Source organism: Quercus lobata, chromosome 8 (genome assembly GCF_001633185.2).
Source record: "Quercus lobata isolate SW786 chromosome 8, ValleyOak3.0 Primary Assembly, whole genome shotgun sequence".
Lineage (NCBI taxonomy): Eukaryota > Viridiplantae > Streptophyta > Magnoliopsida > Fagales > Fagaceae > Quercus > Quercus lobata.
In genome coordinates, this window is record NC_044911.1 from 37606487 (window position 1) to 37678575 (window position 72089).

The window sequence follows — 72089 nt, forward strand, 5'->3', positions numbered from 1 at the left end:
TTTTTCATGTTTTTCAGTATTTAATAGCATCAGAAAAAAATGAGTCAAAGGAAAACTATCTTTGATTAACATAAAAAGTATAACTTATTTTTATGAATTTTTTTTCTCTAATTCTTTTTTAATAACTCTATCTCGCAGCAAGTTAAATAAGGGAAGTTAGAAATTTTTTTTAACTCATTTAAGATTGCTACCAAACATAGGAAAATAAAATAGTTTTATAGAAAACACTTTATGAAAAAGAGAAATGATATGTCTACAATATTTTTACAACAAATTTCAAATGGTAAATTGTTATTAATTGTTATTGTTGGGGCAAAAAAGTAATTTTAGTGTTAGATTCAAATTTGAACCAACAACATATAACTACTTATAATTTGTTGTAAAAATATTGTGAGAAGATAAATAATATGTCTACAATATTTTTACAACATTTTTATAACAAATCATAAATGGCAAGTTGTTACTAGTTGTTATTGTTTGGGCAAAAAAATAATCTTAACATTAGTTTAAAATTTGAATTAATAACAACTAACCAACTGTGATTTGTTGTAAAAATGTTGTAAACGTAGCATCTCTCTTGTGAAAATGTTGTGAACATAGTTCCTCTCTATGAAAAATGACACATTTTCTAGAAGACATTATTGGCAAGACAAACACATAAAGAGAGAGAGAGAGAATTTTGTAAGGATGTATAAAATCCATATTTTACCCCTCCAATTCCAATATACCATATTATCTTATCACATATTTAAAAATAAACACAACCACACCTAAACTATTATAATATTCACATGTAAATCCAACCAAATTAAGAGTTTATTGAGATGTTATTAGATATTGTGATATAGATTAAATTTTAAGTAAAATGTTGATATGACAATCTTATATTGGAGGGTGTAAAACATAAATTTTATACCTCATTCTTACCAAATTCTCAATACTAAGGACAATTCTCAACCAAAAAAAAAAAAAAATCTATAGCGGGACATGTAGAACAAATGCAATGCCATAAGTTTCTGAAAGGTACGAAAAATCAATGGGCCTTTTTTTAGAAAACAAATAGGCTTTATCAGAAGGAACTGAACTCGCATCAATCAGCATAGTCCAAATCCTAGTATAGGGGAATTCCAAGTCTTGTTGAATTTCTAAATATGGACATCAATAACAAAGAGAACTGAACTCGCATCAATCAGCAGAATGATCAATGAAAAAAATTTCATTGAATAACAGTTGGTTAGCACATTTATCAATGTATGCTAGAATGATTTTGAACAATGGACAATAAGAATGGGAAGATTTTGCTCTCGAAAAGTTCTGAAGCTGACGGGAAGACTCCGTGGTAAGCGATTTGGATGCGAATGTCAGGTGAGCTGTTAGAAGGCACATTTGTTGGCAGCTTCTTCAGAATAGATTTATCGTCCTGGGATAACTTGATTCTCTGCATATTAAGCATTCATTCATAAGCTAAAATCACCATTCCATTTCCTAATCCAAGTCAGTAGTCTTCACTTGATCCACTTCTGTTGGGCTCCTTTCGTATCATGTTTTGTAAGTCTTGGACAACTTCAGACATTAGTGGCCTGAATTCTGGCCCAGACTGCAAATTATGATTGATGTTAGGATATCAACTCCATTTGGAGCGGAAAGCAAAATCAATTTTTCTAATAAATGCAATAATGTCTCATATAAAATTAGTTTGGAACTCCAAGCTGATTCTATTTGAGCTTTTGTCGCATTCTGTCTTAACCTGAGTGTACCCACACACAAATATGCTCAGGACCTAGTGGTGCCCCACTAGTAGAATATTTGGTAACAGATCTTAATCAATATCATATAGAAGTCAACAGTGATAACACTTACCTGAACACACCGAGCAATAATGTCTGCAAAGTTTGATAAAGATTTGGCTGGGTAATCTCCATTGAGAGCAGGATCAACCATCCTTGACAATGCATCAATGTCATGAAGCTGGGGGATTGCCCATCTCACTAGAAATTGCTCCCCACGAACCCGTGAGCTGTCCAAAAGGTTTAAGAAGACGTTATTTAACTGCAAAAAATTAAAATAAAAAAAGGGCATGCAGTCTTAAATACAATTTGGTTTTGCATTTTTACCTGTCATAGGACATCCGACCTGTTAAAAGTTCTAACATAACAACTCCAAAGCTGTAAACATCACTTTTGAGAGTATAAATTCCTGATTCAAATTCTGGAGCTCCATAACCATAAGCTGTTGACAGACTTCCTGACAGCTGAAAGTAAAATAATGTTAGACAGCTGCAGTGGCAGCAATGCCGAGAATAATCTAGTAATTGTAACTCAGTCCAACAATGAACTGTGTCAAGTTCAATTTAGTCTCTTAACTATAAACAGTGTCAATCTAGTCCCTCAACTTTCAAAGTCAAATAATTCTCATCCGTGAATCTCCTTTCCATTTAATTTTTTTATGAAATCAGCTGATGTAAAAGAATCCAAAATCAAAGCAATTTCAACTATTAATTCCATTAAAATTTAAACAGAAAGTAGAATTATGGCTTACCTGAGTTACAGCACCTGATGCTATCAATGAATCCAGACCACAATCAGAGACAAGCACCAAAAGATCATCATCAAGAAGAACATTGGCAGCCTTAAAATTCCTGTGCATGACAGGTGGCTGACAGGTCTCATGCAAATACCTTCGCACCAAAACAACAAAATCAGTACTAGAAATGGTGTATGCTTCTTTGAAAGTATTCATGCCAGAATAGAAACAAGGATAACTCTCCCCCTCATTTCCTCTTATTCAGTTTGTATGCAACCTAATTCAGTAATTTGTTGGGTTAAGTGAAGACTATAATTTTATAAATCAATCTGCAGATGTGAGAACAGCACCAACAAAGTTCCTTTTTCAGATGTAAGATTAATATATAACATCACGCAAATCTTTACCTCTTTGACCTTAGAGGTAAACTGAATTTCTGACCTCTTATAATAAAGTGATTGCATCAACCACCTGAAATGGGTTCTCATTCTTGATGATCCTTTTTTTTTTTTTTTTTTTTTTCTTTTTTCTATTAAGAAATTTTGTTGGTTCAACCTTTTAGATAAATTAGTTCTAGGTTTTTGACTAACATAAAAGTAATTCACATAAATTTCTTAATTAATCTCCTAGTTGATAGTGTAATTTTCTAACACATTTGGAAGGCACAACCTGGACCCTATCTACTTGAAGACGGGCAAATTGTGATAATCTGATAAATCTGACCCACAATTTTAATATATCTAATTTTAACCCATTATGAAGTTAACAAGTTAGGTTATAAATTTCCATCTTAATGGTTGCTTGACTTACTCTAAGGCTCTTGCAGCTCCAAGTGCCATCCGAATGCGGGCATTCCATGAAAGGTTTCTTTTATATTCATCATCTGAGTGCAGAACATCCTGCAGTGACCCGTTACTGCAATACTCGTAGATCAGAAGCCTTTGACCATACTCGGCACAGTAACCAATAAACTCAACAATATTGGCATGTCGGATTTTATCAATATTGTTTACCAGTTCAAGAAACTCATCATCTTTCTGCTGACTGGAAGCTCTCACGTCAAGTTTTTTGACCGCAAGTAGCTATAAAAGCATCCAAAAGAACAAATGTCAGTATGAAGCCATTGTACTGCAGTACCACTTGACTTTAGAACATATGTATATATAAGATCGCCATATGTAGTTCCATGTCACACATCTGGGATTTACATTAAGAGCTTTTGAGGACACAACATTGCTTTAATTATTTCACCATCTTTGTTATTCAATACGTATCTTGGACAAGAAATGAAAACAGAAAAATCCAAACTAAGAAGGAATAAATTTCTTTAAAGAGAATTGTTATATTTGACATGGTAGGGGATTTATTTGTGACAACAGAGACATGCAAACACTATTTTTTTTTTTTTTAATAAAAAAGACTTGACTTCAGCACCTTGTACTCCAATATTGCTAGTTGTTTTATACAAAATTGAAAAAATGTGAGCAACTTTGTTGGCCACAGAATGTAAATGTCATTCAACTTTGGTTGGTAATAAGAATAATTGAAGGCTAAAAAGATAAAAATTCTACATTCTGCCAATTAAAAGGAAAAGTCAAAACAGCATACAAGGAGTAATTATTCAGTAAAGTAAGTACTCCCGGAGAATGAAACAATTAAATAGTTGAGTAGAAGGAACAAAGATAGCAAACCCGGGAAAAAAAAGGGGGGTCTGAAGGTAGTGAGAGCCCAAGATAGGTTCCAACTATTAATACTTTCTACAAATTAATTTAATTTATAGTTGAGAATGGTACCTTCCCATCAGGAAGCTGTGCCCTATAAACAGTCCCCAGTCTGCCACTTCCTATAAGATTTTCTTGAGAAAAGCTGTTTGTATATTGCTGAAGGGATGCAATGGTGAAAGACTTTGCAAAAATGGGGAGATTTTTGGTGGATAGCTTCACTGTAGTTACTTTAGCAGGCAATTTCGGCTCTACAATGACCTTCTCAACAGGAGGTGGAGGAGGGGGAGGTGGAGGCGGGGCAGGAGAACGAGGGGGAAGTGAAAAGGGAGGAGGAGGAGGGGGAGGAGGATCTGAAAACATATCAAAAGCACTCATATCTATCCCGTGATCCTCCCTCTTTGGTATTTTGCCTGTTCCCTGCACATTTCTCTGTTTCTCATTCTGTAGTTTTGTAATTGCTCTTGCTCTTCTAGTCTCTGTTTGATCATCCTCCTTTGGCCTCACAACTACTGCCTTTGGAACTGTTCAAAGATCCTCAGGTCATTGATTTTAAAAATTACATAAATAAATAAAATATCATTATTACACACCAGATGACATATATTAAATTGATTGAAAAGCTAATGATAATAATCATTTTTACCTTTCTCGTTGGTTGGTAGAAGTAAGGATCCACTGTCCCTAGGATTCTGTCTGTCGCCTTCATATGCTATTATTCGATGCCGACTAGAAATTCTTTCAGCTTCTCTTCGTCTGCTAAATCTTGGCATAAGAAGTGCAAGTCCCAGTAACAGAATTATCAGTAAAAACACCGCTGCAATTGATATCCCAACCACCTGCTTAGTTGTTAAACCTTTCTTCTTTTGTCCAGAGTTTGATTTCTTTGTTGCAGATGGTGCATCAGCCATTTTCGGAGGTGTACGTCCAGTAGCTGGCCCCCAAAATGGTGGTGCTAGACTTGCTGGTGGTGGTTTTAATGGGGATGAAGGTGGAGGTAGTGGAGCAGTGGTAGCATTAAATGGGTTTCCATCTTTTCTGCACGGTCAATTATCATTATTGGTAAACAGATGTCCAAACTAACAAGTATAAACTACTAGGAATCCTGTTTCCTGTTTTATTGATAACAACATATAGCTGAATCCAAGCAAAACTGAAGGCAGACATGATAATCTTTTGATGAGGTTATCTATATAATCCTTACATCCTTGATAGTCCTGAAGGCTGCTCAGAAACTATAATAGAATACATGTTGACCTTGCTGACTTGCTGCATGGAAACCCATGCAAAACGCAAATTCACAAGTCACTAGGAAATGAAATTTTGATTATTATCACTGGTTCTTGTTCCTAGAAGAAATTCCTCAGTCTACTGGCAGCCATTGTGACCAGTGATATTGCTACAGCAGCTTTAATTTTCATTGGCAGGGAAACTACTTCAGCTTTCATTTTGAGATGCCAAGACCTAGTAGTCTCTTTGCAAAATCATGCAAGTCCGATATTTTTATGACCTCAAAGACTTATGTATAATTTTTTAGGTTATTTAATAAGATTCCCAGGCCTGCTTGTTTAATAGAGCTTGAATTGGTTGGTTTCTTTGACAGAGACTGTAGAGATCACACAAACATATAATGAGAAGCTTGTGTCTTAAGGGACATTGCCTATTCAGAAAATTCCTGAATAGGTGGAATGAGAAGCTTCCTTTGACATAAATATCTTTTTCCATCCGAGGTCATATAGTGAAACCATTTAGAATCTGTTTGGATACCGCTTATTTTATTGAAAACTGAAAAAACTATAACAAAATAATTTTTAAATGTGTGAATAGTACTGTGGGACCCATTTTTAATTTTTTTTAATAAAGTACTTGTGGGTCCCATGAACAGTGCACGGGACCCACTGAACAGTGCATATTGTCTCCTGAAAGCTGAAACGCGTGCATCAAAAAAAAAAAAAAAAAAGAAAGGAAAACGCAAACGCAGCTGGTGAAACGCCAATCCAAACGCATACTTAATATCCATGAGTTCATTTTTTTCAATTTTCAAATGAGAACAGTATTCTCTTTTAAAAGAAAATAAACTAATAATTCAAGGCTTGAGGTTCTCACTTGAAGTTTGGGATGCTTAACAGCTTCTCAGGTATTGGTCCAGAGAACTGGTTATTCTCTATATTCCTGATAAACAAGGAGAAATTTTGTCACAAGAAAAAAAAAATGTAGGCCAATGAACCATGATAAGACAGAATTAATCCTAAAAAATTACGAAAACACTGCATGATTCCCAAATTGTAAAAAGCATAAGAAATTAATATTTCTTTTGAAAATTAAATATGGTTGAGAACAGTACAAATCTTTAAGAGGCAGATCTTGTAAAGTGTCAAGGTTCCCAGACAACTGATTGTTCTGCAAGTGTCTGCAACAATGAAGTTAGCATCGTATGTGAGAAAAAGTAGGTCAAATGTAAAAAGCCTTACCAACACAAAATACTCACAGTGTGGTCAGAGAAGATAAATTTCCTAGAGAAGGAGGGAGCTCTCCACTCAAATTGTTACTGGACAAATCTCTGCACGCACAACAAAAAAAATAGAAGAGAAGGTGGCTCCATCAATTATAAGTAGCCCATAGAAGTTAATCTACATGAAGAATTTGCATAATACAAAATGAGATCCTACAGATTGATCAACCCTATCAGGGATTGAAAGGCATCCGGTATTTCTCCAGATAAATGGTTGTCATTTAGAGACCTGAAAGGCAAAGACAAAGAAAAGCTTATAGGAGAGTTATGTGAAAATTGGGATGCCTCCTACTAGGAACGTCTTAAACAAAAAAAAAAACAAAAACAAAAATAGAGAAGAGAAAAGCTTACATGGCTGACAGTTGAGTTAAAGAGGATAAAGAACTTGGGATGCTTCCAGTGAACTGGTTAGCTGAAAGAAAACTGTCAAAGGTAAAGACTATTATATCTTTTGCACAGAAGTGCAGAACAGGGATTTACATTCAAGCTTCATATATATAGACAGAGTATAACATTTTAATTTTGAAAAATAGTAATACATACATGTTTTGCATTGTAACAGGCAAATTGGATGGAATGCTCCCCCCAATATGGTTGTTGCTTAGATCTCTGCCGAAAAAGCAACAGCACAAATATTAATGACATTATGCAACAAATGTAACAACGAAAAAGATGACTAGCTAATATCCATAAAATGCCATACAATATGAATTTAAAGAATGGATTCCTGACTTTTCCTTCCCTGTTTATTTCAAATATCACATGCTTAGGGAACAAATTAAACAGATTGTTCATCACAAATGATGGAAAATTCAAAATAGGAATCAGGGTGTTCCAATGGTTCAATGAAAGCTAGGAAATAAGAACTACGTATGACATGCCTGGCACTGCATTTATGGATGAATGGTAAGTAACAAGTATTATTATCTTCAGAAAAATATCTAAACAGTCTATTTATGACATGGTATTTAGTGACTTCAAAGTGTTAAGTCCCTTTTTTACTTCATGAAAAAGTCCAATACTTCTGACACAATCCCTTATGTAGTGTCACCTCTTGTCATCGGATAATTGCCCAATCACAAGCTTAGTGTGGCCGCTCAGCTTGTTATAACCCAAAAAAAAGGACACTAAAATGGCCTCTAATTACTGTGACGGAAGAAACTGGGAGAAACAGATGACTAAGTCTAATTCATATTCTCAACAACAAAATATCATTCACACAATGTATGCATGCCTGTGGGACACACACACACACACAGAGAACACTTACATTGCATTGATAGAAGTAAACAGCCCTAAGTTATTTCCCAGTTCTCCTTCCAAATTAGCAGCATTAAGAACACTGCAAACCAACATTTCCATATGAGAGCTCAAAATTAAACATGTTTAGAAACATCAATGGATATATAATAGTAAAGAATAGGGACTACCATACATTTTCACTATGACTGTATTGTTACACACCACGCCTTGCCACGCTTCACCACATGGGTCTCCACCATTAGCAACCCAACCAGGAATAGCAGGGAGGCCCAGTGAAACATATAGGTTATTCATTGCAGCAACTGATTCAACAGAAAACAATGCTGATATTAATGTGTTGTCCAATTGACAGAAACATAAAATTAGAAAAGAACTCAAATTGCACAGAGTGACAGACACTTCTTCTCCATCATATTTTTAAGAGGCTGGGACACACACATTGGGCACCCTCCCCCAACCTAAATGTCCCAACAGTGATGATGTGCTACGACACCAAGAAACTTTACCAGCAGCTGATAACTTCGAACAAAACTATACCATTCAAGACAAGATGATTATCTCCAGAAAACTCAAAGCAAAATGACATAAGTAAAAGGGCTTTCTTTGCTGGGCCATACACAATCAATGATTGCTACCCCGGCAAACAAAAAACTCGACTCAGCTGAACTAAATTCATGTATTTAGCCCAAGTTCTAGATGAAAAAATAAATCAATAAACTTCAAGCCAGCATAAACATAACACTAATCTTGGATTTCCATTCGATTTACCACATTTTTCTCAGCAACTAAAACAGACAACAGAATCATAATGCTGAAGTTGCATACCCAGAAAACAAAATCCCTTACCATCACTTGGAGTAGTCTCTCCACGAGAAACCTGCGCTGCATAAATCAACACGAACCACAGCAAAAGCTGTGCATAGATCTTCAAATTATTGTACTTTACAGCAGATCTCTTCCCACCCATTGATCTCACGCTCAACCTTACTCCTCAATTCACTCTTCTCCAACAAAAGAACATCCTCCAATCTGAAAAATAACCAAACCACAAGCAAAATCAAGCTGACAGTCAGTGATCTTAGCACAGCCCACTAATCCAAAACAACCCAGAAAACCAAATTGCAAAACCAAAAACAAACAACACCCAGAATTCTGAACAAGCACTAAGACACATACATAAACAGAAAAAAAAAAACAAACAAATGAAAAAAAAAATCATACGTAAATATATAAAAACTAAAGATGGAACTAAACTTACAAAAAAGCAGGAATATTAGCAAATGCTGAAGAAAACAGAAGGCAAGGAAGAAATTTTGCAAGGACAAAAGTTGAAAAGAATTCAGAAACAACAAAAGAAAAAGGAAAAAGAGAGAAAATTTCTTTTAATGTGACACTAAGGCTAAATAAAACTTAAGAGCTAAGATTCAGTGAACATGGTAAAACCCAGTGGGCTACGTAAGCAAATATTGCGTCTTAATTATGTACAATATAAAATTGTATAGCCCTAACCTTTGAAAAGAGCTGGAAAAAGAAGAGAAAAGAGAAGGGAAAAAGGAGACGTGAAAAGTACTGTGAGACGTTTCTGTGAGAAACTTCAGACTCAGTCTCAGAACTCTCTTTTCTCTCTCTCTCTCTCTCTCTCTCTCTGTTTCTTTGTTCTCTATCTCTCTCTCTACTAAACTAAACTGAGCTTGGAACAGTCAATATGTGTGTGTGTGCGTGCGTGTAATTCACACATGTCTCCTTTTGGTAACTCTTCGGTGAAAGAGGTGAAATGGAAATGGCATTGACACTACTTTCTAGGCGCGTACCAATAGCAATAGGGTTGTGTTACAATGTTTGACCTTTCTATTTTTGGTATGGTTTATCTTTTTTTTGTTTGTGATTCAAGTTTTTATCTTTAATTATTTTGGGTATAAAAATATGTAAACAAAATTTATTTTTCCTTTTGATTTTTTGTGAATGTATTTGAACAAGTTTATCTTTATTGATATGGTTTGATTGGTCTACATTTTATGTTTATTGAATTTACATAGCATTTTATTAGATTTTTGTTACCTTACAAAAAGTAGGAATGACTTAATGAGATATTTAATTCAATTTCATTCCCATAAAAGAGAGTTTCACTAATTAGTAATCATACGACTCTTAACAACTAATTATAAGATTTTTTTTTATATATAATATTAGTGTATAATTCATGTAGATGCACGGTACAATTAAAAATAATTACAATTGCATACATATATGAGATCAAATTATACCTAAGATAAGAGTTTTACATTTTTTTAAGCCATAGATATATGCATGAATTTTACTTTTTTTTATTTGTTTATTTGTATATACACATGAATTTACTCTTTTTTTTTGTTTAATGGATTTTTTATGGTTTATTTATATTAAACTATATATCTTTTGCACAAAAATTAAATAGGACATATTGTGCAAAATTAGACAACAATTTGAATCCAATTTAGAATCTAATTGAATTTTCTCTTAACTTTGGCTTTATATATATATATATATATGCGTGTGTGTATGTAACTCTTATTTTTGTTGATTCTTCAATACGATTTATCCTACAAATAAATTTAGCCAGTTATATATTTTAATTATTGTGTCTTCCATTCATTTACTGTAGAGAATATGAGAAATACTTGCACACTTCTTTTTAACATTAAAACATTTCTCTTAACCAATAACATTTTTAAAGATTTTTTTCCTCAATAAAAGCATATGTTCTTGTGTATAATCTATCTCACTCATAGTTATTTTATAAAAGAATACCCATTATAATTAATTATATATCTCTTCTACTTGTGCAAATTTACTAAGCTTTAATGAAAGATAGAAATCCCTTAAAAATATGTAAACAAATTTTTTTTTCTTTTGATTTTTTATGAATGTATTTGAACAAGTTTATCTTTATTGATATGGTTTGATTGGTCAAAATTTTATGTTTATTGAATTTACATAGCCTTTTATTATATTTTTTTACCTTACAAAAAGTAGGAATGACTTAATGAGATATTTAATTCAACTTCATTCAAATAAAAGATAGTTTCACTCATTAGTAATCATATGACTCTTAACAACTAATTATAAGAGTTGTTTCTATATATCATACTTGTGTATAACCTATGTATATGCATGGTACAATTAAAAACGATCATAATTACATATATAAGTTCAAATTATACTTAGTGTAAAAGTTACATTTTTTTTAAGTCATAGATATATGTATATATATATATATGAGTTTTACTCTCTTGTTTTTGTTTTATTTTTTATTTTATATATATATATATATACATGAATTTACTCTTTTTATATTTATTGGGTTTTTTTATGGTTTATTTATATTAGATTATTCATCTTTTGCACAACATTAACTCACTTAAAATAAAAATTAAACAGGACACATGGTGCAAAACTAGACAACAATTGAAATCTAATTTAGATTATAATTGAATTTTCTCTTAACTTTGGCTTTTAATATATATATATATATATATATATATATTACTCTTATTTTTGTTGATTCTTCAATAAGATTTATCCTACAAATAAATTTAGTGAATTCTATATTTTAATTATTGTGTTTTACTATAGAGAATATGAGAAATAGTTGCGCACTTCTTTTAACATTAAAACATTTCTCTTAACCAATAACATTTTTAAAGATTTGTTTTCCTTAATAAAAGCATATGTTCTTGTGTATAATCTATCTCACTCAAAGTTATTTTATAAAAAATATCCATTATAATTAATTATATATCTCTTGTATTTTTGCAAATTTACTAAGCTTTAATGAAAGATAGAAACCGCCTTAAAAATGCATATTAATGTCCATGAATCTCAATTATGAGTGTGTGATAGTAATTTATTAAATAATGGACAATGTTTAGTTTAAATAAATGTCCTCCAACCTACTACATGACAATTTATATGACTATTCACACGTATTATTTGAACAAGTTACAAAATTCATTTAAAAAATCATGTGATTAAAAACACACATGATTCATGAATAATCTTTTTAACGGCTACTTATTGTGATGGAGGAAGTTTCCTCCAAATTGAGATTAGACTTTTTCCTTAAATTATAATTGAACAAGGCTTATAGTTATAGAATATTTAATTTATTATGCAACAATAAATCTAGGAATAAAAAAAAAGGAAAAGGAATCCATGTAACGCCATTTTATCCAAACTTAAATAGTAGATATCTTTTAATACGAATAAGGTCAATGAGAAAAGTACAAATAATTTAAGATTAATCAGACTTAATCCAATTGTATTCTTGACTAACTTTTATTTGCCAATTGTGGTTTAATTTTTTTTTTTCTTTAATCACCAATGACCTATGACACCTTTAATAATTTTGAATTTCATGTATATAAAATGTAATTTATCCAATATATAGGCATAAGATTCTCTTGCAATTCTTGTAGTGTGATGATAGGGTGATTGTTTTGATGGAAAGTGTCATCCACGTACGTCCTATGCGCGTCATAGCGATGTGTTTAATTTTTTTATTTTTATATATTGCAACTGTAACTTGACAATAATAGCCGCCAGTTTTTCTATGGGCTTTCACGTGGTCGGTCGAATTGTCGTTAACTAGTCATGGGCTTTGTGTCGTAGCCAATCGAAGCCCACAGAAATTCTTTATTTATTTTTTAAAGCAATTTTGTAAGAAGTACTAAGAAATGACTAAAAATATTATGATAATATCTTATTTCAACTTTCAAAAAATAATGAGAAAGAACCAAAAAAAAGAGAGGTGTTGTTGGAATCAAAGAGGACAAGGGAAAAGATAAAAGTGTCTCATAATCCAATGAGTATGGACTAATAAATGTATTTTATCAAATTGGATAAATATGTGCCAAAGGCAAAGAAAGATATTGAATATCTTTTACCAATCTTTATTATTAATCAATTATAGTTTTGATATTAGACTCGTAATAAATAAATAAAATTTGAAAATTACTCTATTATCAATAAGTGTTTTCTTTTAGTATTGATTTAGAACACGCAAATTAATTTAACATGATTATCCAAATTCAAGATCAACAACATGTTGGAACATAATTTTGATCAAAAGTAAGCTCGGAAAAAAATAAAGTTTTATATAAAGACAATTTATCAATAGCATTTGGACTAAAACATGGGTAACAATAGACAGTGTTGCCATTTTGTGGTTTGAAAGATTAAGCAAAAAATAAAAGAGAGTTTATGGGCACAATAAAGTCTCATAATATTTTTACAACTTTATTTTGTGTTGTGATGGATCTAAACGTTATTTTTTTACTTATAATAAGCTGATATCTTAACTTGTTGTGAAAATATTGTGAAATTTTGACATTTTGTCATGGTTGGAATAAAAAAATTCCTCCAATTTCCATCCTACCTATTAATATTAGGATTAGTATGAAAGATTATAAAGAGATAAACTTCATCACTTCATTTATTATTGATAAACGTTTGCATGGTGATATATTTGAATTATAAACTAGTTTGGAAGTGAGTTTCAAATATAAATATGGGCATCAATTATCTCTTTCTTTTTTCTTTTTTTTTTTCTTTTTTTCCATGTCAAGTTGTGCCGTGGATTTACGAAATCTAGACATGCTATTTTATTTATGAAGGAAAGTACTACTTGGTCTAATCGCCAATGACTCAGCCAATCTAGTTAGTAAAACGTAAGGGATAGGTACCTTTTGTTGATAAGTGTACGGGCCAACTAACTGAATCCACATCATTTATACATCAAGATAAGCACGTTTTGATAGAAAATCAATCAAAATCAATCAAATAATTCTAAGGAATAAGGATAACTGTAACATTTCTCACGACCTTTCCCCAACTATTGTATACCCAACTATTGTATAATACTTGTGAGTGATAAAGAAAAAGAGTAATATTAAAATTATTATTTTTGACATAGTTTTTATCATAATTTACTCATATAACAAAGTATGAGCGGTGGAAACTCAATTATTTTACTCAATCACTCATAACTTACCATATGAGCAAATTGTGATAAAAGATGTAATTATCATATTTTTCATTATAAAAATAGTAACTTTATGTAAAAGTGACAAAGAGTCAATCATAATTTTTCACATAAAATTATAGTGAAAATAGCATAAAAAAAATATTATGATCCTATAACAACTTAAATCAATTCATAAAATTGAAGGGAAAATATTAGTAGGTAGAGTTTTGTTTTAAAGAGACATTCCCAAATCTAACCCAAAAAAAAAAAAAAAAAAAAAGGACATTCCCAATAGCCCACTTGGCTGAGGACTAGGGGTGTGCATGGGTCGGGTTGGGTCGGGTTGAGGGGATTTTTTGACCCAACCCACCATAGTGGGTCAAAAAAAATTCAACCCAACCCAACCCATCACATAAGTCCAACCCAACCCAACCCAACCCAACCCACATGGGTCGGGTTGAACCCATGGGTTTGACAACTTTTTATTATTATTATTATTAAATTGAGTAAAAAAAAATATAAATATTAATATATTAAAAAAACTTAAAGATTAGTATCAATGTAAATCTATAAAGGCTCAACACTAATGACTAAACAATAATAGTAATTTATTAGGATTTGTGTGAACTAATTGGCTTTTATATAGGATAGGAAAAATTGGTTATTTAAAAAAATTTATTAATTATATAATACATTTTTTATATATATTAAATTAGTATTAGTAGGAGGAATTGAGAAAATGTTGCTCTACAGCTGGTTTTTTTAAAAAATTATTAAATATATAATATATATTTAAATATATATATATAAGTGCCCTACAATTGATTTTTCTTTTAAAAATTTATTAAATATAAAATATATTTTAAATATATATTAAATATGGTAGGTCGGGTTGGGTTTGGTGGGTTTGTAATTTTATGACCCAAACCCAACCCGACCCGCTATAAATTTTTTTTTTATAACCCAACCCAACCCACCAAGCCTAAAAAACCGACCCAACCCGGTGGGTCAGGTTGGGTTGGATCGGGTTTGACGGGTCGGTGGATTTTCTGCACACCCCTACTGAGGACCGTTTGGGCGCATCTGCCATCACATGGATAACATAGAAAATATCCAGGTAAGAAAGGAGAGCTTTTTCAAAAGTCACATTTTTCTTTCATATCTTTCAACGGACAAAAAGAAAGTCATATAAATATAGGAAAAATTCTGCGTCTTAAAAGGCTAGCGGTCTTTATCTATTTTAAACGGGTCCTCAGTCCTCACTGTCATTTTCACTTGTCAACGAATCTATCCTATTCTATTTCTCACCCACCGTCTCATTTTACACATAACTCCAACTAAGTTAGCAATTTTATTTTTTATTTTTTACATATGATATGGGTAACATTTATGTTCAATTAATTTTACTATTTTTTTATGGGAATTTAATTATGTTATTGTATTGACCTATGAAATATATAATTGTCAAGAGTCTTGTAAGTCAATAAGTATCTTTTGATTTTTTTGATAGGGAAGTTCACGAGTATCTTGAATTATAAAAAGGGTTCAGTAAATGTATGCTCTTAGGGCATATATTAGTAAATTCGTCTTGGGAAAAAAAAAATTCAAGAATTGAAAAAACTATTAAAACTTTTTCAATTTTTGATAAAATTTTTTCTAAAAATAGTATACTAACGTGTGCCCTAAGTAAATCTGTTTTGGGAAAAAAAAAATTTCGAGAATTGAAAAAACTATTAAAACTTTTTCAATTTTCGATAAAACTTTTTCTAAAAATAGTATACTATCGTGTGCCCTTAGGGTACACGTTAGTAAAATCCTTATAAAAATAGTATTGAATTAAATAAGTTTTGAATTTATTTTTTGATTTCAACTCAATAAGAAATTAGTTACTCAAAAAAAAAAAAAAAAACTTAATAAGAAATTAAAAAGTTAATTATTATGAATGAATGATAACTAAACTATGTGACCTTAATTATTCTAAGATAACATATCCAATTTATTTATTATTTTTTTTTGAGAAGAAGATAACATATCCAAATTAGAAGGACATCATTGCTGAATAAAAATTTTAATTGTTCATGTTGTAATAATAGTTATGCTGACAATGGTTTGCTTTGGGATCCTAGTCCAAATATCAGTCATATGCTTTAATCGTTTCATTTGTCTAGAAAACAATTTCATTAAAGAGTTTTAAAGGGCTCTTGAAACTAAAAACAACTTTACGGCGAAAGTTAAAATTTTAAACTTTTAAGAAAAATCTCTACAATTTATTGTTCTTATTTTATAAATCTATAACTTTAAACTTCAAAACTCCATTCATTTTAATTTACTAAACACTCAAAAATGAAGGAACTTTTCGATTAAAATAAAAACCTACATTGCAAAAGCTCTAGAATTAAATTCTACTTCTTAGAGTATTCATATTGGTGGAACTATTTTTTTAGCTATTTGGCACCACAAAAAGCTACTTAATCTATTTTATCTACTCACTTTACAAAACATCTAGTATCAGTGGATCTATTTTAACTTTTAACACAATAAAATAATATCCATTACAATGAACTACCAACATCCACTACGCCCTAAACCTAATCACACCCAACAGCCATCAATTGCCACCATGTACAACCCACTACCAAAAATACACCACAAACTAATCAATGGCACAAACTATAACCACCGCCAACCAAGAACAACCACCCACAACCACCGCCAAAAATCCAAATTAGCCAAAAACCACCACACAAATCACCACCAACACAGCCACACCATGACTAACCCACGAAACCCAGCCAAACTGCCACCACGAAATCTAGCCACACCACTAAAACCGAATTTCTCTGCCTCGTTTCTACATTGATCGGTCTCGCGGCGCTCTTAAATTCGATGAAGGTGGTGCTGGTGGAGTTAGTTAGGAACAAGGTTTAGGCGTGGTGGGGGATTGCGTTGTGGGCAAGATGACTTGGCGGAAGGGTGACTGGGAGAGAGATGGGTTGGTGACGGGGCTTGGGTTGACGATGGAGCTTAGGTTGACGGTGAGATAGAGGACTAGGCTTGTTGGTGTTGGGTGAGTAGTGAGATGGAGGACTGGGCGAGATGGGTCACGGCGAGGGGCAGGGGAGTGGGCCAGTGACAGTTGGGCTTTGGGGGGTGGGCTGGCGGCGATGAAAGGGTGATGACTCTCGGCAGAGGTGAGAGTTAAGAGAGAGAGGTGAGAGTTGAGAGAGAAGTGATTGAATTGTCGAGTTGAGTAAAAAGAAATAGGAAAAAAAGAAACAAATAAATAATATTTTAATAGGAGGTAGGAATAAAAAATTATTTGTTTTTTTAGCTTTCAACTACAGTACACAGCCATATATAGTTGTGCACTATAGCAATGTAGGTAAAAATTTTACCTATACCACCACCAATGTAGCACCCTTTTTGTATATGGTGGTGCTAAAAATAGCTTTTTAGCTCCACCATTGTGGATGCTCTTATAATGATGCCAACGAAGCGTAACAGCATATGTTGCCATTTGATTAAAAAAAGATGTTATATCTATATAGTTTATTAGGGTTATTTTAGTGTTGACTAATTTCAAGTTAAAAGTTTTGATGTAATCATATAGTTTCCTTGTACTCAATTTATTTGAGTTGTAATTGGGTTGGATGTAAAACTAGGAGATACCAGAAGTTTCCGTTTAGTGTGTTATATTCAAGAGTTTTGGTTGAGCAAAATACAATTGGTTCAGCAAGATTCAATCAGAGAGGTTTGCTTGTCCCTCACCAGTCATCTAGGTCAAGCGAGATGATTAGTGTGGCTTCCAGAGGAACTCGCTTGACACTCGCCAAACACCTTGGTAAAGCTAGTGGAAAAACAGATCCCTTGACTAGTTGCAACACTTGTTTGACTGACCTAAGCTTTTTAATGAGGTTTTTTTTATTTTTTTATTTTTTTATTTTTTTATTTTTTTTTAAGCCATTTAAACCCCAAACCCTACACATATATAAACTTGGTTTTGTAACCCTAATTTAGAAGAGAGGAAGACAGCCACAAAGCAAAGAAAGACTAGATCTAAAAATTCCTAACCTCTTCCTACCATCTCCCATTGAATATCTTTGAGAGGAGAGTCCATCCAAACACCTTGTTACCTGAAGTGCATTTAATTGGTGCTAAAAGATCTTCAAGAGGTCTTGAAGTAACCAAGAGATTGGTTTAAAGGCCATCATACTTGATGTGCGTTTGGAGAATGCAAAGACAAACAACTAGTGAAGTATGTAGCTAGTAAGAGTTGGAGGCTCAAGTATATACACATTATATAACTAAAGGTTCTGTAAGCCGTTATGTATTGCAACTATCTTTATAATAGATTCTATTTAGTGGGTAGTCCCGGACTTTTTTTTTTTAAAGGTTTATCTCCGTAATCATATCTTGTCTTGCTAAAGGCGTGTATTGTCATTTATTTACTTTTATTATTTATCCATGGTGCTTACAATTTGAATTGGCTTAAATCAACCACTTGGCTAAATTCAATTTGGTTAAAATTAGTAGCAAACCGCACTAATAGTAGAGTAGGTAACAAAGGTCACAATTGCTACCCTTTCAGATATACAAAAGAGGCAAATCCAAATCCTGTTCATAATTGAGAATCCGTCCCATCATTTTTATAAACAAAAAAAAAAAAAAAAAATGGACGGAATAAATTGAAGTTAAAACAAATTTTTTCTAGAGGGTATTTGTGGTGATGAAAGAAAAAACATAGACAGCAACCTCTTAGCTGAGTTTAGCCATTAAATATAGCGGTTATGTCACTCTCATAAAAAGAAAAAAAACTTTGGATATATACACAATAATGTGTAGCCTAAATATGTAGTTTCATTCTCTATGGTGTGACGGCGAACCAACCAAAATACAAACTGGTTTTGTCTTTCACCAAATGTTGTCTAAGAGATATGGTGGGGGTCCCACCAGTCCACCCCCTTTGAAGTTCGAATCTTGATGCTCATGTTCCTTTCTGTTGGCTGTGACGCAGAAGCCAAGTTTAGTTGATTGTCCTAGAAGAAAAACCAGGGCCCAATCACGAAGTGACACGTGTGCTATTGAAGCTTTTGTTGCTTAAAGATTTATTATACAATACACTTTTGCTTTTTGGAGGAGCCGGATATTAAAGTATAAATAAAAAATAATAAAGTGAAAAGTAGAAAGTAGAAAGTTATTACTATAAAAAATCTGTGTAATAAAACTTAAAAATATCTTTGTTTTTAGTGGCTCTGATTGGCCAATGTTGTTTAGGATTCTTTCCACTCAAAAAACACAACGCATGGGAACTACGAGTTTTGGTCACGTCAGTTATATAAAGAATTCAAGTTTATTGGTTATCCAATTTGGGTGAATTACAAAGTAAAAATAAAGGTTCTTGTGACGAAATAGTCTTACCTATCAACGTTTTTAACAGTGATAGATATTCACATAGTAAAAATAAAAAATAAAAACAATAATAGACATATGTTGAGGTTGTGACAAACTTTTAAAAACTTTAACGTTTGATTCAATTCTCTTCATTATATTTGATTTTAATTATTGTTAAAACATTGTACAAACGTACAATTGTACATTAACAATGAAAACAAACGGACCTATATGTCTACTCGGAACAAAGCTATGTATTATGATTTGGAAAACCGTGGTCCATTTATCCAAACAGAAGTAAAAATTAGTTTTAGCCTTTACAAATTAGGTTATTTAAAAAACTTTGCCCCCACCTTCTTTTAAAAGTTATCATGACTTTTGAGTGAAGTTGTGATGTGCCTTTATGATTTATGTTAGAATCCTTTTCTCTCTTTTTTGTATATATGTGTTTGTTTCTCAAAAAAAAAAAAAATATTTAAAAAACTAATAATAAATTATAAAAACGCAATTCCAAATTTTAGATTACATTCGTTTATACTATTTTCTTTAATTAATCCTCTCATACAAAGTATAAACACGCTATAGTTCCACTTCAATAATTTTAGTTTGATTAAAGGTTGGACTTGGTCCGCAAACACCTGCAAAGAAAAACAAGGACTTGCCGCCCCGGATGTGCTAGTGAGGAAGCCCTTTGATGCTTAAGCCAGTACAATGATTAGATTGTGTAAGAGAGTATGCCCAAATTAGAATTTTATTTGTATATATAAAAACTTGCAATGGTTGCTATTTGTGTCATTGTTGGAGATAGAATTAAGTCGAGATTTTGGAGGATTCAATCCAGTACAATTTGTCCCACTTAAAAGCATTCATATCAGTTTGTGTAAAAAATTCTGTATATTATAGTATAAGAACTTTTTTTTTTTTTTTTAATTTTACATATTCATTTTTCAAAACATCTCACATTAGATTATCTATTTTAGTACAATATATTTTAGTATAAGAACTTACTTTTTCTATTTTACATACTTACTTTTCAAAACATCCCATATCAGATTATCTATTTTACACTACATTACATTAAAATATCAATTTTTCTTATTTTTTTTAATTATTTCTCTTTTTTCACATATAATAATCATTATTCACTTATTTCATTCAGCCTCGAGACATGTAGAAAAAGAATAAAAAACTACATATAAAGTTAATAGTGTCAGTATAAATTTACACAATTACCGTAACAACTTTGCAATTAACACATTTTTAACTTGCTTGATATTAGTGTTTTTCGAGATTAAATGTGTAAAATTGATGTCTTTTTATTATTATTTTGCAGTGATCGGTGCAAATGCTCTAACTTAGGAATTAACCTTTAATTGTTAGGGGCTGGTGACAAGGAATCCAACGGTGATAAAGGGAGAAGGTTCTTTCACAATGTTCACATCCTTGTGAAGTTTTCACTTCGATGAATTTTGCGGGCTTTGGATGTGTTGGTCGATGTACCATCTCATCAGTTTGAAGTTTGAATTACCATATTAACCACTTCGTTTGAGGTCGAGCTGATCTAACTTGTCATAAATTCTCTCTATCATACTCTATGTCCATGTATTGGGTTACAATCCCACCTAAATCAAATGGTGGAAGACATTTCATTTTCTTTATTTAGCTTAAAATTTTACATTTCTTTATTTATTTTACACCACAACTTGGTTAGATACAAGGAAATATTAGTGATCCTTAAAGAATGATAGAAATGATAGTCCCCTTTTGACTTTTGTGATAAACATAACAAACATGTTTAAATCTCTTTTTGTCAGAAAAGAACAAAGATTTTTTGAAGCAACAGATCCAGCAAAAGAATTTCTTCTTTCATTGATCTTCAGGGGTTTGCTAATTCTGTTATCAAAGATCACAAAGTTTAGGATGCTATTATTTCTATAAAACCGGTCACTATTGTTCTCTATATCAAGTTCCATTAGTTGACTAAGCTTTATAATAAAATATAAAAAAAATATTTATCTTTTTTTTTTTTTTTGGATGAGAACAATATTTATCTTTATATATACAAGGAGGAGATTGGCGTTAAATGCATTACAAGAGTTTTTTTTTTTGTTTTTTTGAGAAGACTTGATTCTTCCTTTGATAATTTTTTTAAAAAAAAAGCTTTAGTAGTTGATGGCAAAAATCTTTTTTAGGCCCTCAATTTTTAAGGACAATTTAGTTCTAAAAAAAAAATTGTCTCAATTCCTAGTTTCTTAACTTAATGAATTAATTGTGTCAACGTAGTTTTCAAAGAAAGATTAAATTGACATCAGTTAGAAACTAATCGACAAATATATATATTGTGATTTGTGAGGACCAAAATGAAATTGACCCTATAAAGTTGAGTAGTGAAAGGCGCTTTACGCATTGATTTTATAGGTTATTCTTAAAATTTTAAGACACGCCATGGTTTTGAGAGAGAATCTAAAATGGGTTTAAATTAAATTAATTGAGGTAAAATGTAGTAGTTAGGACTTAGGACCACGAGAAATGAAGGCTGTGTGTTCCCACGGTCATATGAATTGGTCACATGTCATTGTATAATCAGACTGTGTCAACCTCCAACGCTATCGAACTCAAAATTGTCAGTTTGCTGAGGAGATCAATGTTTATATGCTCATTTACACCATGCTTTCCATCTTCAACCATCATCACCAATATGTGTTCTTTTAAGTTTTGAATCAAATGTCCCGGGACCACTGTGTTTCCATTGACTTAAATTTGGTTGGTAGGGTTGTGCTTCCATCTGTATTTTTCAAACAAAATCATGGTTACCTAGTCTCGATTAGTCTCTGTCATATTTTCTAAATCACATTACTATCAGCATAACAAAAACTAACAAAAAAATGCATTTAAATGTTTGAATAGGACCCCAGTGGACTTGGGCTTTCAAATGGGGCGTCTCACATTTCTTGCCTGCATTTAATATATAGATTAAAACAACAATAGAACAATGGATGGATGTATCAATAGAATAGTGATCATGTTATTTGGATACTGTCAGAGGTTTTTCGTAAATATAGCTTCAGACATGGAAAAAGAGAGGGCAATCAACTTGCTCATTTCATTGTTAGAAGAGTCAACTTGCTCTTAATATATGGGTAGAAAATCTACTGTTTGAACTGGATATATTCTAAGCTGATTTAGTTCATTTATAAATTTTTTTTTATCGGTTTCTAGGAAAACAAAAAAAAAAAAAAATCAATAAATAAAACAAAAATAAGGGTAAGGGCAATATTGTATTCCAAGGAGCACAGATGTTTCTAGAACCAGCAAAAGGAACCAGCAAAAATATGAACTCAAAATGGGTTTTTTTTTTTTTGGGTTTGCAAACTTGAAACATATTACTATGTAGAGTCAAGTATTCTTTATAGCTGTTTGTCAAAAAAAGAATGAAGAAAGTATTCTTTATAGCTGGAAGCATAGCTTTTTGTCTTTTCTTTATTACCATTAGTAATATTATTTTCTATATGGCCATATGGGGAGAAATGAATTGCCATTCCAACTAATCGGTAAGTAGGGATCAAAATAGATCCTTCTAATAATTAAAATTGACTTGTTGATTTTGTGTCTTCCAAAAAGGGTCCCAGAAAGTGGAAACGTAAGGAAATTGTGGGAGCTCTTGTTTAATAAATGTGTGAAAGTGCCCGGAAAATGTAGTCCAGGCTGCTGCCTGGTCTTATTGACCACGTAGAATTTCAAATTCCTCTATTTTTCCAAGAACACGTGTGAAAGAGAGAAAGTGCGAAGAGAATATTTGTGTATTCTATGGGTATTAATCCTTAATTTAATCATCATTGATGTCCATAAGGTTATTGTATGATTGTATAATTGCCTAATCAAATCCGCATGGTGTATCATAATTGGCACATAAGTTTGTTTTTAGTTGCCTTGATGGAAGGAGTAGACATGACATATCAAGTGTTTCTTCTTATTCATACATAATCATCATTCATCTACGCATTTGTCCTACCAGAATGGGAGGGTCCCCTTTCCCATTCATGAAATTATGGTTTTGTTTTTTGTGGTAGAAATGTTATGAAATTATATTGGAGAGCAAAATGTAATCCTGACAAAATTTGGACATTTTTGTAGGCCCAAAAGATGTGAAAATTTTCAGCCGGAGTTTTGGGCCATATAAAAAGGGTCCGTGATTCGACCTCATTCAAACTAGCCCACCCATGAAAACCGAAGATGGGCTTTTGTGCACAAAATACAATAGAAAGCTTCATTCATCGGTGATCGGTGCAAATTTGCATTAGTTCTTGTGAAAATTTATTTATTTAAGAATAAGATTTTTTTTCTTTCTATTTTGCATACTTGTCAAAACATCGTATATCAAATTATCTATTTTACATTACATTTCATTAAAATATCACATTTTCTTGATTTTTTTTAATTGTTTTTCTTTTCTTCACACACAATAACTAATATCCATTCTCTTTTTTATCCTTAGAATATGTAAAGAAGAAAAAAAACTAAATGTGAAGAATGCTAGTATAAATTTACACGGTTATTATAATAATTACACGGTTACTATAATAATTATGTATTTTTATACAGTTTTTTTAGTAAACAATAATACTTATTAGAACATACATGAAAATAGTAATATTAGTATTTTAAATCGGGTTTATAATACATTATTTTACACAACTTTGCATAACCTAATGTGAGTGAATTTTGAGTCTAGCTAACTAAAATGTGATATTGTTTCTATTATAAAAGCACTGATGCAAGTGGCCAGGTGCTCTATACTTTTTCTTCTGATTTTTAAAATGTGTACAATTATGCATTAATTTTAAATATTTTTTTAAAATTTAAATGAACGTATGATGATTTAAATAGTTATAAAAACCGTACTAGAGGTTGACTCAACTGAAGAATTAGTTCACTAGTTCATTGGTTCAACCAGTGGTTTATTGGTTGAACTGTAGTTTTATTAATTAATTAAATAGTATATTTTATAATTATAAAAAGCAATTAAAGTAAAATAAAAATACTTCATTTGGGTAAATTAATAAATTATAAAAATAACAAATTACATCATATGACATAGAGTTAGAGAATTAAAAAAAAAAAAAAAAAATCATTCCAATATATATCATCCAATAACCAAGTTATATAGTTCAAAAAGTCCTGAAACAACATATCTCATAGAAATACAAAATAAATTTTTAGCTTAATCATTAAGCCCTAGAGATTACATATTTGTGAGATGTTGGAGTAAGCCATAGGATTGCTTTCTTTAATCTCAACTCTCATCTCATGGCACAACTCTTATTTTATCTTTTTAGTCTTTAGTCTTTATCACTTTGTCTTTATCGGATTAGCTTTTCAATTTTCAGTAATTTAGTAAATATATACGGTATTTTTTTTGGTTTTATCCATGGGTTAAAAAGATTAAATCCGTGCAATCCATCAGTTTACCTGGTTTAATAATGTGTCATTGCATATTCAGTATTTTGCACTGAACTATTATTCTAAATGATACTTCGGTTGACGGTTTTTATGGTTTAACTGGTGGTTTGGTACATTGATAAAAAAAAAAAGGGCCGAGGCTGATGCAGAGAGTTGGATTTTATTTGAGCAGATTGAAGCCCAATCTACTAAGCCCAGGATCGGCCCAATTGCATTTCCACCTTTTGTTCAGGGACCCGCCAACTGCACCGGTCGTAATTCGTAAACGGAGAGGATCTGATCCAGGCTTTCGAGTCGAGTCCCTCCAAAATCAACATTCAACATTTCAACAACCACCACTACCACCCAAACCCAATCTCCATCTTCTTCTTCTTCTTCTCTTCTCTCTCACACAGCAGCGAGTGAGAGAGAGAGAGAGAGAGAGAAACGAAAGCAACGATGCAATCCAGATTGAGAGCCATAACCACCATAACCGCCAGAACCTTCTCGACCTCAACAACAACAACAGCGCTGCCCTCTGAATTCCCCAAAACCCTAGATGGCCTTCGGGCTCGGCTGGCTCGTGAATCTCCCACGCTATCGGACTTCGTGTACTCCGTCGAAGTCGGCACCAAGAAGAAACCCCTGCCCAAGCCTAAATGGATGAAGGAGGCCGTACCGGGAGGCGAAAAGTACGTCCAGATCAAGAAGAAGCTCCGTGAGCTCAAACTCCACACCGTTTGCGAAGAGGCCAGGTGTCCTAACCTCGGCGAATGCTGGTCTGGCGGCGAAACCGGCACCGCCACCGCCACTATCATGATCCTCGGCGATACCTGCACCCGCGGCTGCCGGTAACAATTCATAATTTTATGATTATATTAAATTATGTTTGTTGAGTGAATTACACTTTATGCTTTGATTTGCAATGCCAACTTCGAATTTGCACTTTATTTTCAGTCTCAAATTCATTAGAATTCTTATGTGTAAAAGAGCCCAGGAAAATGCATTAGTAATCTCATGACAATATGAATACTTTAAACTTAAACAAATACAATTAGACCTTATATGGCTAAAGTGTGACTTTTTAAATTGTCCTCTGCTTTTCTTTTCTTTGATAATAGTGTTGGGCATTTCTATGGAATTGATTTTACAAGTTTGTGAAGAGGGATGGATGTCTGCTTTGTTTGATATTGGAATTAACTTTAACTGAAATTGTTAAATTCTCAGGTTTTGCAATGTGAAGACGTCACGGACACCTCCCCCGCCTGACCCGAATGAACCGGGGAATGTGGCAGAGGCAATTGCGTCGTGGGGTTTGGATTATGTGGTGATTACGAGTGTGGACCGGGATGATTTGCCTGACCAAGGGAGTGGGCATTTTACTGAGACAGTGCAGAAGTTGAAGGCATTGAAGCCGAATATGCTGATAGAAGCCTTGGGTATGAGCTCTTGGATTTTGTTTTTATTTTAATTGTGAGAATTAATGAATTTGTATATAGATTTCCGAATTTGAAAGTTGTGCAAGTATCACCAATTGTTATTAAGAAAAGCAGTAGGTTACTTGGAATTTAACTGTAAATGTAGGCTAGTGAACACCACAACTAGTTCTGCACAAGCCAACAATGTGTTTCCCATTTTTCTGTGATTGCTGTTGAAGTCCATTTTCCTGTATTGCAGGAATTGGCACTTAATTTAGTCACGCTTTAGGCCCTGTTTGTTGGGGCTTTTCCAAGGAAGCTTCGGCTTTCAAAAAGCAAAAGCTACCTGCATCTTGTTTTGTAAATCAAAGATTCTTTATTTCACCAAATTTGTGGAGTGGCTTGTGCTCTTTAGGTGGCTTTTGAGAAATGCTACTCAAAGCAGTTGGGCTTTTCATAGTTTTAAAACCTGTGGCCCTTAATTGGATGATTATGCTTTTTGTTACGATCTGTATATAGTCAGCTTATATACATATGTTATAGGCAGATCCAAAGAAAGTCTCCTAGGTTCTTGTTTTAGAGTTTATTCTAAAGTCTACATTGGCTGTGGATTGTTTGGTTGAACTTGGAACCATTGGCATACACAATAAAGGTTTGCTTATGTATAGAAAGTTGGATTACATTATTGCCAATTAACTCTAGCTCAATTGGCACCTAGACAGCTTGACTCCTAGGTGATGGTGAGGTTGTCAGTTCAAGATCCATTGGGTTCGTGTGTAACTACAAATAAAAAAAAAGTTGGATTACATTATCAATGACTCTTTATGTTAACATCTCTTGGTCTTCTATATGCATCTTACTTCTTTCTGTTATGTTGCTTGCGCTATTTTGAGTGTGCAGCTCCTGATTCTCAAAATGTGGTTCATGAGCCATGCAATCCCTTTAATTGGCTGGCTGTGTAATCTCTTTTGGTGGTGCTGGAGCTTCTACTAGTTGAGCTGAATAATTTTATGTTGGAATTTGCTTATAGGGAAGCTCATTTACACTACTGGCAGAGTTAGAGAGAGGCATTTGAATACTAGTTTTGGAACTTACCATAAAGTTTACCTAGACTGGAATGCATGGTTCGATTTGGATCCAAATGTATAAATAATTTAATTCTGCTTATATATAGGAAGTTGGATTACTTTACAAGGACTCTTTTAGGTTGATTTATGCCTTTAACTGTTTTAGATACATCTTTGTTCTTTCTGTAATGTTGCTTGCATTATTTTGATTGTGCAGTTCCTGATTTTCGAGGAGACCCTGGCTGTGTAGAGAAAGTTGCTAAATCAGGACTAGATGTCTTTGCTCATAATATTGAAACGGTTGAAGAGCTTCAGAATTCTGTACGTGATCACCGTGCTAATTTCAAGCAGTCGTTAGATGTTCTAGTGATGGCCAAGGACTATGCTCCTGCTGGAACACTTACCAAAACTTCAATAATGTTAGGCTGTGGAGAAACACCCGAGCAAGTTGTCAGAACTATGGAGAAGGTAAGAGCAGCAGGTGTGGATGTGATGACATTTGGTCAGTACATGAGACCATCAAAGCGCCATATGCCAGTGTCTGAATACATTACACCTGAGGCTTTTGAGAAGTATCAAACTCTTGGCACAGAAATGGTATGCCTGAATATTTTATTTTTTAATTATGGAACATCTATTTATTCTATTCTTACATGCATGGCTTGTTTGATTAACTTTATTGTAGTTTGGGCAGATAATCTGTCTTGGGGAAAGGGTATTTGTGTGTGTGTGTGTATTGTGTTTTCACACTTTGCATGCTAGTGGCTATGATTGGTAGTGCTACAGCATTTTCTCCCTCTCCCATTCTTCAATCCCCCTTCTTGTAGTTCCCTTCCTTCAACATGATGGTGATAATAGTACTTTATTCATATCTTTTCAATTTCTACTTTCTCAATCTTCACTAAGAATTACCTGACTGTAGTACCCCTTAATTGTGATGGTGTGTTCTCTTTTACTTTACTGTGCTTACTTGGAAGACAATTTATTTGTAATATATATGATTTATACTTCCTCCTATGGAGGTGAGTGCCTGTAGTGACCAATCTTTTTCTCTTCCTAATTTTTTTGAATCTTATTCATGCTTTCTGGTACAAGTATATCAATGCAGCATAGTGTTACTTAAATATTCTCTCTAATTGGTTATTAATCTAACTGCTCATAGTCAATTATAATTCTCTAAATTTGTTATTAAAAAAAAAAAAAAAAAGATGAGAAAGAAAGGAAAAGATGTAGTTTTAGGTTCTTTATTCAATGTGGTTTCTTGAGAATATCTGTTGTGCCTCCACTCATGGTACATGTACAAATGGAATACCCTTAGCTTGACTTATGCATAATATCTACAAATGGAAGCTGGATACTAATTATTAGGGAACTGCTCATTTACCTGTTAGGTGCTGACTTTAAATGAAGGACTTTTAAAATCGAGTTTCCTTGAGCATTGCTTTTAAGCTTTCACCTGATTTTACTAAGTGAATAGCATAATGAGTTTTAATACACTTTAATTTTAAAAGAACACCACCTTACTTCATCTTCATTTCATATGCCTTGTATTAGATATTAGTTCAGGCAATATGTCTCAAATGTTTGGGCAGAGGCTGCACTTTCTCTATCCTAAGTTTGGGTTGGCTGCAGAATTACCATCCATTCTGCATCTCCATTGTGTTATCATTGGCAATGAGCCAATGAGCTTGCTCATGTCGTTTTCTACCCTCCTCTACCCCTTTTAAGAGTTTTTTTTTTCTTGGTTGATTCTGTGTCAACTTGCCACATAATTTTGCTAACTTTGGTTCACATCAAAGTGCAACATTAGCAACTGTTTGGCCAAATGTTTTGTTTTGACTTAGTTAAATGAACTCCCATTACCACATTGATATGATCACCTTATGCAACCATAGTTTCTTCCAGAGTGTTTTTTTTTTGGCCTGAACCTGGGGACTAAGGGATTAGAAAGAGTGAAAAAAGGAAAACAATAATTAGTGCAATTGTTTGTGCTAGGTCTACTTTGGACATTGAAATGCTTCACTCCAATCTCTAGCATCCTCATTTCAAGCATCAATATTGATTTTGCAGACATAGCTTCCCACACACCAAATAACACTGTTACTATCCTTAAATGGAACTTTGGGAGACAGTGATCAAATATATATATATATATATATATATATTTGTTGATAATTCAATAGTTACAATGGTGGTGGAGAGATTTGAACCTTGGATGTCTCTTCATTGGAACACTAGTAGGTGTTAGTTGAGCTACAAGGCTCTTGACAGGTGATCGAACATATTTTTAGACATGAAACAACAATATTAAATAAGCAATTTGGTTTATACTAGGGAGTTCTACCGTGCAAGTCATTTCCTTACATAGATGTCTAATGGAGAAATATAGAGAGGATGTATGAAAGAGCACCTATAGAGGTTATGTGGTGGATTTTATGAAAGAAATGGGTTCCTATAAAATATAGAGAGGATGTATGAAAGAGCACCTAGAGAGGTTATGTGGTGGATTTTATGAAAGAAATGGGTTCCTATAAAATATGTTATGGTGATTAAGGATATGTATGAAAAAATTGTAACTGATATGAGAACAAGTGGAGGTATCTCAATTCACAAGTTTATGTCAATGATCAACTTTAAGTCCACATGTCTTTGCACTAAATGAACTTACTAGATTGATTCATGATAAAGTCCTTTAGTGTATGCCTTTTGCAAGTGATTTAGTTTTTGTGGATGAAAGTAGATATGGTGTTGACTTCAAGTTGGAAATATGGAGAGATACTTTAGATCAAAAGGTTTTAGGTTAACTAGGTTTAAAACGAAGTACACAAAGTTTAAGTTTAGTACAAGGAGAAACAAAGATGGAGGGATTGTAAATTTTGATGATAAAGGGATACCATAGAGTGAGTGCTTTCTCTGTCTGGGATAAATAATTCATCAGGATGAAGAGATGGAATAGGATGCAAATCATAAGATAAGGGCAAGGGAAAGTTTTACAATGTTGCAATAATATCAACTATGCTATATGGTACTAAATGTTGGCTATAAAGAAGTAACAAGTTCATAAAACGAGTGTAGCTAGAATGAGAATGTTAAAATGTATGAGTGGAAATATATGGAAAGACATGAGAGGAATGAAGAAATTTGTTTAAAATACAGGTGGCGTTGCTTGAGATGATTTGTTCATGTGCAAAGAAAGAAATTAATGCACCATTCTGGAAGAGTGATTTGATTCAAGTTGAGTGAATGAAAAGAGGTAGAGGAAGGCCTAGAATCACACTAGTAGAATTAATAAATGAAGACATATTAATTAAGGAGTTAAAAAGAAGTATGATTATGGATATGTTAGAATGGTGGAGAAGAAAACATGTGGCCAACCCCAATTAGCCTGTTGATAATTTATTGTTGATCCCAATGTTTTGGACTGAAAATCTTTCTTATTGTTTTTATTCTTTTTTGGGCAGACAACAACATGAAAGTAAGTACGTCAAAACAATGTACAGGGATGGGCTATCCCATCAAATGTCTTGCATCTTGCTCGATCAGAACAACCACTGAAGAGCATATAAATGTTAGGATTCCAAAATCACAGCAGAACAACAACAATAAGACAGTTGATGTGTTACCTGTCCATGGTTGAAGTGATTCATTATTTTGATGCACTTTACTTTCATGTTGGCTTGTCTGCCTTTACTGTGTCATAAAAGGTTGCATATGTTTTAATGTCATTTGACAACATCATTAACACATAAGTAATGTCTATACTGGTTTTACTGTAGGACTTGCATCCTTTGATCCTTTGATGTCTCTTACAATTCTTTTCTTTTTCCTCTTTTGACATTCTTGTGAAGCTATTATGACATGTAACACCTCTTATTTAAAAAATGAAAATAAAATTATGACATGTAACACCATGTTGATCTAGGAACATACCTTGGATTTGTAATTATACCATCTGATTGTATCAAACATATGTTGATTGTCTGTTGATCATGACATGTATATCAATCATTATCTCTCTCACAACATGCATAAAGTTGACAATGAGTATTTTTCCCAATGTGTATGCGCTTGTATAATTATTATCAATTGTGTGCTTTGGATGGACAGGGATTTCGATACGTTGCATCTGGTCCTATGGTTAGATCTTCATATAAAGCAGGTGAATTCTACATCAAATCCATGATTGAATCAGATCGGGCTAGTTCTTCACAGCTTCCTGTTTCTTGATGAGTATTTTTTCCCTCTTACATATAATATTATAAATTCATCACTTCCCGTGTATTGTTTGAGTCATAATTACTTGGGCTTAAGCTCAATCAGCTTTAGTACTTTTCTAAAGTGAAATGGTTAGGACTAATATAGAAAAGAAGGCTATTCTTCTTGGGTGCCAAATTCTTTATGGTATGACCTTGAAATTTTGTGGACACTTCTCTGTAATCCTAACCTGATTTTGTACATCCAATTTGTTGTATAATTATTCAATTTTGTTCTGCTGTTCTTTCTTTGTTGATACATTTTTTTTTTTGGTTAGTTGTTGTATATCTAGATAGTACTAGCACTAATTGTATAAATCATATCCATGCTCCACTTTTGGTTTTTGAAAATCCCCTTTGTGAATTAGGAACATACAAATTAGCAGTAATTCTCAGTGGATAATTTGCTGAACTTAACAAAGGCTTTAGAGAGGCCACTCCATTTTCCATGTTTTTTCTGTAGTAAAATTTTTACAATTCAATAGTTTCTAGATTGCTGCTCTTATTGATATTGTCTTAAATTATCTATACTTTGCATTTGGGTCTACTTGATGGGATGCCAAAAGCGTATTTAACAGTGCTGGCAAAACGTACTTGAAGCCATATATATAGTTTTTCCGTTGCAATCATACCGGTGGTGGTGGCAGTGTTTAGTAGCTTAAGAGCTTGCCAGACTGGTTTGGGGTCCTTTACCCACCCAACCACCTATGATTAGGTACTAAAATTCTGCTCTCTGTGGGGGCTATATATTTATGCCTTCAGCATTTTTATCTTCAAAACCAGGTGGTCCACATCTAGATTCCACCCCTCCAGTCGTGTGGGATAATGATGGCTCATGGATCACTATGAATTTTTTTTTTTTTTACTTGCACGGTTTGAGTTCCATATTTAATTTTGAGAGGTTTGATGGGTCCTCTTCCATCTTTACTCCAGTTATGATCATGCACAATGCACAAAAGTTTAGCACGTTCTGATTTCCAATGCTTCGCTTTAGACTCCGCATGCTTTGTCATTTTGAGTGTATTTATTTATTTTTTTGATGAATCATTTTGAGTGTATTTTAATCTTATGACAGGCGTTCTCAGTTATCATAATAAATTTCAAGTCGGTAAATCTGTTTTTACTGATGAATGAATTGCACGAATCCATTCCAGGTGATTAGATTTAAGCTGCTCGGTTAAATTACAACTTGGGTTTTTAGAATGCAACTTTAGCAATGATTAAAACTTTTTTTGTTAAGTGTAAAACGCTGACAACAAAAAAGTACGTTTTTTTCCCCATCATTGGAGGACATGTAGGAACTCCAAGATGTTTAGACAACTTCCCTACCCATGCTGCAGGTTACAAATTATCAACCTTTCAATTTATACCCCTCAAAGAACATCACATATACAATTGACTTAGGCATAATACATTAGGTTCATATTGAATTCAAACACCTAATTGTATTGACTAATGTAATACAAGTAGTGTTTTTCTTTTCCATAGTCAATAAAATTCAATTTAATCATGTGCTTGAATTCAACTAAAAAACCTAATATATTGTATCTAACTTTATCCTGTTAAAAAATAGTTTTTAGAGAACAAAAATCAATGTTTTTGAAGGTTTTATTTTTGGTTAAAAGTTTGAAACTGCAATGACAACAATTTAAAAAAAAAAAAAAAAACCATATGATTTTGATGTTTTCTTAAAAGAAAGCTTGATTTCATGAATAATTATTTCGAAAGAAGTTTTAACTTTAAAAGCTCTATTTGTATAATGTTTTTATATCTGTGAATTTGAAAATAGGATATTATTTTTAGAAGCAATAAAATCAAGCAGGCCTAATAAAATATAAGAATTGATGTAAACATTTTTTTTGCTGAGAATTGACGTAAGCATTTAAATTAATTTTAACAACCAAAAACAAATAAATAGTAGAAGGATGTTAAGTGTAACCGTGACATGCTCTTCCTATGCTCCTGTCCTAGTCATAATTAATAGCCGCGGCTCACTACTTTATGTCCCCCCTCCCCTATCAAACCCCAAACCTCACTATTATATAAAAATCTCTCGTTCTACTATCATCATATCCGCCGTGGTCTTCAACTCTCTCTCTAGCTGCTATCCACAGCCAAACCATGCCAACGTATACTTTTTTTTTTTTTTTTTTTATAACCGTTGAGAATTCAAAATTTTCCAATGCTCTATCTAATCTAATGTAATTCCAAAAACCTCACTCTCTCCAAAGTCCAAACCTTTTTCAAGTTTCATCCCAAAATGGGTTGCTGTCTCAGCACCACCAAAACCCCCCGGGACCACCACTACAAACCCGGCTCCACAACCCACCAGAGGCTTCCGGTGAACTCTCCGTTGCCTGAACCCGATCTGACCCATGTCAGGGACAACAGAGATCCACCACCACCGGTAGAAGATGAATTCGAGTCCGTCAAAGAGGTCCTCTCTGAAACACCCTTTGTTCCCAAACCGCAAAACCCAGTGCCAGTTGAAGATGAAGCAGAAATAGAAGAAGAGAAGAAGACCCAAGTGGCCGTTGAAACAAAGGGTCTGATCAATGTGCTTCACAAAGCTCAGAACGAGGTCTCTGAAGCTTCTCAGATATCAGAGAGCTTCACATTATCGACAACCACCACTGCTACTACCATTACTGTTACTGAGAAGAAGGAAGAAGACGAAGCAACCAGTAAATGTAGCAGAGAAGCGAGGGTACCCAGAAAGCGTCCTTACACCGGCGATCTCGCCGGAAGGAGAGAGCGTGCAGCCAAGTCTCCGGCGAGGAGAGCAGAGCCGTCGCCGGAGAAGAGAAGGTCTCAGGGAAGGGGAATGGGTGACGTCAGGAGCAGGAGGCTTAACATGGGGACCCCAGCCGGAGTCCGGCGAGATTCAGGCGAGGGATCTGGTCGGCGGTCGAGGTCACCGGCTACCAGGACAGCCGGTGGAGTTGGAAGGGGTGGAGTGGGGAGAAGTCCAGGGAAGGGGACTGGAAGAGCCGGTAGCCGGACACTGGACTCTGGGTTGCAGCAGCAGAGTAGCACTAGTACTACCACTACTACTGATCAGGGTAAAGAGGAATTAAACGAAGGCGTTTCGAAGGAGGAAAATGAATCTCTTGACAACCCACTTGTTTCGTTAGAGTGCTTCATCTTTCTGTAGTTGTTTTTTGGAAGCACTTTCTGTTGTTTCACTTTCAGGACTATTTTGTGTTTTGATTTTGTCAAAACTACTACTTTTCTTGCTTCATAAAACATTTATTATGTTTTTGATTTTGGTCTTGGTCTTGTAATTGGAATTCATCCTGGGCTAGCAAACTTGCAAAAGGACATCTTTCTGTACATTTGTGTTAATTAAAATTACTTGACAATTCAGGTGGGAGCTGGTTATAATTGACCAATGACCATATTCTCTCTCTCTCTTATTTCTTATATCTTTACAAAATCTTGAGATGGTAGATTGTCATTGGGATCTGGAATTGAAATGGTCCTCGAAATTTGAGTTGACCTCTTTTTCTTTTTACTATTTGGCAATGAGCCATGAGGAGAGGAGACTTCTTGAGCTTTATCTTACGTTGCCTTGGTCTTGGTGTGGATTTTAGGCGTGCAAAGCTCTTGTCTTTCCCTTGCTCCCTTGGTGGTACTGGTAGTGGGGCTAACGGGCTATGACCTATGACATGGAAAATAGGTTCTAACTTCAAAATAGTAACTGACTAGTTCTAGACCCCAAATTATTTAGGGTTGTGTTGTGTTAACGGGCACAGTAAGATGCCCGTTAACAACACAATTTTTTTTCAGTTTTTTTTGTCTTCTCTTGTAACTTTTTACGGCTTTTATACTTTTTTTTTATACATTTTTATAACTTTTTGCAGCTTTTTGAATGAAAAATACAGCATCACATCCGTGGTTAACATTTGCCAATTATTTAACATTTTTTTTTTATCACAACTCTGACACAACATATTGTAAATGGTTAACCAGCGACTATTAATTTTTTTTCATGAATCACATTTTGTGGTCTAGACTTTTACATGGTAACTATTACAAAGAAAGTTGGTTGAAAATTCCCTATTGAACCTCCATTTTTGCTGAATATTTTCCTGTGATACGTGTGCTAGTTTTTGGGGTCATTGAATTACCCTAATTATTGCTTGAGTACTTACCTACCAAACATCCCCAAGCTGTGGTCCTGAGTGGTACCTATGACATTGAATTACCCAATTAATGCCCAACTCTTTGTTCCCGCTTGAGCAAGGTGGTCCTGGGTGCTGGGTCCAGTTCCTTGAGCAAGGTGGCTCAGTCTGAAGTATGAACATATCAGCACAGGGGCAGGGCTAGCATGCGGATGTCAATCTAATTGGGCTTGAGCCCAAGTTCATGGAGAAGGCAAAAGTCAATTTAAAGGGAAAATGACTAATTACCCTTTATTTAAAATAAAGTAGGTAACAAAATACTTGTATTTTTCCAAAGTATTTTTTAGCAAAATATTTTTATTTTGGAACTCGAATTCTATTTAAAATTCGATATCCTCAAAATCAAGTTCTATGTATATTTTTAGCTGGAACTTGACATTGCTAGTAGAACTTGATATTAGTAATGTTGAGTTCTACTTAAATTTAAAAAAAAAAAAAAAATTTAAGTAGAAAAATATGTATAGAACTCAACATAAGTCGAGTTTCCACATAGAAATCGAATTCCAAGAACGAGAGTATTTTGCTAGATACTTTAGAAAAATAGGTATTTTGCTACATATTTTAAAAATAAAGAATATTTAGCCATTTTGCCCTAAAAATTTGTATCCTTGTAATAAGTCGTTATTATGATTTATGAATTCTTTCAATACACGATTGGATAAAGTTGAGGCTAAGAAAATGAGTACTTGAGAATGACATTTTCCATCCTCACTAGGTTGGTGTAGATATCCGTACTTGTATGTGGCTTTTTTATTTTTTGGGGGACTACTAAGTTTATAGTGTTGGGTTTTGTGGAACCTAGTTGTGTTTGATCCGATTGATGACCCAACCTGAATAATGTTGCGTGATTTTTAATGGGAGACTTCATGGACTAAGCCTTTTGGGGGTTCGAGGGCAATGCTTCGGGATAAATTTTTGGCCCATTTTATAGCCCATTGTGAATCCTGTATGCAAGATATAAAAAAACGTTGTTTTGAAGATTAGGGTTTGTCATTGTAATTTTTTAGAGGAAAAAAAAATTGTACTGCTGCACTTTGTATTTTTCCCTGATAATAGTGAAATTTCTACAACTCTGTGGACGAAGGCAAATTGCTGAACCACGTAAATACTGTATTGCACGTGTGATTATTATTTTTTTTTTGGCGTGTATTTTCTCCATTTTGTTTCTCACAGATTTAGGAGTTTCGTGTTAATTCCCTACATATGGGTTGAGAGTTAACAGTTGAAAATCCATCTATTTGTTGTTTCTTCTTCTATGAAATTATTTGAAAAATAAATAGGCGTAAATACTAAATACACTTTTAGTCCCTACATTTTTAAGTCATTTCTATTTTGGCCCCTACATTTTATTTTTACCACTTTTAGTCCCTAAACCAATTAACGCCTGACATTTAGGTCCTTTCTGTTACTCAACTAACGGCAAAAGCTGACGTGGCAAATGGAACAACCTATTGACACAGTAAATGCTAACGTGTCCATTAAAATAATATTAAAAATGCTACATTAGCATCCACGTCAGCTTCCACATAAGCATCTAACCTTAAAAAATAAATTGATAAATTTTAAAAATTAAAAAAAAAACATAATTAAAAACAAAAAAAATGGTGGAAATTAGATCTATTATGTTTGTGCCTAGTTTCTTTTTCTTCTTTATTTTTCTTCTTCTTCCCACTTTGCGACTCTGTCAATTCCTTCTTCTCTCTTTTCACAAAATTAAATATACCAATTTTTAGACACAAGATTAAAAAAAAAAAAATAAAAAAAAATAAACTTTTGAAACCCCACAAACCTAGATCAAAATCCCAACCCACTGGCAATATAGACCAAAATTGTCTCAAGCCCTTTCTCTCCAAATTGGTTTAAGTTCAGACTCTCTCTTTAACTCACCCTCTCTCTTTAACTCTCTTATTGACCCTTCATATTAGATCATGAAGAGAGAGAGAGTAGGCTTTCTTTTCCTCTCTTACTGGCCCTTCAGATTAGACAGAAAAGAGAGAGTGGGCGAAGGCGAGAGAATTAGCGAGGGAGGTGTGGGTACTACCTAGAGTGGCGGCGTTGGTGAACAGTAGTGGGCAAAGGCAAAGAAGATAAGGATGGCGGCTTAGGGTGATTTTGGAGTGGCGGCTTGGGGTTTTGGTGGACAGGGATGGATCTTGCGGCGACGCTCTTCTTCAGATCCCAGCAAGTCCACCTCCATCACCGAAGCGGCGGCGCTCTTCTTCAAATCGGTCATTCTGTTTGGGTCTTGCTGGGTTTTGCTGGGGTTTGTCTTGGGTCTTGAGACCGTGAGAGTTGATTTTGACTTTGAGTGGTCATGTTGTTTGGGTCTTGAGACCGAGAGAGTTGTTCTTGTTGGGAATGAATGGGAGAACTCGGGTGCATCAATGAAAGAGTGAGAGATGATAATTTGTTTTTTCTTTTCTTTGGTGTTCTTGTGATGGGTTTGAGTTCTTGGATTCTGGGTTTGATTTGGGAAGAACAAGATGTTAAATGAAGAACATCAATAAATTTTTTGATCTCTATATCCTTCTTTTTTTTTTTTTCCTTTTTTCATTTGTGTTGTTGTGATCTGGGTCTGTGTTTGTGTTTGATCTCTGTTTTTTTTTCTTTTTTCATTTGTGTTATTGTAATCTGGGTTTGAGTTCTTAGTTGCTGGGTTTGAATTCTTATTGCTGGGTTTGTGTTCTTGTAATCTGGGTTTAAGTTCTTGTTGTTGGGTTTGATTGGGAAGAACAAGTTTTAATGTTCTTATGAAAATTAATAATGATAAGTAATATATATTTTTTTTTATTAAATTAGATTTAAGGTTTTTTTTATTAAATTTTAATAATATTTTAATTGCCACATCAATGCCACGTAAGCTAACAGGGTGTTCCGTTTGTCACGTCAACTTTTGCCGTTAGTTGAGTGACGGAAAGAACTTAAATGTTAGGCGTTAATTGGTTTGGGGACTAAAAGTGGTAAAAATAAAATGTAGGGACCAAAATAGAAATAACTCCAAAATGTAAAGACTAAAAATGCATTTACGCCAAATAAATAACATGCTTATGCAAATTTATTGTGTTGCAAATAATAAATCCATTGAGAAATCGTTAGGAAGTTGGAAAAATTTATGGTGTTGCAAACAACACAACTTTACACAAAATTGTGTTCAGATCCATTTAGAACAATATAATTCACAAACCATACATCCATTGAGAAATCATTAGGAAGTTGGGCTTTTTTATAGAATCATGGTTAGAGAAAATCAAAGCCTGCTTTTCCATAATCTAAATATTTACATAATGATGCCAAGGGCTTTGTTGCTCAATTGGCACCTTCTAGTATTTTCAATAAAAACGTCCAAGGTTCAAGTCTCCCCTTAGCCAACAATCAAATTTAAAAATAAAAATAAAACCCACATAATGATGAAATGTACGTTCTTAGACTCCTGGTGCTCCATTAATTTCACTTACCGGGTATTCACCAAGACTGCTTTAGGATCAGAAATTACATGAAAATGTGAGCTTGATTTGAGGAATTGTGAAAATCCTTGATGTTCTAGTTAGTTGTCTTATTATCAAGTCACATAGTTAAGGATTTAGCTTGGTAATGACCTTGAGGCAGGACAGAAGGACAATGAGTTATGTTGATGAAGAGGCAGTGACATGCGCTCAGAAGGACATGGTGCAGGAGCGGGGTGTGCAATGAAGGTAGGAATCTCCTCACCAGGCATCAAAACTGATACGCCTTTGGCATACACTGTCATCTGCACAACTTAATTAACAGATAATTAATCACAAATATGGAGGCAATGCAAAGAAAAATATGTGAGTAAACAATCACAATCAAACCTCAAAATAGGCAACCTAAGACCACAATGATGCGAAAAGGAGCTATACAGCTTCTCTTTTACTCATCCACTAAATAGACCAAAGCAAAATGTGTGTTTAGGGGTTAACACTCAATAGGCTACATCATTGTGCAGATTCTGTGAGGATTTTGTGGAATGAAAGAAGAAAAACTAATGAGAAAAATTCTATAGCAATGATTGATCACCCTTGACAGCACTAATAAGTTGGGTGATGAATTGGGTTGCCATCCAATGTCACATGAATACTACAAATTCTACAACCACAAATAATGCTGGTGAATACATGATTAACTGCACTGCAAGAATGGCAACAGCAATACAATATTATAGAGGATATACTTAAAGAGTCTTGGATTATGCGTTTGATGATGAAGCCTCTGAAATATCTACCGAGTGAAGTGAGTAATAGTTGGTGAACACTCGCTTAATTATCAGAAAACAACATCATATGCAAGTCCTGTGACATTCTATTATGGTAAATGATAAAAGGTTTATATAGCATGGAGGTGTACTGGCTAAATAAGAATATCTTATGCAAACTCTTAATTTTGATTGTTAATTTGAACATTCTAATAAACAGATAGCAGCTAAGAAAGATGCCTTACCAGGGGACCAAAATAATTACTTTATCATTCTTAAGATAGAAGACTAGGACATATAATAGTGGAGGTAGACATAGGAATAATTCCTTTACAACTTTTAAACATCTTTTATAATTATGCTTTGTCTGTGGATTTCATAAATGTTTCCATAAATCATGGCTTTCTTGTAACCAAATGTCATTGTGGAATTTCGTATAAAAAATCTGCAACATTCCTGTGTGTTAGTGTCACGCTGATACTGCAAAATGGCTAACTAAACCAAGATGGTATGGATATATAAGCAAATGTTACCTATCAAAAATAATATATAAGCAAATGACCCTGGATGCTAGAGTTAGCAGGACTTTACTAGGTTTATAAAATGGTGAACCCTGAACACGATCTGTAACTTTCCCAATATTAGTATAATCTTCTTAGCACATAGGGGGGGGGGGGGGGGGTCCTATAGCATGTGATGAGAAATTCCAAAAGTGAGAGAGAGTTGCGTGTATCTAAGCAAGAAGCCATGCTGAATATATGTATTTATGGTACATGACAAATCTTGGATGACACTGTTTAGTAGATGGAAAATACAAAAATGTTTACTATTATCAATTTTACTATAAAAGATTTATAAACTACCGTAACAATAAATTTGATTGATGCCATTTTAACAATATAATAAATAAATGTTTCAATTACTTTTTCGATAAAATTTTTGTAATAAAATTTATAATATTCCTCTTAGTAGATTGTCAATTCAAAGCATACTCCAACAAATTACTGCATAACTTTTACATAGAGTAATTACTGCAGACGTTGAACACAACTTTCTGGTTGGTCTTTTATGACACCTGAGGCAAAGACACATGCTGGTGACATGTAGTGGACCCATGAACACCGAAAAACTAGAATAGACAAGCAAGCCATCGTACTAATGTCCCCCTTTTTTTTCTTTTCCCTTTTTTATTTTTGAGAGACACCGACAGTACTGTCTCCCTTAACTCTTAAGTGTTAATGTGTTATGAACAAAAGCACATTAAAAAAAACAACAACAAAAAAAAAAACAATGTAGGAATGTTCAATAGACAATCATATATGTTAGAAAATTGTTGGTCATACATAAATATCTGGAAGCTCATTGGTGTTAAATTTAAGCTCTTGTGGATAAAATCCAGTACGAGGATCACTGATTTTAATTTGCAGAGATGGCTGCTATGTAAAGAATAATGTTATTTTTAAAGGTTTTAACATTGCAGCCAGTTTGATATAACTTTTCTAGATTGAATATAAGAACAGAGTAGCACTATAATTTATTAAGAATGGTTTGGAATTACAAATATTATAATTACTACAATATAAAGTATAGGATATCCTACGATTCCATGATCTTAATTTTCAACAAGGTTGCGTTGGAGCGCCGTTGTAATAAAATATTATTACAGTGCAGTATTACATGCAGCCCACTAGAGAAAATCCAAAATCTAAATAATCTTCAATGGATATGAGGAATTATAAAATTAGTATGACCTGTCCATAAGTGAAGCCACCAACCACAATTAGCTGAATTGTCTAAATGTTGCTATAATAAACTAAGTCTAATAATCAAATTCGGTACAGGGATTGCACAAGAGAAAGAGCCATATCATCTCTGTTTTAAAAGTAAGCAACTAGCAATTATCCAAAAAAAGAAAAAAGAAAAAGAAAAGAAGCAACCAACAAGCACTAGGAGATGAACTCTGAATTCAACTTGCGGTCCACAATAAATATAAGGGAAATTTGGATAAATCTCTGAATGATTTGATGATTGTTAGATTATTAGATCTTAATTATTTGTGAACAAGCTTTGATGATAATTCGAATTTGGCAAAAAAGTGTTAGAATTGTCGATTTGTTAGGAACAAGATTGAACAGGAAATGACTGATTTAAAGCCCATGTTTTGGTGTTGAATGTGCAAAGGAAAATGATATATCAGTTTTCAAAGATCATCAAGTAGACAAGAGCTTTGGCACATGTCTTGCACGGACAATTCAATATAGGGTCTACCATTTGATTGTCTGCGAGTAATAGGGCCCTTGCAGTTCTCTACCGCAATAGCTTCTTTGTCTAATATGCTATCTTTTAAGCCTCTTGAAGATGGGGGTAGACGCAAAAACAGAAAATAAAGGAACCAAAATTTGAAACTATATATTGGCAACTTTGGCCTACATATACAATGTTTTCATGAAGAACTATAAAACTGGTAATCAATGGTTAACATTTACAAATGATGGTGTATAACATTCATGAGCCGTTTATATTTTGCATAAATGAGCTATACTTTACACACAAAAAAAGAAGTCTATGAACCAAAAACTATCAAAATCATATTGGGAGGTTCATTTTGATTTTGCAGTTCACACACAGAGAGGGCAAGAGAGAGCGCACCTTAGGAGATGGATAATCAAGCTTTCCATTGTGTGCCTCGAGATCCGTACGTGTGTTTTCACGGGACTGTGTTGATCTTGTCCTCATAAGCCTTTCAAAGATAGCCATGACTAGGAACATTGAGATGAGAATAGCAGTGGCCACGAACCCAAATGACATCGCATTGACTGAGTTGTACAAGTGTCTCCATTGCTCCTCTCTCTCTCCGTTTAATGGATCCACTATTGGTGCTAGTGCTACTTCACCGCCACCCATTACAAACTCACTTTAATAAAACCTCTCTCTCTCTCTCATAATCAGTAAGCAGAGGAAGTAGAAAGGTACGGAAGTGAGTGAAACCCAGATGCTATTTTCTTCATAGTGATAAAGTAAGTTTGTTGAGGGTGGTCATGGTAGCCTAGCTAGTTAGCACAACTTTTTCAGACAGAACTGATAAAAAAATAATTTCAAGAGTATAGTAGGGGAAAAAATAAACGAAAGAGAAAAGGTGGGGGCTTTTTCAAGGCTTTATGTTAACCCAAGACTGGTGCTTCCAAAGCGAATGAGAGAGAGATATAAGTATATAACCGGAGATCGGAAGAGAGCCCTGGCTGGTTTATTGGGTTTTCACTTCTTTGTTAGAGGTTTTAGCCTTTGTACTTGCTTGCAAGTTTTTAAACTGTTTTTGTTGTAAATTGTGACTTGTAGGACATGAAAAAAGGTATAGCAAATTTGTGGCCTTAAATGTAAGCTTATGTCAAAATTTTTTTTTTTGGGGAGAAAAAGGCTTATGGCATTGTATCCACTACAGATTACAATATTATATTTTATATGATTATTGATACAAGCATTTATCTTTTATTTTTTGAGTGGTGTCAAGGATATATACTACAAATTTTATTCTATAAATTGACTTATCATTAACCACAAAAATATAATTCAAACATTTATTTATTAGGTTGTTAAATATTTATTAGGTTGTTAAAGTGACAACAATCATATTCTCTCAATTTGTAAAATTCTTGTAGAGTAAATTAATAGTACTCTTACTATTGCACATCTTTAGTGCGATGATCACTCTACAAGTATAAGTATTTGTGGAGTGTGGGGAGTAAGGGTCGGGGTTTAAGTCTCTAAGAGGAAGTTTCACACATATATACACTTAGATTATGCTATAATAGAATTTCTATCTTTTATCAACCAAAAAAAAAAAAAAAAACTTTTAGCATTTTCCTTATTTTTTGCTAAAAAAGATCTATCATTTATTAATTTGTTATTTGGTCCATGGTTTTAAAAAACGGACCGGACCGGCCGGTCCGACCGGTTGAACCAAGAATTGGAGCCTAGTCCTGTCCGAAAAAAAAGGCCTAAAATCGGTCAGAAACCGGTAAAAACGGAGAATCGGAGACAAATCCAGTTTTGCCTCCGGTCCGATTTTTAAAACCATGATTTGGTCCCTCTTATAAGTGTACCTTCTATTTCATTCTAAGTGGTCTCACATATACGACCATTTGAAAGTCAATTGACACTATATAGTTGATTAGGTGTGTGCATGGGTCGAGTTTGGCTTAAATGTTATCTCCATAAAACAAAAAATAAAAGAAAGGTTTTCATTAATTGTTTAAGCATTTCTTTTAATAAATTATTAAAATTCACATAATAGGCCTAAATTATATTACAAATTCATCAAAATTTATTCTTAAAACACCAATATAAATAAAAATAATTACTGAAATAAGTCTAAAAAAAAACTTATATAAATGCTGGGTTGGGTTAGATTGATTGAAAAATTAAAGCTATCAACCTGAACTTGATGCCTAAGGCTTTAAAAAGAAAAAATTCCAACCCATCAATCCAAAAAAAAACTAACTTGAGGTGTTAATTAGTGGGTTGAATGCACACCCCTAATGATAACTTTCATAATTGTAATTTATTTTATTTAAAAATTCAAAACTCATCTTTCATGATAATTTCAATTAAGGAGGATGATTTTGTAAACTTGTACATTTTTTTTTTTTTTGAAAGACAATGTATTAAATATTTTTTTCTTACAAAGTTGAATTTTCTAAAGAGCATTAACAATATGCGACAAAGAGAATACTATCTACGGATAATATAATTTCCACAATTCACATATAATTCCCCCTTTTGAGTAAACATGTGTAAGTTCGACAAAAAAAAAAATAATAATAACAATAATAAAAAAGTTGATAAATAAATATAATATAATTGAGACCAAATTCATAAATTAGTTTTTGATTAAGCAATATCCCTATATATTTTATTAAGATCTCAATTGGAGCATTTTCAAGATGCTATCTCCTTAACAAAAAAAAAAAAAAAACTCAAATAGGCCAACTTGATCATTTTTTTATGAAAAAATAAATAAAACTAATAATTTCAGAAATATTACATGTTAAATTTTATTGTTTAGGCTCTTTAGGGGTGTACCACGGGAATAAACAATTAAGCATAATTACTACTATTAGTTGTAAATATCTTGTGACTTCTAACTGGGAATTTTTTTTTTATCTCTTAAATTGCCCATTTACTTTTTCAATATTTATTGTTTTCTCAAAAAAAAAAAAACTTTTCAATATTTACTGTAAGGACACAATTTTGTGACGAACCTAAACAGTATTGGGTTCGCACGTAAAAGGCCCAGACAATATGATTTGTAGAGCGTAGGTGTAAGAACTAGGTTAACTGTGGTATCTCCTCCAAAGATTTACTCTCAAGCACGTTCAAGGTTTAAAGTTGGTATATCGAATGTTTTTCTTTAGTGATTAGTGCAATTCTCCATTTCTTCTCTTACTTTCTTCTTTCTAGTTTATGTCTCTTTTTTTTTTTTTTTTTTTTTTTTTTTTTTTTTTTTTTTTTTTTGTCCCGATCCCCCTCTTCATGTTCTTCTTTTAGTTTATATACCCCCCTTTGCGCTCCATCCTTGCCGCACACGTGTAGGTTGTGTCCGGAGGATTTCTTTCTGTCCCATCTGGCACCTCCTGGAACTTCCTATGGGCAGCTGTAAGGCTGCTTCCCTACTGTTCAGGTATCACCTCCACATTAATGCGGCCAGAGAGTTGGTTGAGAGGTCATTAATGCGGAGGTAACTTAGTTTCAGATATTTGTTTGCCTTATCTCTTTCATCTTTAGTCGACTACTCTATCCTTTGCGATGACCTAATTCTGAGATCTGATCGCAGTGAGACCACGTCCTGATCGTCCTCGGACGCGATCGTCCTCGGACGCGTACTGCCGAGGAGAGGGTGTCCTCGGATGGGTATACGGCCTCGGATGGGCCACGGGCCCAACAATTCTGAACCAATTCTGAACCCTATGGGCCCATTAATCGAACGATCCCCACAATAGCCCCTCAAAATCCTACTTTTCGCCTCCTCGGGAGAAAAGGTGGATTTTGACGTCATAAACCTGCACCTGTGCGCATTTTGGGGCATGCCCCTGACGCTTCAGCACCCCGATTTTGGCAGCATTAAATTCTGACAACTCCCTTATCTCCCACGTTCGACGGTGAGATCCAAATCAAACGGTAGGGGACTTCTCTTGTTTTGTGAGCGGGAATTTCACCGCTCACAATCTTCACATGACTATAAAGGCGCTTTCTAATTGAACCTGCACCTTACCCTTAATGGTTACGTGGTTCCAGAGCTTATACATTGAATCTGCCTTCTTCCAGTCTTCGCTATTCTCCTGGCGACTACAAATAATCGTACATTGTCCGAGGTCCTTCCTTTGAACCTGTAAGTCCTCTTGAAGCTTTTACCATTCCTGTTCAAAGTCAAAAAGTCTTTTCTACTAAGTCTCTTAGAAAAATGGGGAAACAGAGGAATCCCTTTCGGTGTCTCGTTGACTCCGAGGAGGGTATTAGAAACTTCCGCTCTAAGTACAAGATCCCACCCACGGTAGGGATGAGGTACGCAGCCCAAGGGGAGTGGGTTGATGCCAGGCAAACTGGGGAGGTGGTTATCCCCATGATCGCCTTTATTGAAAGCGGGATGACCATCCCCATGGGTAGTATCACTCGGGGTTACCTCAATTTCTTTAGGCTATCCCCCACCCAATGTGCTCCCAATATGTTTAGGGTCCTGGGGAGTGTAGACGCTCTGAATCAGAGAATGGATCTAAATCTATCCCATCACGACGTGAATTGGGTGTACAGCCTTCACCGCCTAGCCGACCAGGACTATTATCTCAAGTCGAGATATCCTGAAGTAAAGCTAATTCAGTGCCTCCCTACTTCGAATAAGTACCTAAAAGAGGATTTCCTTATTTTTTCTGGGGAATGGCATGATGGTCTACCTTGCTTGACAGTAGAGGGAACACCAGGTGGGTGCGAAGTTATAGACCTATGCTACTTAGCCCATGAACACATTTTACTTACCTTTATTATTTTCGTGTCTTACAACTTTAACTTTAAAATCAACGGTTTTGCAGATAGACGCTACACGAAGCCCAATCTCAGATTAGTCAATAAAGCGAGCCTAGACAGACTTTTGAAAGCTGAAATATACGTGAACGAGGCTGATGGTCAGCTACGGGCAGCACATTTAATTCTTGGCTATACCCCCCTTTCTTTTGGCTTTCAGGCACCGAAGTGCGTGATTAGGGCACGCGATCCTCGGCTTCGCCGTATCAGTATTGCCTACGAAGGGTTCATTGTTCCAAAGGGTATTCCACTTCCCAACCACACACCTCTCACAGAGCCTCTTTTCGTGGCCAGCGTCTCGGCGGGGCCTTCTTCACCCTCACCTTCCCTCAAGAAAAAGGGAACCAATAGGAGAAGGAAAAGGGGAAAAAACAAGGAAACTGTTGTAACAGTATCTGAATCCACGGACGATTTCGAGATTTTCGATCGGCCCACAAGTCCCGAGGAAAGTTCTGACGAGATGAGGGTACAAAGGAAACCCTAGAAAAGTTTGATGGAGCTGATGGAAAGTCAACAGGGAAAGTCTGCACCTGCCCAAATAATACCATCCCAGGTTTCACCCCTTCCAGCCAGGTCTCCTCCTCCAGTTCCTCGCCACCCTCCTCGATCATCTCTGCACCCAGCGCCGCCGAGCAAGAGAAGCGCAGAGAACAGAAGGGTAAGGAGGTGGCAGATGCGAGCAAATCTCGTCCCACTCGAGAGGAGGATGTCCAACGAGCTGCAAAGCAGCAGAAAACTAGGCACCCCGCTACGCGGGGCCAAGAGAAATCCGATTCCCCACATCCCGATTCACAAGCGTGGCTGCCAGTTCCTATGCTCGGTGGGGAGCCCCTGGGAGACGATGCCTCTATAAGGGACTTTAACGTCGGCATTGGGTGTCATGTAGCCTCGGCCATAGAGGAGGCCTTATTGCTCCCAAAGGATATGGCTGAGATAAAGAATGTGAGGAAGAATCAACTCATCCTTGACAATAAACGATACTTGGGCATGGTGAGAAGCTGTCTTTTACACTGTTTCATTCTGTGACTGTTACTTACTAATGCACACTTTTCATTAACTATAACGCTAACTCACCCCCCCCCCCCCCAATTTTTTACAGATCATCCAAAATACTTTCAAGCTAGATAAGATGCTCAATGCTTGCTCCAACCAGCTAGATGGTGAAAGGAAAAGAAGGGTAATGGCTGTACAAACCTTGTCCAAATCTGAACAGGATTTAATCGACGCAAGGAAAAAACTACAGGTCGAAGAAGAAGCTCGCAAGAGTGCTGAATCGACATCAGAAGGCTACCAGAAGCAGGCCGAGGAACAAGCCAAGCTTCTGCGCGAGGCGAATGCCGAGCTGAAGAAGACTCAGGAGCAAGTTCTTGTTCTTAAGAAGCATCTAGAAGAAACTCAGAGGCTAAGGGAGAAAGCTGAAAAGCTCAAAGAACAAGCCGAGAAAGCGAAAGTCAAGTTCGAACAGGCAATGAATGAAGCCGAGCAGAGGGGCTACGAAATTGGGATAGCTGAAACTGAGAAAGTTTTAAGAGCCGAAGTTCCGGAGGTATGCCGCATCTTCTGCGCGAGAACCTGGAGCGAGGCTCTTAACTGTGCTGGGGTTGAAGCCTCATCTGAACTACGTAGGCCAGAGAACGTATATTATCCCGAAGCGATACGCTCCTCAGCTCCTCAATCATACCAGGTTGATACTCCTTCCCCAGCTATTAACTCTAACAAGGAGGTTTTGCCTCGCAATTCCCCTCCAGGAGCTTCCCCAAACAAATCCACCACTGCTTCGAAGGCAGAGACGGTCTCACAGGGTTTTCAACAAGAATTGGACTCCACAGTTCAATCAACTGGGGGCATTACCAATTAAAAGTAAAAAAGTAGAAACTGTTTTGTAATTTTAAATAGACACTCAATAGAGGACTTTCTCGCTTACTTTCTTATCATTCTGATGGCTCTAAATTATCTTCACACTTACTTACTTTGTCGTCGTAATTTTGTATGGGTTCATTTCAACCACCTTTTTCATTGTACGCCAATCTTGCATTCGAAGCTCTCTCTTTCTGACTCTTTAATGAATGTTCATAGGGCATTATTTTCACCAAGTTTATGATTTAGAAAACTCATCACCACTCTATTTACCATTTAATAATTCAATACACCACTTAGCAGGTCAATTTCTACCGAGTTTGTGGTCTGAGGATTTGGCATAACATAGTTTCTGTTTAACAACTCAGTATGAATGATAGGATGTTAATTTCTACTAAGTTTGTGATCCGAGGACCTGGCATAACTTAGTTTCTGTTTAACAATTCAGTATGAATGATAGGATGTTAATTTCCACTAAGTTTGCGATCCGAGGACCTGGCATAACTTAGTTTCTGTTTAACAATTCAGTATGATAGGATGTTAATTTCCACTAAGTTTGCGATCCGAGGACCTGACATAACTTAGTTTCTGTTTAACAATTCAGTATGAATGATAGGATGTTAATTTTCACTAAGTTTGCGATCCGAGGACCTGGCATAACTTAGTTTCTGTTTAACAATTCAGTATGATATGACAGGATGCGAGATTTATAGGATGCATATTTGACGTAAGTTAAAAGAGAAGATTTGAATTGAAACTTCTTTACTAATAATAATACATTCTGAGATTATTTACATTCCAAGGATGGAGTACAGGTTTTTCATCTAGGTCCTCTAGATAGTAAGCCCCTATTCCTGCTACAGAAGTAATCCGATATGGTCCCTCCCAATTGGGTCCCAGTTTTCCCCAATTTGGATTCTTAGTGGCCCCCAGGACTTTTCTCAGTACCAGATCTCCTATGGCTAACGGCCTCATCCTCACATTGCTATCGTAGCACTGCTTGAGTTTGTGCTGGTAGTAAGCTAGCCGAACCATCGCGCTCTCCCTTCGTTCTTCAATCAGGTCTAAACTTTTTTCCAACATCGCATCATTATTACTCGAAGAGAATGCACTGGTCTTCAGCGTTAGGAATCCAGTTTCCAGGGGAATAACGACCTCGGCCCCATAGGTCATGGAGAAGGGAGTTTCTCCTGTCGAACGTCGGGGTGTTGTCCGATATGTCCAAAGCACATGTGGTAGTTCTTCCACCCATTTTCCTTTCGCGTCGTCTAGTCTCTTCTTAAGCCCATTGACAATGACTTTGTTAACAGCTTCAGCCTGCCCATTGCCTTGTGGATAAGCTGGAGTGGAATATCTGTTTCTTATTCCCAGTTCTGAACAGTATTTCCTAAAGGCATTGCTATCGAACTGGAGCCCATTGTCCGAAACAAGAGCTCGTGGGATTCCAAATCGCGTAACAATTTTCTTCCAGACAAACTTCTTCACATCTACGTCCCTGATGTTCGCCAAGGGTTCAGTTTCAACCCATTTAGTAAAGTAGTCTGTGCCGACCAGCAGGTACTTCTTGTTTCCTATAGCTTTAGGAAAAGGGCCAACAATGTCCAGCCCCCATTGTGCAAAGGGCCAAGGGCTTGAGAGAGGGTTAAGAACTCCTCTGGGTTGGTGGATATTCGGAGCATATCTTTGACACTGATCGCATTTCTTAACGTACTCCTGCGCTTCTTTCTGCATATTCGGCCACCAATAACCTTGCATTAGTGCTCGGCATGATAGGGACCTTCCTCCTGTATGGCTTCCACAAATGCCCTCGTGCAACTCTTCCAGGATTGATTCTGCTGTCTCAAGAGGCACGCAGAGCAAGTATGGCCCAGAGAAGGACCGTCTATATAGCTTTTTATCCTCGGATAACCAGTACCGAGGTGCTCTTCTTCGTATTTTCTCAGCTTCCACCTTATCTTCGGGCAACACGTCACTGTCGAGAAATTTTAATATAGGGTCAATCCAGCATGGCGTCAAACTAGCTTGTCGAACTTGGCAAACCTCCTTTTCTGGTGAAGTGGGAGTACACAAGTCTTCGACGATAATTACCCGAGGGAAATTTCGTACTGAGGAGGTGGCAAGGGTCGCCAAGGAGTCAGCGTGGGTATTTTCACCTCGTGGAATATGTAATACGTCGAAAGATTCGAACTCTGTTTGCATATGCCTAACCCGGTTCAGATACCCTTGCATCCTTGGGTCTCTGGCCTCCAACTCTCCAGTCACCTGGCCAACGACCAGCCTCGAGTCCGAGAACAGTTTCACCGCCTTTCCACCCATTTTATGGACCATGCTCATTCCCATTATCAGAGCTTCGTACTCTGATTCATTGTTAGTAGCCGAGAACCCTAGTCTTAGCGACTTCTCGATGATGACCTCTTCGGGAGATATCAGAACCAATCCCAATCCAGCTCCCCGTTGGTTTGCGGCCCCATCCACGTATACCTTCCATACCGGCCCTCCTGGCGCGGATATCACGCCAACCGATTTTTCATCCATGTGATCTTGATTCCTACTAACTTCCTCAGGGCACTCAGCGAATTCAGCTACCAAATCGGTGAGGACTTGACCCTTTACAGAGGTGCGGGGCATGTATTTGATGTCAAAAGCACCCAGAATCGTTCCCCACTTGGCAATTATACCGGTATAGTCAGCACTTCTAAGTATGGATTTGAGAGGCAATTGGGTCAAAACAACTACAGTGTGAGCTTGAAAATAGTGCGGAAGTTTACGTGTTGCATGGACGACCGCCAGTATGGCCTTCTCTAACGACAGATATCTTACCTCGGCTTCATGGAGGGATTTACTTACATAATAAACTGGCCTCTGGACGCCATTGTCTTCTCGCATCAAGACGAAACTGACTGCGTGAGGAGCTACCGCCAGATAGGCATACAACACCTCATCCACTTCAGGGCTAGACATGATCGGCGGTTTGGATAAATAATCTTTCAACTGCTGGAACACCTCAGCGCACTCCTCAGTCCATTCGAATCCCTGCCACTTATGTAACAGACGGAAAAAAGGACGACACCTTTCAGCCGACCTAGAGATGAACCGGTTCAACGCAGCCGTCATCCCCGTCAACCTCTGCACTTCCTTTGGATTTCGAGGTGCTTGCAAATTGTTAATGGCCCTAATCTGATCTGGATTCACCTCAATTCCCCTATGGGTCACCATGTACCCCAAGAATTTCCCGGAACCTACACCAAAGGAGCACTTCGAAGCATTCAGGCGCAACTTATGTTCTCTCAGTATCCCGAAGATGCTAGTGAGGTCCTCCACATGTTCAGTCACTACCTTGCTTTTCACTACCATGTCATCAATATAAACTTCAATACTTCTGCCTAGCTGTGACTCAAACATTTTCGTCATCATGCGTTGGTAGGTAGATCCAGCATTTTTCAGACCGAAAGGCATCACCTTGTAATGGTAGTTCCCAACCGGGGTCACGAAAGCGGTCTTTTCTTGATCATCGGCGGCTAACGGTATTTGGTGATACCCTTGAAAGGCATCCAAGAAACTCATCCTAGGGTGGCCCACAGTCGCATCCACCAGCTGGTCAATCTTCGGCATAGGAAACGGGTCCTTGGGGCATGCCTTATTAAGATCCGTGAAATCCACGCACACTCGCCATTTCCCCGTCTTCTTCTTCACTACCACCGTATTGGCCAGCCATTGGGGGTAAAAGACTTCTTTGATAGCCCCAGCCTGTTTTAGCTTGGCAACTTCACTTCGGACTGTCTCGGCATGCTCTTTCGATGGTTGCCGAGGAATTTGCCTCCTGGGGGGAACGGCAGGGTTTACATTGAGTCGGTGAGAAATGAAACTTGGGTCTACTCCTGGGGCTTCATACGGGTCCCATGCAAAGACGTCTACATTAGCTCGGAGGAACTCCAGCAAACTCGTTTTCTCTTGCAGAGGCAACTTGGCCCCAACCCGGAAGAATTTCTCTGGATCATCAGCAACAGCCACCTTCTCCAGATCTTCACACTCTACCCCATTGGTTGGTACGTCTAAACCTGATGCTGGGGACTTTAATTACTATGACTCATTATCGGCTGTAGCCGAGGTTTCTGCCTCTGGCCGATGCCGAATAGCCGTTACTTGGCATTGCCGAGCAGCCGCTTGGTTCCCTACTATCTCCAGCACTTGGTCTCCGGATGGGTACTTCACCTTCTGATGTAGGGTGGATGAAACCGCTTTAAGCGTGTGAAGCCAAGGTCTGCCCAAGATAGCCGTATACGGAGAATAAACATCTACGACAATAAAATCCACCTCCACCACCTCCGTGCCTGACTGCACGGGCAGCCTGATCAGCCCCATGGGAATGACTAACCTTCCCTCAAAACTGATTAGAGGGGAATTATAGGTTGTCAAGTCTTGCTGTTTTAAACCTAGCCCATTGTACAAATCCGGATACATCACATCCGCTGCGCTTCCCTAATCAACCATCACTCTTCGGACATCGTACCCACTAATCCTCAGCGTTACCACCAAGGCATCCTCATGGGGTTGTATGGTTCCAACCAAATCTTCGTCTGAAAAACCCAAAATCAAGGGGACACGCCTCTTGGCTCTCTTCCATGCTTGAGAACGATCCTCGGCTGGGGATCGGGACACCGACAACACTCTGGTGGGGCAAGATCCAGTCCTCCCCGGGGCCGCAAAGATGACGTTGATCGTACCCCGAGGGAGCCTTGATGAAGCATCCCCAGGCACCTCGGAACCTGCTTGGCTCGCCCTTCCGTTGGAGTGATGCAAGAGCTGCCTTAATTTCCCTTCCCGGACCAATTGCTCTAAATGGTCCCATAAATTCCTGCAGTTGTTTGTCGTGTGCCCATGGTCCTGATGGTAATGGCAATACAAACTCGGGTTGCGTTTTGTAGGCTCTCCCGCCATCCTGTTCGGCCATTTGAAAAATGGCTCGTCCTTTATCTTCTCCAAAACCTGCTGAACAGGCTCCCGAAATACCGCATTAACAACCTAGGCGTCCGCCGAGGCCGACTGGCCAACAAAGTCCCTCCTCGGTCGGTTGTTATTATAACGATTCGACCTGAAATCCCTCCTCTCCTGAGGGATCATCTTGGCCTTTCCTTTCCCCTGAAGTTGATCCCCCTCTATCCTTTTGTACTTCTCTATTCTGTCCATCAGTTGGCGCACACTAGTAACAGGTTTACCCGTCAAGGATTTCCTCAAGTCGTGATCAGCTGGGAGACCGGCTTTGAAAGTGGTTATAGCCACAGCGTCATTCTTCCCCCCTATTTCATTAAACATCTCCCAATACCTATCCGAATAGCTCTTGAGAGTCTCGCCCTCTCGCATAGACAAGGTCAACAAGGATCCCAGAGGCAAAGGAGTCCGGCTGCATGTAATAAAACGAGCACCAAAAGCCTGGGTCAGTGCTTTGAAAGATCCAACAGAATTGGCCCTTAAGCCATTGAACCACCTCATCGCCGTTAGACCCAAACTCGTCGAAAAAATCTTGCACATCAGAGCATTATCCCTGGAATGAATAGCCATCTTCTGGCTGTAATAGCTTACATGTTCCACCGGATCCGAATGGCCATCATACAGAGAGAACGTAGGTTGATTGAACCGCCGAGGATGGGTAGCATCATCTATGCTTCTTGTAAAGGGTGACCTGGAAATTTGACTCAAGGCTTTGTTCATGGCATCGTTTCCCAAGCCCCTGCTAGTTGGACTTTTACGCCTACGCCTATTGCGACGCTCCTCTTCGTAGGAGAAAGTCTCGCTCTGCAGAGTCCTCGACCTCCGCCTGTAGCTAGTTCCATCCGACTCCCCGGATGATAGTTCAGAGCGAGGTGGGGAACGTTCCCGTCGTGCATGGCGCAACTCTCTCTTCAAGTCCACAATCTCACATTGCAGATCCCCACCATGCTTCGCGTGGGAAACGTGACTCTTCCCGCGTGTATGGCTCCTCGTGGTATGAGTGGTATGTATACTCCCCTCCCGGACTTCCCTCCATTCGGGACTCCTTCGAGGACCACCATGCTGAGAGCCCCTTGATTCCGCCTGGTGCAGGTTGACATCATCCTGATGTAGCCCCGCTGCGGGATAAGGTGGTTCCACTCCTTCCATCGGAAACGTTGTATCAGAGGTTGTACAAGCTAACACAAGCTCTTCCCACAGACGGCGCCAATTGTAAGGACACGATTTTGTGACGAACCTAAACAGTATTGGGTTCGCACGTAAAAGGCCCAGACAATATGATTTGTAGAGCGTGGGTGTAAAGAACTAGGTTAACTGTGGTATCTCCTTCAAAGATTTACTCTCAAGCCCGTTCAAGGTTTAAAGTTGGTATAATGAACGTTTTTCTTTAGTGACTAGTGCAACTCTCTCTTTCTTCTCTTACTTTCTTCTTTCTAGTTTATGTCTGTTCTTCTCTTTTCTTTTTCTGTCCGATCCCCTTCTTCATGTTCTTCTTTTAGTTTATATACCCCCCTTTGCGCTCCATCCTTGCCGCACACGTGTAGGTTGTGTCCGGAGGATTTCTTTTTGTCCCATCTGGCACCTCCTGGAACTTCCTATGGGCAGCTGTAAGGCTGCTTCCCTACTGTTCAGGTATCACCTCCACATTAATGCGGCCAGAGAGTTGGTTGAGAGGTCATTAATGCGGAGGCAGCTGTAGTTTCAGATATTTGTTTGCCTTATCTCTTTCATCTTTAGTCGGCTACTCTATCCTTTGCGATGACCTAATTCTGAGATCTGATCGCAGTGAGACCACGTCCTGATCGTCCTCGGACGCGATCGTCCTCGGACGCGTACTGCCGAGGAGAGGGTGTCCTCGGACGGGTATACGACCTCGAATGGGCCACGGGCCCAACAATTCTGAACCAATTCTGAACCCTATGGGCCCATTAATTGAACGATCCCCACATTTACCATTAACAATAATCTTTCAAATGTGTATATAGATGAGCTTAAAATCTAGTTTCTTATCACTGTACGATATGTTTGTTTGTTTGTGTTTTTTTTTTTTTTTCAATTGCAAATGTGCTTTTATTCAACTTATTTTTTAGGCAAAATAAATCAATAAAAATAACCTATCCCAAACGAAAAACAAATACACATTAACTTTTTCTAATCTAAACTTATTTCCAATTAGCTCATTTTAGGTTCTTATTTTCTCTATAACTAAATATTCTACCAAGGTAAGTTATAACGCTGGAATAAATCATTTTTGACTATCTGAGCATCATACATTGATCAAGCCATACATAAAAACAACTGGGTCCCATACTCCCATCCCAAAAACAAAGCATAAAGTGGTATGGCAGGAAAAGTAACACCCTCAGAGAGAGAGAGAGAGAGAGAGAGAGAGAGAGAGAGTTTTACATATATATATACACACACGAAATGATACTTTTAACCCTTTATGTACGGGGTGTAACTCTTTATGTATGGGGTGTAATTTTCATTGCATAAAGTAAAAATCGAAAATCAGCTTCTCTAAAATTAAAAAACTTTTAAATTTGACATATACGATTTTAGAATTTAGATTTTATGCTTTAAAATTATATTCTGTTTGCATTAATAGTCTCTCTGTTCATATTTTTTTATTAAGTGTCATATAAATTTGACATGTAACATTATTTTATTAGACAAATTAAACACATGTGGCAAACTTATGTAGGACTTCACAAAATATATGGACATAGGGGCTATTGGTGCAAATAGAATATAATTTCAGGAGATAAAATCTAAATTATAAATTTTAGAATGTAAAATTCAAAAATCCTTAAACTTCATTTACTGCACATTTGTCAGCGTATTGAATATGGTCTTTTTGTCTATATTTACGAGAAACGTGACCATTAAGAGTCAATTAAATCAAAAATCCTTTTAATGTATGAAAGTAATTAAAATGTGTCACTTTAATTTAGAAAATGATTTTGCGAATCTTTAATTCTTTTTTATTCCCTCTCCTTTTACTAACCATTCTCCTGTGTTCTCCCTTGCCCACATTATTGACTTCTTTCATTCACTTTTTGTCGATATTATCGACTCCTTTACTATTGCGAGCTTCTCTCTTTTCCTGCTAAACAACCTCCCCCCTAAACAACAGTAAACCCTAAATAGCATGCACACAAGTAATGTTATAGACAACAATTTTTATAATAAATTTCATACCTGTTAACTTGACAGATTATTATTGATTCTCATATGAGCCTACCATTGACACTACTTTATTATTCACCATTAACAACTTGCCACTTCAGATAGATGTGAAATTTATTTTTGATTTTGGCATGCTTTAAACTTAATGCTAAATGACTTTCAATGATTTTAAATTAATGAAAAAATAAATAATTCATTTAATTGTGAAAAGTGATATAAATTTAAAGTTTGGAAAACAAAGCGAAGATATTGAACAAAAAAAACCCTAACCATACTAGATTTAGGATTGCCGAGGAGAGAGAAATTCAAACCCAAGAAGAAGATCTTACCAAGCTATCTAAACTGGGGCTTGGATGGTGATGAGCTATGGTGTTAGGACACACAAACTAGGGTTATAAGTGGAAATTTGACCTCAAATCCCTTCAACTTGAGAAACAAAAATTCTTCCTTGGCAATGGCTCGTTAAATCTTTGACCATTATCTAGGTTGATCAAATTGGATTTCCTCATAGTTTTGGAAAACTATGGCGTCAATGAAAGCAAATATATGTTAATTAGATTTAGATCTAGTAGCACTATGCAATTACTATTTGTTGTGAGATGTAAAAGTTAAGATGGTTGAAAAGTAAAACGTAATAAAAAGGTAATTTTTATTTTTTTTTTTTATTTTTTTTTTTTTTATAATTTTACAGTTTCAACTTTTACGACTCACAACCAAGGACTGAACTACCCATTAGACTAGGGGGGCAATGGCCCCCTCTAATTTTTTTTTTTAATATTATTATATATATGTGTACTAATTTTAGTAATTTTGTTATACAAAATTACATTTTATTTCACTTTAACAATACCATTAATTATTTTAATAGTAATGCTATACTCACAAACTTTTTTATAACATTTTTACAAACCGTTTTGGTAGCAAATTCTTATTGGATCGAATATGAGCACACCATTCACATAATTTTTGTACTTACCAGTAACCGCTTATCACATCAGTAATTTATAAAAAAACTTGTAGCTCTAGCATTTTCCTCATTTTAGTAATGATAAAAAAAAAAATTATATATCTAAAATCTAAAACAAAATATACAAGCCAAAAAAAAAAAAATACTAGTAAAACTAAAAAAAAAATTAAGCTCAGTTAACTAATTTTATCCAAAATAAATAACTCTGCCCTTTAAAAAATTATATACAAAAATAATTTTGTTCTTACTCATACAAAAAAAAAAAAAATTCTTAGCAGCTAAGTAACAGAATCAGAGGTTAAAACCGTTGCACACAACCAATAATAAAACTACCCCCTTAACTCAAAATTCTGACTCCATCTCTACTTACAACCAAGTGATAATTGTATGGTGCAATAACGTTACCTATTGCATCAGATGCAATTCTACGTCAATGGTTCTATAGTGTGTTATGTACTTTTTTTTTTTTTTTTTTTTTTTGAGAAGCAAACTGAATCAACTATTATTAATATGTAAGGTTAGCCAGCTTCGGCTAAAAGTAGAGGCAAAATGTGGGAGGGAACCTCCTCCATCCAAACCACTAAACCGTTAACATGTCTAGTAAGGCTATGAGCTACAAAATTCTTTTTTCTTTTAACATGAGAAATTTTAAAATTGTGAAAAGAGTCTACATATATTTTAATCTCCTTAATGAGATTACCATAGGAAGCTAAGGACTGCTCCTCCGCTTGAATTGCTCTTGTAATGATCTCCGAATCTCTCTCCAATATTATCGAGTTAAGATTAAGATCTCTTGCAAGCATGATGGCTCTTCTTGCAGCTGCTGCCTCCACGTCTGCCACCGTCTGAGGGAGAGGAATTTTCTCTGTTAGTGATGTGAGCACCCCACCCACATTGTCTCAAATCACAGCCCCTAAGCCTACATTGTTGGAATCCCGGAACACTACCCCATCGTAATTTATCTTCTAGAAAGGAGCTTGTGGAGGAGACTAGGTCGCTGCTATGTGGAGAGTGGCCTACTCAGTCGTTGGCTTCACTGGTTGCATCTGGTTGTAGTCAAGCAACTGTTGTCGAGCACAGGTAACGATCTGACTGAGCGAAGCGGCTGAAAGGCCAACCCTGATCTAGTTTCTCCAATGCCACAACTGCCAAACGATCATGGTGAACAAATCCAAATCGAGTCCAGCCTCTTCAACATGCAGTATGAGCTTTTGGAAGTCATCCCAACGGACTCTGTTCCTGAGGCTCTAACCCGTATTAGCATCCCTGACCTCGTTCAAACACGGACATAGCCACAAGGCATGTACCACATCCTCTGAATGTGATTTACAATGATCACAAATATCTTCCTGTAGCACCTGCCGTTTGACTAAGTTTGTTTTAACAGGGATGGCATTTTTTGCAGCCCTTCACATGAAGTTTTGGACTTTTGGTAGTACCAAGAGACCCCAAATGATCTTCCATAACTTCTGTGATGGGGCAAGATTATTGTTAAGAGGGTTCGAATTTTCCTTTTCCTTTGATAGTAGATTATATCCTGATTTAACTGTGTAAGTACCAGATTGTGTATGACGCCAAATCAATCTATCTCTAGCTAAAACATCACCAAGTGAAATGCCCTGAATCAGCTGAACCTCTTCAGGCTTGAACAAAGCTTGTAGTAAGTCCACATCCTAATTTCACGTTTGGGCATTGATCAAGGAGCTTACCCTCACTTCTGGAAATTCAATCCCCATCAGATTACTGACCCTTGGTGTAGATATAGAGGGTAGCCAAGCATCACCCCAAATGCTAATATCTTTCCCATTACCCACCCTCCAACGCCCTCCTTTTTTCAAGACCTCCCTACCCTTCAATATGGTACGCCAAGCATATGACCCTTTGGTTGAATCTGGTGCCTCCAAGATAGAACAATTCGGGAAAAATTTTGCTTTGAAAATTTGATAGAAGAGTGAATTTTCATTGTGAAGAAGCCGCCAGGCATGTTTAGCTAGGAGAGCATCATTAAACATAGCCAAGTCTTTGAAACCCATGCCCCCCTCATTTTTCGGCTTACACATAGTGCTCCACTTTACCCAATGGATCTTCCGTCTATCTCCTCTTTGACCCCACCAAAATTTTCTAATAAGACCCTCAATTTCATCACACAATCCCATTGGTAATTTGAAACAAGTCATAGTGTAAGTGAGAATGGCTTGGACAACGGCTTTAATGAGGATTTCCCTCTGGGATTGAGAGAGCAATTTTTCCCCCCACCCTTGGAGCTTTTTCCATACTCTCTCCTTGATATATTCAAAACTAGCCTTTTTCCTTCTCCTAATCAAAGAGGGCAGCCCCAAATACTTCTCATAACTTCGAATTTCAGGAACTCCTAGGACATTCTTGATGTATTGCTTGCTCTCCGGAGTGGTGGACTTGCTAAAGAAAATGGTGGTTTTGCCTTTATTTATGTGCTGCCCCGAATATTTGCTATATGTATCCAACAGTTCCAAGACTTTGTCACATTCCTGAGGAGTAGATCTACAAAATAACAAGTTATCATCTGCAAAGAAAAGACGGGTTAGTTTAGGGCCATTTTTGCAAAGTGGGTAGCCATGTAGTTCTCCTTGGCTGACTGCTTGTGAAATGAGACCATGTAGACCCTCAGTGCATAACAAGAATAGGAAAGGAGAGAGGGGATCTCCTTGCCTAATTCCTTGGGTTGGCTTGATCATGCCTTTGGGCTCGCCATTCACCAATATGGAATAGGATACTGTTTTTACACCCACCATCATCAATTGGATCCACCTTTCTGTAAAATCCATCCGTCTCATTACTGCTTTCAAGAAAGACCATTCCACTCTATCGTACGCCTTACTCATGTCTAACTTCACTGCCATGTATCCCTCCTTCTTAGATTTGTGCTTCTGCATACTATGTAGACTCTCAAAAACAACCAAAATATTATTAGAGATAAGACGACTCTTTGTAAAGGAACTTCAATGTTCCGTTATGAGAGTAGGTAATACTTTCTTCATCCTATTAGCCAATACTTTAGAAAAAATCTTATATAGTATGTTACAAAGGCTTATAGGTCTAAATTCAAAAAATAACTCCGGGTTTTTTACTTTGGGGACTAGGGATATGAAAGTATGATTCAAATGACATGGGAACGTGGCTGTATTAAGGAATTGTAAGACGGTGGTTGTTACCTCATCACCAACCAGTGGCCAAAAGTGTTGGAAAAAAATTGGAGGCATTCCATCCGAGCCCGCTGCCTTGAGAGGGGCCATCTGCTTCACTGCTTCATGTACTTCCCAAACCTTAAAATCAGCTGATAGCTTTTCATTCATTTGTGCACTAACCCGAGTTTCAATAGTCAGCAAAACTTCTTCAGGAAACATGGGATTAGCTGAGGTGAAAAGTTCTTTGTAATATTGGATAATGATGTCTGCCACTTCCTCATTATTTGCACTCCATTGCCCATTTGGATTTCTAAGCTTATGTTTGTAATTTTTTGGGTACTTGTTGGTTGCTTTACTATGAAAAAATCGTGTGTTACGGTCTCCTTGTACTGTCCATTGAATTTTGGAATGTTGTAGCCACATTTGGTTCTCTCTATCCAAGAGAATTTCAATTTCACTCTTCAGTTCCCTCACCCGAGTGTTTAGCCCCGACTCCATTGCAATCCTTTCGGCCTCAGCTAGTTGTCTTCTCTTTTTTTCCAATTCATTCCTCACATTACCGAACTTCCCATGGCTCCACTTAGTGAGTTCGACACCACACTTCTCAATTTTTCCAAGTATCCGATTATTGAAAAAATTAGATTCACTAGACAGCCACACGGCTTCAACTGTATCAGAGCAACCTTTGTCGGACAGTCACATCTCCTCAAATCTAAAAATTTTCTTCTTTCGAGTCACCTCCAAATCTGTGAGAGTGATCAAGAGTGGTCGGTGATCTGATGAATCCGAGTGAAGGTGGTGAACTTGTGCCCCTGCAAATCTTGTGAACAACTCATAATTGGCTAGCCCCCGATCAAGTCTTTCCCATACCGAATGCCCTGTTGCATAATGCTTACTCCATGTAAATTGAGGTCCTACAAAGCCAAGATCAAGAAACCCACATTCATCAACCACATCTCGGAAAAGCTGCATTTGGGATTGTGATCTCATGCTTCCTCCATGCTTTTCATTGCTCCTCAAAATCTCGTTAAAATCACCTACACAAAGCCAAGGGAGGTTAAAACGGGAGTTAATTGTCTTAACTTCGCCCAAGCTTCATGCCTCAAATGTGTTATCGGTTCCCCATAAAAACATGTAAATCTCTATGCATCCTCCTTTCCTTTGTTGATAATTGAGTCAATATGATTTTTGGAGAAAGTCTCCACTGTGACATCAATTGAGTTTTTCCAAAACAACGCTAAACCTCCTCCCCTATTTTCTTGTGGAACAATAAACACCAGATCAAATTCTAATTTCCGTTTTATATCTTTTAGCCTTACTTCATCTGACTATGTCTCGGCTAAAAACATGACAGATGGATCTTTTGCTCGAAAAAAAACACCAAGCTCCTTCTCTATACGTAGGTTTCCAAGCCCACGACAGTTCCATACTAAGCAACTCATTGCTCCTAGCGAGGTTGAGCATCAGCCTTCACCATTTGAATAGAAAATTCGGATTCATTCGTCAAAACCTGTTTCTTGTTGCAAGGTAAATCAGAATGATCATCAATTGTTGAGAAGTGTCGTTTGCATGGACCTGAGAACATTGCTTGAGTTGTTTGCTGCGTGAAGTTGCCTCTGTCCAACGACTCCAACCTAGTCCACGTGCACCTTTTTTTTTTTTGATTCCCTAGCAATTTCATGCTCCTCACGTGACTTAGGGTTTTGGGTGAATGCATTGGCGTTAGGGTTTGTATGTGCCACCTCCCTTCCTTGATTGCTATTGTTGCAATTAACTGGATCATTAATTGGATTTATTCCAATCTGTGCCGTTGGGAGTAATAAGCTCTTATCATCAGATTTTTTGGGATCATTAATCCCAATAATATTTGATTTTAGTTGGTTCGGGTTTAGTGGAGAATTAATAGGGTCTTGAAATTTAATTCCCCTGTAGCCGTTTTCTGAATAATGAGGAGCATTTATATTTACGGTTATTCAACTTAAATGAGCATTCACTTCTTTGTCCGCTGGTTCCAGATTTTGCACCACCGTGGACTCCTCCCTGACACGTGTATCAGCATTGATTTCTCCGCCTTCCTCCGATCTGGCTTCTATTGGCTATGATTTTGGGGTTGTGCGTTTCTGACTGTAAAAACCCGGGATGGCCACCACACTTCGTTTTGATGGGAAGAACGGTGGAGCACGTAATGATGGCCTAAATTGTTTTTGTGTTTCTACTAAACTACCTTCTCTATCTAGCCAAATCTCACTATCACAATCTGAGTGATCCATTCTACCACACCAATAGCAAATATTGGGAAGACGCTCGTATTTGAAAGTTACCCAAGATTTTTTGCCATTCTCCATAGACACCACTCTACCACGACAAAGGGGTAAGGATATATCCATCTCCACTCGAATCCTCATAAATTTATCCCTTTCCGTTTTAGCTGGATCGTTTGAGTGAATCACTTGACCAACAACTTTACAGATTTTCTCGACCACCTTAACATTCATGAACTTATAGGGGAGTCCATGCACCTGAACCTAGAATCGGGTCTTCTCAAATTTTAGTTCTTCCAAGGCCATGCTCTTATCGTATTTCTGCATGATTACCAAGTGCTTATCAAACCACCATGGTTCGGCATTAAGGACCTTTTCTACTTCAGTTTCGTTTTCAAAAATGAACAGGATCACATGATCTCCCAGGTTTTTAATCTTGAATCCACTTCTTGAACGCCACAATGGAGTGAACGTTCTCGCAATGGCCTCAATGTTAAGAGCCCTTTTCATAAGAAACTTAGCTACGATGATATGTTCTTTCGAGTTGAATTCCTCTTCTAATCGACATCCTGGTCCTTCTCTCTTCGATAGTGATAATTTCATCCAACTCTGTGATAATTCCTCCATTATCTAAACTTGTTCTAGGCAGTTGAAAAATTAAAGAAAGAAAATAAGTGTTTCCCTATTCCCTTGAACAAAACCCAACTAGCCACTGAACTAGCACTAACCGAACTAACACTATTAGTGCGTGGAGAACAAAAAACCTTCGTAGAAGGTACGGCTATTCTATTGCCTAAGAAGCGTGTGGGGACCTTTCTTAGTTACAGTGAAATTCCTTAGAATTTAAACTTTTTTTTTTTTTTTGATAAGCCTTATAATTTGAACCTATAGGGATAGTTATGTACTTGAATCGTAAAGAAAGATTGTAAAGTTATTGACCCTTTTTTAAGTGGCATTATTATTATTATTATGCCATGTGGCATCCAATTTGACATCTAGTTGGCTAACTATATTATTTTACTCTTTGCATTTGTCATTTCAGAATTTTTTTCATCCACTATTTAATGCTTAGTACCTTTTTGACGCACGAACAAAATGTTAAAAACTAAAATGATTCTGTGGTCAATTTGTAGCTTTCTTTTATTGTTTAATATCATGCCTGTTAACCAAAAAAAAAAAAAAAGACTAAAATGATATATTTGAAAGGTAATAAACCATTTTGAAATATAGGACAAAAGTTGAGAAAAAAAATAATGATTAGGCCAAGAAAAGATAATTTGAATGATTAAATTAGAAACTATTTAAAATGACATAATTATTCATAGACTCTTTATGAGTAGGGTTATAAATAAACTAAACTTATTTATATTTGTTTGTTTAGCTAACAAGTTAAATTTAAATCAAATTTAAGCTCGAATACTAAAAGCTTGTTTAGAATCAGTTTTAATTTTTAACTTTTAGTTTTTATATACAGTTTTTAAAGTCTTTATTTTTTCCCACATTTTCTCTTTTTTTTTTAATATTTTCTAAGGTATAATTATATTTCAGCACATTTTCAGTAAAATTTTTTCAATAAAAAAATAAATAAACTGTTTTCAAATTGATACCTAGATAAGTCAAGCTCAAATATATAAATATGTTCATGAATGAATTTGTGAAAATAATGCTCCATTCATTTTATATATAAGAAAATTATATTTAAATTTTTAATATTCAAATAGACTTGTTTTTCATTCTTAAAAAAAAAAAAAAAGAAAAAGAAAAAAAGAAAAAAAAAAGGACTTGTTTACAAATTTTTGTCATCAGTAATAACACGTGATGTGTCCCACTAGACATCTTTTCTCGGATGTGGTCCGCCCAATGCCCATGACTCTGTATCATACTTCGCCTGTTGAAGCAAAGAAAATTTGATCAGATTCCTTCACGTGCCGTATAGGCAAAGGCCAGGCTTACCGTGACATGCCTGATCTCTGATCTCTTTTTTTGAAGAATGTGCCAGCCTAATCTCATTGACTCTTTACTTGGCTCAAATTTTCGCGTACACACTCCGTACATCATATCATATTTTCAACGGCTCAGATTCACCTAAAATTTATCAGTTTGCCAGTAGTAAGATAGAGGTGGTGGTCACAACTTGTGGTCACAGCACAGGTGTGGGCCAGGTCTGGATCAGAGCTGTACATATTATTGTCTTTACTTTTCAAGTTTTAATGCGCATATTCATTACCTTTCTCTTCTTTTCAAGTAAATACTGATACACGTGTTCTGAAATTACTCATACGGTCGTATGCCACCCCACGTTTCCCTCCACCAAATTTGTTTGGAGGGCGATAAAGTGATATGGAATTAAACAATAGCTTTTAGGTTTTTTTTTTGGAAATATATGTAGGGTAAAATTGTGTAAAAAGTAAAATTGAAAATATATGTTTAAATTTGCAAACCAAACAAGATTTGAAACTTTTGTTTGTTAAAGTCAATTGTTGAGAAATTGTAAGTGATAAAAAAAGGTAAATGATTTAGGTGGATTTATACCTTTATCGATTATAATTTACTATGTAGTAAGTTATAATAAAAATTGTATAAATAATTGTAATTTAAACATTATCTTTCTTAAAAGAGCAGAAAATGTAACTCATACTTTTTTTTTTTAATAAGACGTAACGCATACCCGATAGTGAAGATCAAAGACATAATTATGTGTACTGAAGTCCTAAAGATGTACCAAAAGAAAATGTAGGTTTGTACCCATATATATAATCACTCTTTCTCTCTCACTGATCTCTATGAATATTTTCGTAGGTCTCGATATGACCCTTCCAAGCATTAGTCACTCCCTTTGCCATCATCAGCTCAGCGACTACAATTTGATTGGGTGGCGCATTTAGTTGCCAGATCCCCATAATGAGGACCCATTTGGCCCAATCAGGTACGTACACCTCAGCAGAAATCCAAGGTAGAAATATACTGCTTAAGTAAATTTGTCGGTCACTATTTTTATGCTTTTTCAGCGACAAAGATTACTAGTACTTGGATGAATTGAACGGTATCGGAATCGAATTTCAATTCCTTTTTCCAGATTGTGATCTTGCTTTGTTTTGTTTTATGTATGATTAGAGTACTTTGCATTGATGGGTAAACACAATTTACCGATTAATGGCCCAAGATATTCCTTCTTTGGGTTTGGAGCAAATGTAAATGGGCCCAAAAAACAGAGAATACAAATTGGTCTACACTCTAGAGAACGTTAACCCATGAGTACAATTTGGAGTTGGAATTCTATTTGTACAGCCAATGGGCTTACCCTTGGCGATGGATCAACAACTTGCATAGCGGCTAATGCCATATTCCGTTTCTTTTGAATTTGGATTCAAACCATTTTTGGGACCTATCAAAAAAACCCCAAAAAAAAAAAAAGGGAAAAATTAGACTGACTTTCAACGTGGTTTTTTGTTATCACACTCACCTTCCTTCAAGTTTAGAATAAAACACACATGACATACATTTCCTAAAATACGAACTATTTACACTAACTCTCTTGGATTGTTGAAAGGGTTTTCCAAATTTTCTATCAGAGGGTAAAATAAGAAATTCAAGATTTTTCAAAGTCATTTTGTAATCATTCAGGAGAAGTTGGTGTAAATAGTTTCCTAAAATATGAAGATTGGTTTTGTTGATGGTCTGCAAAATACTCATGTTGTGAATAAAAGTTCATAACACCGAGATATAACATGTGTAGCTCATACTATTTTGCTCAATTAATTGTAACTAAAATCCTCCAACGCACAAGCATCGCATAAATACTAATAAAAAATTTAGAAGGTTTCTGAGAATTCAAGTTGAAAAACAAATCGGATGGAACATAAAGTATAGGAAAAGAAGTTGATCCAAAGCTTGTGATTAACTGGTTAACAACCCAAGGTGTACTGGCACTGAATATTTTTGTTCTGGTTTGTGATTGCATGAATCTGATAGTTTATGACTGGGTCGTTCATCCACATAGTATACTATGAAACCAATGAATATACAAATAGATTAGTGAAGAGGGGCATGAATTGGAAGCAGTACGGCAGGGCCTCCTGTTGGCATGGGAATTGGGGTACAAATTTATCCAGCTTGAGATTGATTCTGTGACAGTATTATCCTGGTTAATTGACACAAATTCTAATTTTACTCTTGATGTGTTTCCTTTAATTTGTTATTGCAAGAGCCTTATGGAGTGGGCATGGGAGGTTCAGGTGCGCCATATATACTGTGAAGCAAATGAATGCGTAGATGCTCTAGTGAAATGGGAAAACCACCAACAACATCTTTTGACTATCTACAACACCTGTCCCAGTTTTGTATACCAGTGTTTTGTAAGGGATTTGGCAGGCCTCAGGAGTAGTAGACTATGTTCCCAAAGGCTAGATATTGCTATTGTATAAACTTCTGTTATAATTAAATAAGACTTCCCGTTTCTATCAAAAAAAGAAAAAAGAAAAAAGAAAAAAAAAAAAGAGGGGCATGAGCAGACAAATAGAGTGGAAGAATTGGACAAATGTCCATCTTTTGTGTATAATTGTTTTGTTGGGATCTTATGAAATTGGGACCCTCAGGGAATGTTCCAGGATTGCCATGTAAAGATAGAAGATCAGCAGCAAAACTAGAGTGTTAGAGCAATTGCATTAGTCCGGCCAAATTTTTCCGTGTATTTTACACTAAAAAGTTAAAAACCTACTTTTTCTATTTTACATTGCCACATTTTCAAAGTAATCACATAAGTTTATCTATTTTACAATCCCCTTTATTTAAATAATATATATATATATATATTTTTTTTTTTTAATTTTTAATTATTATTTTATATTTTTATTGTCCCTATCTTTTTATCTTTTCTTTTGTACTTATCTTTTTTTCTTTGTCCTTATCTCATCTCTCAGACCAATCTTTGTCCTTCTTCTACTTCTTTCTCACCTCCCTCCACAAGCATCTTCTTCTTCTTTTTCCTCTTATGGTCAAATCATTTATCCACCACAAGCACCAATCTCCACCACAAGAACCAAAAGAATCAAAAGCCACAAGAATTAAACCCACAAGCACCACAAGAATGAAAACCCACAAGCAAAGACTCCAGTTGAGCCACAAGCATCGATCTTCGTTGCCAGCATCGATCCATAAGCATCAGAACTCATTCCCGTCGACCCACAAGCACCAATTTCTGCTGCCAACACCAATCCACAAGCATCTAGACCCATTTTCGTCGACCCACGAACTCTAATCTAGCGCCACCAGCACCGATCCACCGATCCACAAGCGACCAACACTAGCACCGATTTGTCTCTTTGTTGGTTTGTCCGCGTGGGTGTGTTTGTGTATCTCCGTGTTGATTTTTTTATGTCTATATGGATGTGTTTGTGTGTATCTGAGGAAAAAGAAGATGAGGAGAGGAGAAGTCAGTTCGTTTTGCATGGAGAAGAGAGAGAAAATAAGGTGTGAAATGTAAAATTAATAAAATAATAGTATATACAGCTACAGTAACCGTGCATATATGCACAGTTACTGTAGCAAATGTCTAAATGTACAAAATTTTAGAATGACTGATGTGGAAGATTTTTGAAGCAAAATGTGTAAAATTTGTTACTTTTTGTATGTTGCAAAGTTTACATCCACTGATGTGGATGCTCTTAAAGAAAAGAAGAAGACCAAAACGACTTGTAGTTTGGTATTGAGACATAAAACAACTAGTAGTTTATAATAGTTAGTAAGTGACAAAATTAATTAGGCTAGAGGACATGTGTCCCTAATCTTTTTTTTTTTTTCCTTTCTTTTTTGCGTAAACGAAGGATATAGTTGATAAACAAAAATATTACAAGAACAACGTGAATACAGTACATAGAACAACTCCAAAACATTAAACTAGTCTGAAACAAGAAATACACATTCCGTACAAACCTATTATCAAAAACCACAAACCAACCCGATGAGAGGTAATAGCTGGAACCAAAACAAAACACCAGACAACTGGACTATTATTGACCACAACGACTCTGGGATGAAACAAAACCCATGGAGTCCCAATATAGACATTGCCACAAAAGGTGGGGCATGTATCATACAAAACTTCCTTCTCAGACTGAGAAGCACCCCTCTTTGCTCGTAAGTCTGCACAACTATTTGCCGCTCTCTACACGTGCTCAACACGTGCCTCCCATCCCCTGTTGAGGAGACACTTGCAATCCAAAATCAAGTTAGAAAACTCCATAGGGTAAACCTCATTAGTATTCAACCATTTAGAAGCAAGAAGAGAATCTGTTTGAAGACAATCTGTTTGAAGACAAACTTGGCGGTGATCGTTGTCCCATGCTCGAAGCAACGCTTCCCTAACACCCCAAAGTTCTGCCATGGTATTGTTGGTGATTCCCAGGTGCAAGGAGAATCCCCACAACCATTTGCTAGTGGCAAAATGTGCCATGCTACCCACGTTGGACATACTGGGGTTACCTTTTGAGCTTCCATCTGTATTGATAGTAACATAAGGTAGAGGAGCCGGGCTCCACCTAGTGAATTTAGTTAAAGACGGGGATGAGTGCCCCGTCGGAATGGCACTGAGGAAGAAAAACTCCGTGGCATGTGCATAGCATTTTGTTTTAAAGTATGATGTGGTATGAGCTTCCTTGTAAAGATCAAAGAATTTCGACCTAACTAGATAGCCCAAATGGTAAAAGTGAATATAATGTTCCATGGGATATAGCAAGAGGGTGAAGTAAGTTTGGAATTATTTTTACACCAATCATGAAGCTCAAGCCGAAAGAAGTCAGAAATAAGGAAGTGTGATGGAATGGAGGATCAAATGTGTCGTGCAAAGTGACAATCACGAAGAACGTGAATTGGCATTTCAATATCAGTGCAACGGGGACACAATCGTTCATTCAAGGCAGCATGAGGGAAGATGACAGATTTGGTAGGAATGCGATGGTGAGCACACTTCCAAACAAATTTTAGGAGGTATCTTTAACTTCCAAATCTAAGAACATGTTTCCATTGTCCTCCGTGCTCCACCATTAGATAGTGGCAAAAGAGAATGGTAAGCAGATTTTACTGAGCAAATACCAGCGTGATGGTCCCAGACACGGTCATCAGCGAGAGACAGTGTGACCGTGTGGATTGAGAACAAGGGATGGGCAGTGGTTGAGCATAGATATATTGGGTTATTGTCGGTGGCAAGACCATACTATGTGGTGTAAAATCCCATTGGTGATTTGTCATTAATCATTCTAGCAACCGCAAACTCATATTCATGTGGAAGAAGCGGGCTGTGAATGAGACCTCGGTTTGGTCCAGGGGAAGCCAATGGTCCATCCAAAAATTTATGCTATGGTCATTGCAAATAACCCACCGCAGGCCACCTCGCAAGAGGTCCCGCCCCCTCAATAGAGCCTTCTACGAGTGAGATCCAGTATGTGAAGTGGTCTGTATGAAATCAAATGTTCGATAATGTTTTTGAGAAAGAAAGTTGGCTAATAGAGTATGCGGGTTCCTCCATACCCGCCATGCCTGATTCATAAGAAAGGCATCATTAGTAGATTGCCAAAGACCTTAGGCTTGGTAAGTGTCTCCCAACTAATGAGCTGCACATGTCGTTTTGTTGGCGTGTCGCCCCATAAAAAGTTTCGTATGGATTTATCTATATTGCTCGTAATACTTCTAGGAAGAGCAGTTGTTTGCATTTGATAATAGGTGAGGGGAGAAAGAATGGATTTAATAAACGTTATCCTACCCGCCTGTGAAAGAAGTTTAGATTGCCAGACTCGAATGCGGGAGTGGATTTTGTCAAGTAAGGGCCGAAATGCAGTTGTTGATTTCCGTTTAGTTAGAAGGGGCATGCCTAGGTATTTACCGAGGTCTTGAACAATAGGCTTGTTAGTGAGTGAGGCCATACTACGCTGGATCTCCGAAGATGTGTCCCTAATCTATTGGATCGTTAGAAAATCTGTTAGAGCTGAGTGTTTGGGACCATTCTGTTAGAGTTTGCATTCTAATCTTTGTATAAATATCTTGATTCCCTTGTAATCCATTTAGTTAATCAATAATACAAAATCCTTTCTTTGGATTCCCAAATATTCTCTCTAAGAGTTGCTTGCCTTTCATGCTAATCTTGTATGTTTGCTCTTATAAATATAATGAATAATATCATTTTGTAACTGCCCCCTTGGCTCCACCAAAAATTTCACATATGACTTATATATGTTAATTGTTAAGCACACTCTGCCCCTCCGACAGAAAAAGGAAAACAAAAAATGAAACTCCACACTTGACTTGAAACCAGATACCAAAAAGAGAGAAAAAAAGTTGCTTCGTACATTGCAAACTCTATATCATGCCAAACATGTCCCATGTTTTTTTGCTCTATCCCAAATTTACTCTTATCATTACTCAGCTCACAACACTTTTTCTAGCTAATCACCTTTTTATTTTTTAAACTTTCTCACTGCACTTCAACTTCAAGGCTTAAATTAGTGGGTCATATAATTTACCCATAATAATAATAATAATAATAACCAAAACAACTTATGTCCTTATACTTATAGGGTAGAAAAAAAAAACTTTCTTTTTTCAAATTTGATTGT

General features: G+C 36.1%; 5 protein-coding genes across 6 annotated transcripts; 2 read left to right on the plus strand and 3 right to left on the minus strand.

The window, feature by feature from the left end:
* Window positions 1–1043: 1043 nt before the first annotated feature.
* On the minus strand, window positions 1044–9691 carry LOC115955875 (protein STRUBBELIG-RECEPTOR FAMILY 3-like). 2 transcript variants are annotated; one of them, XM_031074265.1, is made up of 17 exons: window positions 9529–9691; window positions 8866–9048; window positions 8192–8321; window positions 8027–8098; window positions 7300–7365; window positions 7108–7179; window positions 6914–6985; window positions 6733–6804; window positions 6589–6654; window positions 6351–6416; window positions 4891–5282; window positions 4317–4768; window positions 3334–3605; window positions 2539–2677; window positions 2115–2251; window positions 1861–2017; window positions 1044–1597 (listed from the first exon to the last, which is right to left on the minus strand). In XM_031074265.1, exons 2-17 carry the CDS (start codon window positions 8984–8986, stop codon window positions 1496–1498), a joined length of 2388 nt encoding a protein of 795 aa, XP_030930125.1. In that variant the 5' UTR covers window positions 8987–9048; window positions 9529–9691; the 3' UTR covers window positions 1044–1495. The 2 variants fall into 2 exon arrangements, with proteins under 2 accessions (XP_030930125.1, XP_030930126.1); XM_031074266.1 differs by lacking the exon at window positions 9529–9691 and adding an exon at window positions 9278–9489.
* Window positions 9692–25119: 15428 nt separating this feature from the next.
* On the plus strand, window positions 25120–31833 carry LOC115956057 (lipoyl synthase, mitochondrial). The gene is made up of 4 exons (XM_031074516.1): window positions 25120–25701; window positions 26078–26289; window positions 27553–27932; window positions 31443–31833. The coding sequence occupies exons 1-4, from the start codon at window positions 25310–25312 to the stop codon at window positions 31560–31562; spliced, it is 1104 nt and encodes a 367-aa protein (XP_030930376.1). The 5' UTR covers window positions 25120–25309; the 3' UTR covers window positions 31563–31833.
* A 1718-nt stretch (window positions 31834–33551) lies between these two features.
* Window positions 33552–34996, plus strand: LOC115956040. The gene has a single exon (XM_031074497.1). It carries the CDS (start codon window positions 33849–33851, stop codon window positions 34740–34742), a length of 894 nt encoding a protein of 297 aa, XP_030930357.1. The 5' UTR covers window positions 33552–33848; the 3' UTR covers window positions 34743–34996.
* Window positions 34997–38966: 3970 nt separating this feature from the next.
* Window positions 38967–43335, minus strand: LOC115957583. The gene is made up of 2 exons (XM_031075867.1): window positions 42635–43335; window positions 38967–39520 (listed from the first exon to the last, which is right to left on the minus strand). The coding sequence occupies exons 1-2, from the start codon at window positions 42887–42889 to the stop codon at window positions 39353–39355; spliced, it is 423 nt and encodes a 140-aa protein (XP_030931727.1). The 5' UTR covers window positions 42890–43335; the 3' UTR covers window positions 38967–39352.
* A 16402-nt stretch (window positions 43336–59737) lies between these two features.
* On the minus strand, window positions 59738–68717 carry LOC115956830. The gene is made up of 4 exons (XM_031075114.1): window positions 68582–68717; window positions 61961–62259; window positions 61250–61822; window positions 59738–60964 (listed from the first exon to the last, which is right to left on the minus strand). Exons 1-4 carry the CDS (start codon window positions 68715–68717, stop codon window positions 59738–59740), a joined length of 2235 nt encoding a protein of 744 aa, XP_030930974.1.
* Between the last annotated feature and the right edge of the window lie 3372 nt (window positions 68718–72089).

Bases quoted from the DNA above. Each gene is read 5' to 3' on its own strand.
- LOC115955875 (XM_031074265.1), bottom strand. From the start codon at position 8,986: ATGGGTGGGAAGAGATCTGCTGTAAAGTACAATAATTTGAAGATCTAT. The intron at 8,099-8,191 runs GTATGGTAGTCC...GTTGGTTTGCAG, and splicing joins AATACAGTCATAGTGAAAAT to TGTTCTTAATGCTGCTAATT. The intron at 3,606-4,316 runs GTACCATTCTCA...ATGCTTTTATAG, and splicing joins CACAGCTTCCTGATGGGAAG to CTACTTGCGGTCAAAAAACT.
- LOC115956057 (XM_031074516.1), top strand. From the start codon at position 25,310: ATGCAATCCAGATTGAGAGCCATAACCACCATAACCGCCAGAACCTTC. The intron at 25,702-26,077 runs GTAACAATTCAT...TTAAATTCTCAG, and splicing joins ACCTGCACCCGCGGCTGCCG to GTTTTGCAATGTGAAGACGT. The intron at 26,290-27,552 runs GTATGAGCTCTT...TTGATTGTGCAG, and splicing joins TATGCTGATAGAAGCCTTGG to TTCCTGATTTTCGAGGAGAC.
- LOC115956040 (XM_031074497.1), top strand. From the start codon at position 33,849: ATGGGTTGCTGTCTCAGCACCACCAAAACCCCCCGGGACCACCACTAC.
- LOC115957583 (XM_031075867.1), bottom strand. From the start codon at position 42,889: ATGGGTGGCGGTGAAGTAGCACTAGCACCAATAGTGGATCCATTAAAC. The intron at 39,521-42,634 runs GTGCGCTCTCTC...TAAGTTGTGCAG, and splicing joins TTGATTATCCATCTCCTAAG to ATGACAGTGTATGCCAAAGG.
- LOC115956830 (XM_031075114.1), bottom strand. From the start codon at position 68,717: ATGGGTCTAGATGCTTGTGGATTGGTGTTGGCAGCAGAAATTGGTGCT. The intron at 61,823-61,960 runs GTGACTCGAAAG...AAAATTGAGAAG, and splicing joins TCACTCTCACAGATTTGGAG to TGTGGTGTCGAACTCACTAA. The intron at 60,965-61,249 runs GTAACAACCACC...CATAGTATGCAG, and splicing joins GGCCACTGGTTGGTGATGAG to AAGCACAAATCTAAGAAGGA.